Genomic DNA, 72,089 nt, shown 5'->3' with positions numbered 1-72,089 from the left:
TTCACATGCATTTTAAGGACCTGCTGAGCTATTTTTCTATTTTTCTTCAAATGTGTTCTGCTGAAGAATGAAAGTCATACAGACCTGGGACATAATGAGGGTGAACTATCCCTTTAAAACTGCTGTATGTAATGAGTAATATCATGATTCCTTATTGCAAACAAAATGGTGTGACATGTCTCTCTCCTGTCTGGCTATAGGGAATGTATTTTGTCTCCTCTGTGCTCCTAATGCATATGAGCATGCCTTTGGAATACCGCACCATAGTGACCGAGGTACTGGGAGAACTCCAGTTTAACTTCTACCACCGCTGGTTTGATGTGATCTTCCTGGTCAATGCACTTTCCAGCATCCTCTTCCTCTATAAACAGGCACCTGAGAAGCACATGACCCTGTGACCTCACAAGTGACCTCATCAGAGAACTGAAGTGTCTCTTTCATTTGTGTCTTCTTTTAAAAAGACTCCTATGCCCACACCCTGCAATGAGCATCATTGGCTCTATATTTCCTGAATCAGGAGGGGCCTAGAAACAGTGTCTATTTGAGTTTTGGTTCAAAGTCAGTGATGCTAATTTGCTGTCTTGTTTGGTTAATGGAGGTGACAAGATGGTATAGTATGTGGGTGTGATTTTCTTTTCTTTTTTTTCTTTTCTTTTTTTTTTTTTTCCTAAGTGTCTTTTTTTTTTTGTGTGTGGAGCAAATAAGCATGAAATCCTAAACCAGGTTGTTTTTCATTTATCTGGACTCAGTGTCTACTAATATCTATATTAGCCCCACACTGGTGTGAGATAGAGTGACTACAAAACAGTTCAAATCTATCTTTACCATACAATCTTAGTTTGTTATCCTACTATGAAATCTCAAGACAGTTGCACATGTTTTATCATTAATAAAAATTACACCTACACTTACTTGAAAGAATTGTAATGATTCACACTGTATTGAGTGAATGAGAGCCATAAATTGTCTACTGAAATCACATCACAACTAGAAAAGGGTAAGGTTATTGATTAAGGTTATTTGATGTATTTCGGGCTATTGCAGAACATGCAATAAAATGTTGTTTTGTGGGTTAAAATGATACTGTCTGTAATTTGCATATGTTTAAAGGGGGAGGCTCCAAATTCAATTAAAAGGCTTTTGAAGCATTTCCACTGTTTCCACCATTTCCTAAAACAATGAAAAATGGTTTCCACAAAGATTGTTGACAGATTTGATGTTGCTCTTGTGGCTTTGCACCAAATAAAGAAGTTTTATTTAATAGGAATAGTCAACCGCCCCCCCCAAAAAAAAAATTCTGTAGAGTGAAATATACATCAAGAATAGTATAAGAATTGCATTGTCTGAAAGACCATTTTTGAAAAGTGCCTGTTGTTTCATTTGAATTACTACAGCACAGGCGTATGACAGAGTAGCACCCTTTTCTTTGTCTTTTTTAATAAAGCAAGTTAAAATCTTTGTTACAGACACCAGTGAAAGCCCAACAGCACAGGGATAATCTTAATAAACTGTTCCAATCTATGTCACCATTATTTTCTAGAAAACAGATCTGTATTCTTGAATCAATGACCTTAGAGTCTCTTGTTCAAAGGGCATTTCCCCTCTTCTTAATAGATTGTGGTCGATCTGTGCACCAACATGTCTCTAAAACAGAATATTGGCAGGATCTGTTGGTTTAGGCTCAGAGTCTCTCCTCCTCACTCTCGGATGATGATGATGATGATGATGATGAAGTCTAGATTGAAAAGAGAAACATTAGAGTTAGTATCTCTTTTTGGATTTAGCCGTAAAGTTGGAGTCTTATGGCTTGTAGTCCACGTCTGTAAGACAATCTATTGTAAAGGCTAGCGTACTACTAGAAGTTGATTAAACTTTTAGCAGATAACTGCTTTTAAAATGTATAGTCTTCTTCTTATGGTAAAACGGACCAGAAATATTGATGACTTATTTTGTCCAATCAAATGCTCTCTCAAATGAGAATGGCCCTCCCCCAATACCAACTGACACTGACTAGCAATGGAGCTGTTCAGTTTGTAGTCCACAAACCCAGAAGAGAATTCACCATGGGTTCCCTCTGGATATTGCTATGGGCTCTTATAATGGGAGTTCTGGATTCATGAGTAAAATAAGGTCTGTGGTAAACATTACCTCACGATACAATCTACAACATATTCACACTTTCATACCTTAAATGTGATTTTGAAGCCATATTGAATTGCATATATATATATATATATATATATATATATATATATATATATATATATATATATATATATTTATCATATGGCGGCTTCAAAATTCACATCAAATTTGCGGTCATGGGGTGGAAATTTTGAAAATAAATTATTTGTGAACCACTACAAATACTTGTAGAAATGGAGGAAGCCACCAGGAAGGTGGACATCCGTTTGATTTGTTTTCCGATATTTTCTTTAAAACAAAATTGTGCAAAAGATTGTTGGTGATTGAAGCCCACGAAGCATGCACCTGATGCATCCTCTAAAATGTGGCCAACTAAGGCTGTGAAACGAGGCTGCCTTCCAAGTGTCCTCACAATTGAGATGGCCTTCGAAGGTGCTTGATGATGTAGCAGCCGAGATTGAGAAGCACCACATGGTTAAAATAAGCTAAAGGCTATTGGCTTTTTAATATTCCCTGTGCTAACTTCCTTTTTCAATAGGTATGCATCAACTGTATGTTCAGAAAGAAAACGGTACTCATCGGGATTTCTTGAGTAAGCTATTTAATTTCAATCTCACTGAGTATTGAGATTGCTGAAAACGTTTTATAAAATTTGTCATATTTGAAGGTGCTTCCTGCTCTTGAGAATGAAAAATGCAGAGCAGCAGGACTGACCCTTGCATGGGTTTGAGGGGGTGGCGTGGCAGGTCTTTTTGTCTCATCTTTTCCTGTGTCTTTATGCTGTTCTTTCCTCTCCTCCTCTGGTGCGTGGGCTGGTGCTGGGTTATCAGCAGCAGGCTCTCTATTCAGCAGTTGAGGGGTGATGGCGATTCCTTGTGATTTCAGGTGGTCGTATGCTGCCCTCCCAGCTACTAGGAAGACTAGCGCATCCCCATTTTTACGGATGAGGTTCACAACCTCCTCATGTGTGCTCTTTTCCACATTCACTCCATTCACCTCCACAACAACGTCATCATCCTCCAGTCCGGCTCTGTCCGCTGCTCCTCCTTTCACCACCTTAGAGAAAATGGATTAAAAGGACAGTTCACCCAAAAATTCTTAGGGGCCATTCACACTGAATGTGTTTTTGCACTAGATGAATTCCTTTGACCGTTGCACCGCTTCTTGCTGCCTTTTCAGCATCTTGCAAAGGAGCGCAGTGTTTTTGAGACAGTGTGTTAAGAACTTTAACTTTTAAAAATGCACCTCAAGATATCTACCTACTGTTCCGTTCTCACTGTCCAGCTTTTTTTTAATAGCGCACAAATGTGTTTGGTGTGAACACCCCCTTATCATGTCATTCCAAATTCAAAAGACTTACTTTCTTCTGTGGAACACAAAAAGTATATTTTTGAAGAATGTTCTAGCCGCTCTTTTTCATAAAATGAAAGCGAAAGGAGACTGGGGCAGTCAAGCTCATAAAAAATAGTCCACATGACTTGTGTTGGCTATATTTCAGGTATTCTGAAGTTATTTGATAGTTTTGTGTGAGAAACAGACCCAAATTGAAGTGTTTGCAAACTGAAAATCTGCACCATCGACGTCAATAATGTTTACTTAGTTGACAGACAAGAACCAATGGCTTTTGGCATTAAATGCTGCTGGGAAGACCATTTTTCTAGACCATTTGAATTTTCTAGTACATTTCAGAGCTTCGTCGGTGGGTAAGATTATCAGTGAATAACTACTTAAATTTCAGTCTCTTCCTCACACAAAGCTATCACATGGCTTCAGAAGACTTGGAATGAAGCACACAAGCCACATGGACAACTTTTATGGTCCTTTTTTACAGTTCTTTTATTGTTCTTTTGGAGTTTGACAGATCCAGTCCCCATTCACTTTCATTGCATGGAAAAGATTGGTTTGGAACAAATGAAGGTGAGTAAATGATGACAGAATTGTACTTTTTGTTTGAACCATTCCTTTTAACATCAAACGCTGAACTTACAAATAGATTTAGACAAGCAAAGCTTTCCATAAATGTCAGCGGAGGCCTAGCTGTACTTCAAAGACATAATTTCTCAGTCAGGCCCCACCTCTTTAATGTACTGTCCGGACACTCCCTGGATGCCATTGAGATGGAAGCCAAATCCAGCTGCAGTTTTCTCCAGTCTGCACAGTTTGGGTTTGTAGTCTACATCTGCTGGGGCAGGTGCAGGTACTGCTGGGTCAGGTGTGGGCACAGCTGGGGCTGGTGTTGGGTCAGGTCTGGCTTCAAGTTCAGGATGACTGGGCAAGGATGCTCTCATTTCCTCCCAATATTGAAGTGGAGAAGCACCACACTATACATAACAATACAACAGTATTAATCTCCCAAGGGGCAATTTAGTTTTGTATACACAGATTGAATCAGACAGTGTTTTGTACAATGGAATTTATTTTGAATGTACAGTACAATACAAGACAATACAATAGTGCAAGTTGGATACAATGTAAGTATGCAGTACTATGGTTAAGGTACAATATCTTAATGAGCCAAATAACATGACTTATAAAATAAAATATAGCTGCAACTCTGTTGAGAGTTTTTAATCATATTCTCCTTAAAAATAGTTTAATAGTTTAGTTGTATAGTAACTGTATAGTTGGAGGTGGTGTGACAGTGGTTAAAGGGTGAGGTGCTTTTAATCGAAAAAGAAGACTGTCATCAGTGGTGCCCTTGATTGTTAGTGTAAATGTCAAATATGTTTTTCTGTGTTTCTGCAGCATTGCAGCAATCTAGGTGAATGTAAGGAACTCACCAATTTGTACATTTTGTCTGTTTCAGCATCCAACACCAGGAGGCAGCACTTGTTGCCTTGTTGTATTTTGTCCACCACCTGCTCATGTGTGCAGTTTTCTATTTCCTCTCCATTCACAGCTGCAAGTCGGTGCTTATCCTTGAGTCCTGCTAGCTCTGCTGGGCTTCCTTTGTCGATTTTTCCAATGTAATGGCCTAAGTCACGAGTTCAGAGACAAACATTTACCATGAATACTAAACACTAAACTATGTCTGAGGCTGGACTCTCTAAATTAACAAACAACATACAATAATATTTATACAACTGATCAAAATTTAATATGAATAAATGAATAAAATGGCAAATATTTTTTCTTTTTAATGCCTGTTTTGAAAATTCATTATCTTTTTATATGTTTGATTTATTATTTGTTACATATTATAGATATTATCTAAATATTATATATCTGTTACAAAACAGACCTCACATATTGAGTTTTCCAGCTGCAGTTTGCCTTTAAATTTACTTATAAAACAATATTTTTCTATTTCTCAATGTATTTTCTCAGTGTTTTTATTTATTTATTTATTTTAATATGCAATATTTTTAATAATTTAAAGTGTTTTATTATTGTTTTAATTGTTACAGTATGCAATTATTTAATGTAATTAAGTTTTAATGTATTTTTAATTATTTATAACAATTTTAATATTAAATGTAATTATATTTTTCAAAATAAATAATATAAATAACTTTTAATAAACGTTATTTTTGAAAAATGTACATTATATAATAATAAATTATATATTTACAATAATATTCATTTTAAAATAATAATAATAATAATAAAATCTTCCTTTGCAGTCTAATACATTTACTCAGAAAACACTGTTAACAGCATATTGTTGTGTTAAATCATATTCAAATGCTAATCATTTATTTTTAATTACAGCATCATAGAGGCATTTCAGTATACAGATAACCTCTGCATATCATTCTACAGTGTCATTAAAATTCCTCTGTAAAATATTATCACATTGTCGATTATCTGTTATAAACACACACATTGCCCTTACAATGTGATAAACTTTAGTATGCTCCGTTGTTAGACATCACCATCCAAGCTGTATAACAGACAATTAAACACTAGAACTAGATAGAACCAATGGTCAATGGACTCTGGGCTGTCAACACCAAATATTCAGGACCCAGGAAATGGCCATCTTGTTTTATTTCCCTTGGGATAATATCTGTGTACATTGACTTTAACCTCAGGTTGCTATAGGGAATTGTCCATGCAATTAGTGTACTGTAAATCACTTTGGATGAAATGCACCTGCTAAATGGCTACCTACATGTGCTAAAATTGAGGGTAAAATGTATTCAAGTTTTTCAGATTTATTTATTTATTTATTTTTGCTGTCCCTAAAAAGATTTGGGCATGTTTATGTAAATTACGCCACATTTATGTTCAATACAGCTCAGGTCTCCCCTCCAATGTTAGGAGCCTAATTTTGATACTTTTTGAAGTTAATACTTCAATAAGTATGCAACTTGTTTAATAATACTGTAGGTCCCTAACCCAAAGTATGAAGAATAGCAACAGTGATGCTTGCATTAGCACCGCTAATTAAATAGCTGGTGGAAAGACTTATATACAGTACATTATGTATAAATAATGTTCACTATCTACAGTACAACTACCTTTACATTTCTTTGCTGATCAGAATATTTTTGTAAAGTGCACTGTTAAAAAATGAAGCAACTTTCATGCAGTTTAAGACATTAAGACAAATATGACAAGAACATAATACTAAGAAAGGAATGTGACATTGGGAACATCTTGTTTAACCCAAATAAAAGTCTAACCAATGTAAGCTATTTTAAGCTATCATTTTGACAACTGTATTAGATTGAATTTAGACTGCATCTAGACTGATTTTGAAAATGGCAATTTGAAATGGCATTTACGACACATTTATTTCCATAATGTGATGTATTTCCATGTGAAATGGGATATTAAATGAGAAAAACTGTATGGGACATGAATTAATCCATCAGGAAGTGATTGGATCATGAAAAGTTGCCGTTACACATCAGAATATAGCCAGGTGGTTGGAGGATAGGGTTAAAAAGTTGTTTAAAAGGTAGAGCAAATTATTATTATATTTTGTCAAAATATTACGAAGACAAACAATTTTTCTTTGGAATAATATGCATAGATGAATCATGCACAAATGAGACCAGGAACATGTATGAAAAAGTGAATAGGGTCAATCTTGATTTCCTGTTAAATTCAGGCAACAGTGCTGTGATGACACAAGAGTGCAACAGTATAGTATACACTCACCTGGATGATTAGGGTCTTCCTTAAGGATGAAGCCATATCCATCAGCTCTCTTGACCATGTCTACAATGCAGGGCTTATGCGGGAGGTGTCTAACTGTTGCAAGCCACACCCCTGGTCGAATGCTTTTGCTCTTGAAGTATTTGTCAGTGTCCTCATCCACCAGCAGAAGAATGACACTCTTCCCAGCTGCTTTCACCTACCAAAGAGAGATAGGTATTTGTAATTATAAGTATTTACTCCAAACCCTTAAATTATTATTATTATTATTATGATTATTATTTTAACTTTAAATTCTTAAAACACACTGTGTATCAGTTATCCATTTATATAATATTCTGAATCAGTTCATTTAAAATAGGACCTTCTATAAAATCAAAATTGAACACAAAAGTAGCTGTAAATAATGCAAATTAATCAAAATAATAATTTTAAACAATAATTAATGATAATTACATAATTACCGGTCTCTATATTAGATTACACAGCTCTCTTCTGTTTAGCATCAGATTAGATTTTGGTATAATTGCTGCTTTAGAGAAATGCTAAATTATTTCATTTATTTATTTTTTTTTCTTTTATAAAAATATAAAACAAAAAACACTTATATTAGCTTGACACAACACTTGCCTCTGATAGAGCAAATACAAATATCTACAGATCACTATGGTCTCTGCAGAAGCACCAAACCCATACTTTACAACCAATACAAATTCAGCTAAATAGAACAGAATGAACAGAGCAGAATAGAACAGAATAGAATAGAATAGAATATTATGAAATGTATCCAATGTAAGATAACAGAGGAATTCACTATGGTGACATCTGTTGCTCCAACATTTTTTTTTCTCTCCCAAACCCTGTTTAATGTTTGACTCTGATGTAGGGTAAATAAAATAAAACTGGTGATAAAAAGACAAAGATATATGCAGTCGGTGCAGTTATCCTATATAAATATATACGTAAATATAAATGCTTTCACTTGCCTTTTGCACAATTTGATCATGTGACGCACTCTCAACATTTTCGCCGTTTATCTCCACTACACGATCACCCAGCTTCACACCAGCCTGATCAGCCACTCCTCCAGACTCTACATTTATCATGAATGTGCCATGATCACCTGAGGGCCAATAAAATTAGAACAAATAACTCTTGTTTATTATAATGAGCAACATATTTGTTTATTTACCAAATAGAGAAAAAGAAGAAGAAGAAGAAGAGGAAGAAGAAGAATGAAGTTTGCTTACCTTTGGTGGATCTTAGGGAGAAACCAAACCCACTGCTGGATTTTTGCAGAAAACACAGTTTAGGTTTAGGGGCCGGTGCAGACACTCCATTCATGGTGGGTTGGCTCTGACCAGTGGGGGACTGAGGCTCGGCAAGGTTCACATTGTTGGCTTTGGCCTGCTTATATGGCTCCTCTCCAAGGACGTGGAATGTGACAGTCACCCTACTTTTTCTCACCAAATCTGCAACCTGATCCAGGAAAGAGACGATTGCAAACTTTACAACCCTTTACAAATTTAAAAAACTTAATTTTCCTTTCATTACCCCAATTAATTGAAAATATGGTCGAGACAGTTTTCAGGGTAATCAATGTAAATATGGCTTATTTATAGTTGTCACTGCATATAAAGCTGGAATAGGAGGGAAAAAAAGACCAGTGGCCAAAGGCCAAATCCATCAAACCTGGCTGTGCTCCAGATTGTCCACAAACGTTCCATTGACTCTGATGATGCGGTCTCCATCCTTCAGACCAGCCAGTTCAGCTGGGCCGCCCATCTCCAGAGCTCGAATCAGGTGACCCTCCTCCCCATGCTCCACTCTGAGGTAGAAGCCATAGCTTTGTCCCTCACGCTTGGTTAGTGTGATGATACGTGGTTTTGAAGCAGCCATTTTTCTGTTGGAAAACAGCCATAGATTGTCCATTGATAGTGTCACCTTCATAAAACCATGTGATAATATGCTCTTGGGACATCTTGCTACCTTATCACAGATGAAGTGACTACACTTCATTATATACAGTAGTTAGTGTCCAAGGACTTTTGTTTTCAATCATCAAGATTTTGGTTAAAATTTATGTGTAGGTGAAAACTGTGTGTTTTAGGTACTGTTATTGGTCACCATCTCTTTTAAGTTTTTTTTCTTTTGCCTTCACTGGTTAATTTTCAATGGCCCTGCAGTGCAACAAATGAATATAATGAAGTACAAAAATGTAATGGCTCTCAATGAAAGGGACATTTCACCCAAAAATGAAACTTCCATCATTACTTACTCACCCTCATATAATTCCAAACATTTCTTTCTTCTATGGAACACAAAAGGAAATGTTTTTAGGGACTGACAGCCTCAGTGACCAACCACTTAAAAGAGCAGTCAACATTCTTCAAAATATATCCTCTTGTGTTCAGTGGAGGAGTTATATTAATTTATAATGGGTTTGGAATGACATAAGGATGAGCAAACGATAACACAATTTTCATTTTTGGGTGAACTAACCCTTTAATCATAACAACTGCATGCATAACAATTATTAAAGAATTAGCAAAATACAGTTCAAAATAGTTTTTAAATGGGGTAGCCTATAGCATGTCAGTTTCCCAAAAGTATTTCATGTGAATTACCCAAATACCATTCATGTGGTGATAAAATTGATATAAACAATCTAGTATGTGCAAATAAAGTGTTATGCAACAGATTTCAAATCTCAGTACACGTAGTAGTGTTATGATTAAAACATTTTGAAAGTTAAAGCACAGATTTTAGTAGTAAAAGATGGAAGCAAATCAGTGTAGATTAGACACTGAAGGGAACCTTTCCCTCTTGTTATGAAAATGTAATCTAATGTCATTATAATGGTGTAGATAATTTGGGTAATATAAAATTATCAAAGGGCATGTAATCACCACCCTGTGTTAGGGTGAATCTGCCGAACTACTGTAAGTCATTGGAGGTTTAAAAAAAAAAAAACAATAAAGAAAGAGAGAGAGAGAGAGAGAGAGAGAGAGAGAGAGAGAGAGAGAGAGAGAGAGAGAGAGAGAGAGAGAGAGCTCTCCACAATTTTGAATTGTTAACAAGGTGGCTCAAAGTGTTTATTTCAAAGTACGTTTTGTTCTAAAATAGTACCTTGTCTCTACAATTACACATGTCAACCAATTCTGACAAAACAAATAAAGACAAATGGTGGTGAAGCTTCATACTGGCTTGCAGCATGCATTCAGGCTTTTAAAAAGATAGCCTGCAGCCTTGGTTCATTTTGATAAAAGTTTTACCAAGAAAATATGTGCAAGCATCCTGCAGTGGATTCAAGCACTATAGATGCCAAATAAATTACATAATACCTCACACATCAGCTGAGAGCTCAAGTACACTTCTCACACTTGAGTGATCCATGAACTGCTCTATGGGCTGGTAATATTTTCACATCATTAGTCTATGGCTAAATCTAGCTGAATAATTAATGCTACTTGCACAGATTTCCTCATTTATTTACAAGCAATTTGAAAACAAGAATTGTATTCAAGCTGGCAAAGGGGTTGCACAGTTAAATGTCTTCTGGTTTACCTGACTCAGAGAACCACTGAAGGTTCGGGGCCCTGGACAAATTCTGCATGGATAAGCCGCACTACATGATTATAAATTCTATTCTATTCTGACAAGACATTCTGAATACTGTAAATTGCCCAGATTGTAAGGTACATGTCAATGCAGATGAATACCGAAATTCTGTGATATTATGATAAGTTGATAACACTCACCAGTTGCAGTCTCCTCAGTGTCCCAGCCTAAAGGAGGAACCTGCCTGCTTCTGCTCAGGTGTTATCTAGCAGTGAATAAGTATGTGTGAAGGACTTTGATAGGCCAAAGGTTGATTTAAATGGTGAGTTATTTAACCATGTCTCGTGGCCGGAGATTTATTCTCTGTTGCTATGAGTAACCATACTTTTCCTTACCAAACTTCACATGGAAAAAAAAGGCCACTACAAATATTCAAACCTATATTTTTAAGAACTTCAATTTATGAATGCATTAATATTGTACTCTAACAGTCTTCAACAATTTAATAGTATTATTTATTCTATTGACTGTAATGACTGTAACAGAGTGCATTCACATGCATGGCATTATAACATTTGTGACAGCTGGGTGGCTCTTCCATGTTAAAATATGATTGCACAATACTGAACAACATACACCAAGAAGGACGATTTTACAGTTTAAATCTAAAGCATTTTTGAAAATGTTTTTTTGTTTTTCAAGTGGCCAAAAATTACTTCTCAACAAATATCTACAAATGTTTGATGTAGCGCCATAGCTTTTTATGATCACAGAAAGACTAGAATGGAAAACAATGTATAATGACTTTTTTAAACCCCTATGAGAAATGGGAGACACAATGTCTGTTACTCCCTCTGTTTATTTCGACAAAAAGCAGACGCCTGAGTGAATAACTTGGAACATTGCACTGTTTTGCAAGTCAGTCTTCTGGAAAATCATGCCCTATTACCATATTGGTGTAAAAAAAAAAAAAAAAAAAAAAAAAATTATTAGCAACCTAATTGTTATTATATAATAATTAATAATTATTCAACCTAACATGACAGTGTGGTAGAGTGTAATAAGGAGAGCATGTTTATTTATGTGCATATTATCACAATTTTGTATGTATTGCTTTTGCACTAGAGTGCATATGTGTGTGCCTGTGTGTCATGTACTGTAACTCAAGCTGCTTCCATGTGTTTATCTCTTTGTCGACCACAAGACAATTACACTCTCCCATTGTTGGGTGTAATGCATTATTAAGTAATTAATTATTATAATTAAATTACTTTTACTTTTTCAATGAAAAAGTAAAGTAAGGGATTACTCTTAATTTTCCATTAATTACAGTTACTTCTAATGTAATTGCATTAAATACTGTATAGACTATAGAACAATTCTATATAAAAAATTAGTGAATTTAAAATAGAAATGTAACATCTAATGTTAAAATATATGTTTTCTAATTTAACGCTGCCCCCTTAAATTCTTTGGCCAGTTCATGAATAATTTATTTGATTTTATATGATTTATTTGAATAAATTAAAAGAACAGTTTCATGTCTTGTATTTTTCATCTGGTCGAGGTTGATAAGGGTTTTAGAAAGTAATTAGAAATAAGTAATGCGATTACTTTTCAGACACTGCTTTTACACTGTAGAAGATGTAATTAGTAGTTAGTAATTAATTACATTTTTAGAATAGCTTACCCAACCCTGCACTCTCCACAGGTGGCCCAGTTCAGCCACCCTCAGCCCATCTAATCAACCACTTATCTGGAACTACAATCTGTGTTTAAACTGCTCATCAGCTTTACAAAACAAGCAAAATGATGTGACAGAGAAAGTGCTTGACAAAAATAATAGATAGAAATCAAATCAAGCACTTTTAATTGATGATGACACTTGCATATTGTAATATGTTTATCAAATTATGTGTATTTCATTATAAAATCTTAAAGGAATAGTTCACCCAAAAATGAAAACTTCACTCATCGTTAACACACCCTCATGTCATCCCAGATGTGTATTAATTTTTGTCTTCAACAGAACACAAACAAAGATTTTAAGAAGAATATCTCAGCTCTGTAGGTCCATACTGTACAATGCAAGTGAAGTGAGTGCGAGAGTGCGCACGAGGCAATCACCCAGTAGTGTCTGTGACTGCTACTGTGTCCTTGAATAATGTATAACGTGTGAGTAAGGGCAGCCGCTGGGGTTTCTGGTGCCCCCTTAAGGTATGATGGTGCCCCCCTAGGGAGTTGGTGCCCTACGCAGACTGCGTTATAGGTGCATAGGGAGCGGCGGTACTGAATACATCTCATACATTTTTGTAACAAAAATGGTGATTGTCAGGGACATAATTTATAGTTCCACAATATTTTTTTTTTCAAAAATATATAAAAAAATTAGTTTGGACTTGAACTTTATTACAACCGCTGATGAAATCTCCAAATTGCAAATGTAGGAACTGAGTTTAGACTTTGCGCTGAAAACAGACGTGCTTTTGAATCATCTTAGCGCAATGACCTATTTCTCAGGAAAATTGCGAATTGTGCTTTACGCTACTTCATTAACATACAATACACCCACAGTTTGCTCGCATGCACCCAGAGATAGTGCAAACAGTCCCATCTATGCCCACTTGTGCTGGCACGAAAAGTGCACTTAGAATTTGCGCTGTCATCAAAATTGGATAATACGTTTATGGCATGTTTTTTTGCGGGTAGCTCTGCGCTTTGTGCACTCATGGAAATAAAGACCGTATAGTGAAAAACAAGTTATATTGTGGTCTATTCTCATCTAAAACCAAATAGATCGCTTCAGAAGACATGGATTAAACCACTCAAATTTTCTGGATTACTTTTATGCTGCCTTCATGTGCTTTTATATTTTTTATTTTTATTTTTTTTACTTAGTTTCATTTGTGTTCTGCAGAAGAAAGAAAGTCATACACATCTGACATTGCATGAAGGTGAGTAAATGATGAGAGAATTTTCATTTTTGGGTGAACTATTTCTTTAAGTGTCATGTTGGACTCTAGCATACACACAGATTTATATTGTGCCATTGACATTATTATGTTTTTAAATGTAGTATAACTGTAACTTTAAAATCAGACAGCTGATAAAGAGAGGGGTCCTAGCATTCTGAAACTGGGTCGTTGTCACAATGGCTATATGTCAGTAACTATTAGGTTGAAATGGTTATAAGATTTAGTTTTTGTAGTGTACACTTCCAGATATGTCCTGATACAGAAACTATAATATAAATTCAAAAGATCTTGCACCTTAGTCAAAACCATATGATGTGGTTGCAAATGCTTAAATCTTGATATAGTCCAAAAAAAAAAAAAAATAAAAAAAATAAAAAAAATAAAATGCATCACACTCTTAAAAAATGTAACTCAATCTTAGTCCTCCACAAAAAAAGGTATTGTAGGTCGAGATGTCCAACATTATCTTCTGTTATTTTTCCATAAATGCAGATATGTGCAAGTAAAAAGATAAAGTGAAAGTTAGTAAAAGTAAAAAAAAAATAATAAATAAAAAAAGATTATGTTGGACATCTCGGCCTACAATCGCTTTTTTTTTTTGTGGAGGACTAAGATTGAGTTACATTTTTTACTATATAGAAACTGACTTTAAAAAATAAACCTAACCTGAGAAATTACTCACTGGAGTTCAAAGTAAAACTAGCCCTGATCTCCTCTATACTGGAATATTTATTGATTTAGGTTTAGATGGCAAAATGCAATTTATTAACACTAAAAGCTATTTCATGTGATATAATATTAAAAATTTTACAGAAATGTAAATAAATTAATAATAATAATAATAATAATAATAAAAATAAGAAGAAGAAGAAGAAGAAGAAGAAGAAGAAGAAGAAGAAGAAGAAAGGAGTACATACAACTGCGTCTCGTTTGGAAGAATGCGTCCTCCGGAGATCGCATTTGTCGGCCGCATACGTCATCGAGGCTGTCTCTCATTCTCTTTTTATTATTTTATTTTTTTATCTATTGTCAATGCCTTTTATGTATATGCACTTACTTTTATACAATTGTTAACCTTTTTTGCATTCCCAATAAAAAAAAAAATAAAAAAATAAAAAAATAAAAAAACGAAACAAGACAGCCTCGATGACGTATGCGGCCGACAAATGCGACCTCCGGAGGACGCATTCTTCCAAACGAGACGCAGCCTGCTTTCCACAAGATGGCACTGCTGCTTCACTCCAACTGCCTCGTCATTCATGACTTTTCACTCTCCCTATGTACAGTATCTTCCTCTCATTCCCTTCAGTGCCTCCTCTGCACGATGCTCAGATCCTTGAAACCCACCGACTCACCCCCAGATTCCCAGCCCTGTTGTTTAAAACCTCATCAATAAACCTTCAGCCCACGCGTGAAGACGCACGCAAGCAGTGTGCGCTTCATCACATTCTCTCACAGAGCAACCGTGCCTTCAGCTCACTGCGACTGAGCACTGAACTACGACTGAAATGTATTTCTATATGAGCTAAGCGGATCGACTTTCTCCCTGTTTATCATTATTTTGTATTGGCATTTTGTTTCATCTTTATTTTATAATCCCTAAAGCACTATGCGTTAATTGCTTTTTTATGTTTGCGCGTAACTTCTAATCTAAAATTGTTGTGGCTAGATGCGCAATGGACTTACAAACGTTTAATGAAACGGCTGGGATTTGGGCATGTCTACAGCTTCAGAACGTGACCGCAAACGGGAGTCTGGAGGTTCCTAACGGCACCTGCGGAGAGGCGATTCTGCTGCCAAAGACGGAACCTCTGCGACCCAAAGGTGAGGTGCTCGCAACAACAAAACAAGATGCTTAAACATTGTTTGAATGTGAAAACACTAGACCAATATGTTGGTGAGGGAAAGGACAAGTTGCCACTGTAAATTCACTTCTGTTACCACCGCAGGTGTTGATGTGTCATGTGGACGGTAATTGAAAGGTTGGTGTTTTTGACAATTTTGTAGCGCGAGATGGACAGCAAGAGGAGAAAACGAAGCGCATTTACGAGGAAACCTGACATAGGCGAGCCATTTAACTAATTTTAATTTAATTTCACAGGTCTAAATGAAGCCTGAGGTTTCTCCCCAGGAAACACAGAGTTTGCCGCTATTAGAATCACAGTCAAAAGCGCGTAAATAATTCAGACTGCGCGAGAGCTCGATGCATTTGTTGAAATGATGTGCATCTTCAGGGCATTATGTCGAAAGTGTTTTTTTTTTTTTTTTTTTTTTTTTTTTTGACGCTCAGAGATTGTTCTTCTTGCGCAAACGTTCTGTAGCGATCATATTTATTTAAAAACATACATTGTACATGAACAGTATTTAAATACATAACATAAAATATTAAAGAACGCCATACTACAAAAGTGTAAAAGCGAGGAAAATCGATGTTCGCACTACAATTAGCTTTATTTTTGAGCAATCACGTGTTAAATGTTTTAAAGACAAAACACAATTTCATTCCAGTACATTGGGCTGTCTATTAGATTAGGCACAACATTAGGCTACATATCGAGCAATAACCATCTAATTGAATTAGATCAATTAATTTTTACAACCCATTTATAAAAAATTGCACAAAACATTATGGCACAGCATAAAAAAAAAATAAAAAAATAAAAAAAATAAAAAAAAAAGATAAAACTAATGTTAAAAAACAAAACAAAAAAACAAGTACATATGTTAACTTGTAAAATACTTTTGATGGCTAATTCAGCATCAAATATGTATTGGTTTTACTCAAGAAAAAAGGTTGTTTAATTTGACTGAATGAACCTGACTATTGGGTTACACCACACAAATTTGTAATTTTAAAAATAGCTCCTTAAAGGTGAAAACAAGTGATTTCTTCCCTTTCTGTTTGTCTCACTGGGTGGCATGGTGGAAGTGTTCATTATAGCTCTGAGCGCAGACTAAATTTAGAGCATGGCCACTGAAGTGCCTAATCGGAGAATGTTCTACAACACACATATATTTCCCGTCCATTTCCTCCATCAGCATCCTTTTGGGCTCTCTGTTCTTGCATCGATTATGGACCCTGATCATCAAACACTTGTCTTTCATTATCACCATCATACAGTGCTCCATTGACAATGCTCTTCAAATCCACAGATTCTGACTATTTAGCATGGAGTGCACATTCATAACCACACATCCTATTTATGATAACTCTGGGATGATGAAGATGCTTCAGTCACAAATGTTTTGTGCATATGTGTCACTCTATAATGATAATCTGCTTTGTAACTTTGCAGATTTTTACATGCACAAATAGCTATATTACACACTAAAGGAAAGGTAAAATCCCCAAAAGCATAATAGGGCCTCTTTAATATTCCTTGAAAAAATAAGTAGTTTTATAAAGATTAAGCAACTACATTTCACCTGGGTATTTTTTGACCCACATATGGATTTCAGAAGGGTGAATTTACATATGTGTTCTAGGGTTTAAATACTTTCTCCTATCCCAGCTTACAGTAATATGCAGAGACAGCTATAAGTAAGCCATTTATCGGTTGTTTTCCCAGAAAAGTGTTAACACTGTGGCTCTGTGGTGCTTTCTAAACATTGCTCTGTTTATTTCAGCATCCACATAGAAACATTAACTTAACCAATGTTTGGGGTGGGACTGTGTGTTTCACCAACCAATGGCAGATGGCGGGGGGAGTGTTCGAGAAACCTGTTTTAAAACAATCATGATTTGCGTTTGGTGTTTGCTAAAGGCACATAAATTGCACACTTCATATATAATACAAAGACTTTAAAAAGGACAGGACATGGGGGCCTGGGTAGCTCAGCAATTAAAGACACTGACTACCACACCTGGAGTCGCAAGTTCAAATCCAGGGCATGCTGAGTGACTCCAGTCAGGCTTCCTAAGCAACCAATTGGCCCAGTTGCTAGGGTGGGTAGAGTCTCCCCTTGGTCACTATAATGTGTGGTTCTTGTTCTCAGTGGGGGGCTTGGTGAGTTGTGCATGGATGCCACAGAGAATAGCGTGAGCCTCCACACGCACTAGGTCTCCGCGGTAATGTACTCAACAAGCCATGTGATAAGATGCGAGGATTGATGGTCTCAGACGCGGAGGCAACTGAGATTCTTCCGCCGCCACCCGGATTGAGGTGAGTCACTATGCCACCACGAGGAACTAGAGCGCACTGGGAATTGGGCATGCCAAATTGGGGAGAAAAGAAAAAAACAAAAACAAAAGGACAGGACATTGTAATTTTATTATTATAGTATATTGTGTGCCTGTGAATTATTACAATAATGGTCTTAATTGGCAAATGTGCTGTTTGGTAACCTTCAGCAAAGCTGAAAGTGATCAGAATCCAAATGATGACATTACCTGTGCTTTTGGCTTTCATGCAATATACATAACGCAAGAACATTTCCTACCCAGTAATTTTAGATGGCAATTATTATAACTGATGACAGAACATGTTATGTACACCCTGCAATGGTTAACCTTTTTAAGATTTTTGAGCATTTGTACATGGAAAAAGTAAAAAAAAAAAAATCTCACTTCAATGTCACTTTCAGTGAGGTTTAGTGTAAAACTGATTGAAAAAGCAAAAATGAATATTTCTGTTGTTCCTGATGATTTTTCGTAATAATTTCTATGCTTTCTGAATTTTTATATTTACACTTTATGGCCAAAATTATATGTGGACACCAAACACCATGCCCATATGGATCTGTTGAACATTGATGTTGAGCATTGATGGGGGCTTGCAGTCTGCATTCCAATTAATCCCAAAGATGTTAATTGGGCTTCAGGTCTAGGCTTTGTGCAGGCCAGTCAGGTTCTTCCACAAAAGACTCAGAAAATAATTTCTTTATGGACCTCAATTTGTGCCCAGGGGTATTGCCATGCTGGAACAAAACAGAGCCCTCCCCAGACTGTTGCCACTAAGTTGAAAGAACACAATTCCCTTGAATTGCATTGTATGTCATTGGATTGAGATTGGTCTTCACTGTAATTAAGGGGCCTAGCCAAACCTGTTTATTAGAAAGGTGTCTTCATACTTTGGCAGTGCAGTGTAATTCATTGTGCGCTTCATCAGTAGTTGCCATGGATACAAACTACACCTGAGACTGTTGAATTTTAAACGTGTGGGCTCGTCTACTTTTTATCCACACACACAGCTTTCTCTTACAGACACCTACTTCTGCTCTATACTCACAGATGCAATCTCATCTTCTGACACTTTTATGGTTACCAACACCTGCAAAGCTCCCTGACTCATTGTAGTCTAATTGCGGCTGATGTCATAATGTGGGGGTGAAGTCTGTTGATCTTTGTTGCATTTTGCTCATAAATACAGCTCGATACAACAGTTTACGCTTATTTATGCAACATACTGTAGTTACGGTTGGGTTTGAATGATCCAGAGGGAGAGGAGCGAACTGAGAGGTCTCTAAAAACCACCAATTTGCTGGAACTAGCTGTGTCCGTTAATTGCTCTAAGGACACAGCTTTTTATTGGATACAAAACTGTTTAAAAAAAGTAATAAAATAAATGAAAAATTAAATTAAATTAAATTAATAAAACTGACTTTTGCAGTCCGATTAAATAATGAATCAAAAGAGTAAAAAACAAAACAAACACACAAACAATGTAGTTGTAATTACTTTTGTTTCATTCATCACACAAGTCGATTGCATTTACTTATATACAAACTATATGCATGTATATGTATGTGTGTATATATGTATGTATGTATATGTATGTGTGTATACAGTATATATAAATATATATTTGCAAACTGTCCATACAATATACAATATCTATCCAGACAATATACTGCAGGAATAGTAAGAATTAGGGCTGTCAATCGAAAGAAATAAAATAATCAAATTAATTACATGACATGACGATTAATTAATTGAATTAATCACAATTAATCACTTACATCATTATTTGCTGAGAAAGGTCCCCAAATAAAGATAATCCAAATAAAAAATTGCATAATAATTCAAATATTAATAAAAATAATATGCAGAGCCTTTAATAAATATATAATACGGAGTGAAATTCTATTTGAAATAAATTGCATTATTGTGGCAGATTAATAAAGCGTTGAGTAGACTATACAAACAGTGGCTTAAGAACTCAGTATATTGCTGGTTTTATTCTCATATAATTGAACACGCCTACAGTTGACAGCAATCTATTTTGCATTGAGTTCGTCATTGTGTCCAGTTCTCACAAGATGCGTTCTTGCGTTCCATCTGTGCTATTTTTAATTGTGTCGGCAATGTACATGTGTGTGCCTCAGACAGACGCATTTGGAGCGTCTCACTGGTATTCAGCGTGATAAACGGTGCATTTTTAGGATGCTGTGTTCAGTTAAAAGTAGGGAAAACTTTGAAAATCACATCTCAAGATTCCTGTATTTCTGTTGTGCTTCGTCCATCTTTAGCCCTGTTCCAACGAAATGGTGATGGTTCTTTTCTGTTTTGCTTCCTCAGTGAGAGGGTCTTATTCTTTGGCTGTGCTGCTTGTGAGGTTTGTTGAGGTGTGCTGACACTTATTAACGTGGTTCGTAAAAACAGATGTACCTCAAGCTTGAATTGCTCCTTTGGTAGGAAAATAGACACTTTTATTATGGAATTTACGTACACATCATGGGGCATGATTAATTGCATAATTTTTTTGAATGCGTTAGTTTTTATATGATTAATCACACTAAATTAACACTTTAAATCAACGGCACTAGTAAGAATATTATAGTAGTATGAGAGAACAGCATCCATCCATATCCATGTGCTGAGTTAGTGCCATTCACACAGGACGTGAACTTGTGTCCATCTGTGCTATTTTATAATTGTTAGTCTATAAACATGCGGTAAACTGACATTTTTGACCATTGTGGCAAGGCTTGCTGTTTTTTTAGCATCTCACACCATGAGCTCTGTGTTTTAAGAATGTGTGTCAACTTAAAAGAAGTTCAGCTTCAGACCTCTGCATTCTGTATCATTCCAGTGTGCTCATTCTAGCTGTTTTTGAATGCAAAAACACATCCTGCATCAACAGCCCCTTAGCGACCACAATAACTTGATTTTTTTCTGAAAATTTCCTTTATCCATATTAAAGCATTCTCAGACTGTATTACTGAAAATTTCTCTCATCCATATTAAAGAATTCTCAGACTGTATTATTGTCATCCTGTGTTGTTTATTGTAGCTAGTAACTGCATGCACTCTTAATGCCTGCAGTTCACTCTGCACCCACTAATCTAGTTAAAACTTTCCAGAACCCTCCACTACATTATTCATTAAATACAAATAGCCTTAAGTGGATCTCTGCAACATTCACCAAAATACATGGCTAACAGAAAACAAGCAACTGGCAAATGCTTGTTTGTCAAATGCTTTGTCCTGCTGATTTTAATTAGCGCACAGTTCATTATCTCAATCACAAGCACAAGCATTTGCCCAGTCTATGGACACCAATTACGAAATGCTTTCAAGAAACAGCATGGATTACTTCTCTGCATGTTGAATATTGATTGCAACCTGAAAGGATTGTTAAACTCCGGCTTACTTTGAAAGGCAAATTTTCTTCCAAAATCCATGATTAGACATACATCCATCTCAGAATTCCTCACTTCGTTGATAGTGCTGCTGCTAATCCTAACTCACAGTTTTAACAATGATTCAGAGTGTGGAAAATATATATCTGTGCATATATCTGTGGGGAAACACAATTTACTGTGCACAAATAAAACATATTTATGAGCTAAAATGTGGTCTCAGATGCATGATCCAAGCAACTAACTTTCATGATATCTTGATTTCTCTTGATTATAATTTATTCATGCATTCCTTCTTTGGTTTGAATATGAGTCATTAAGAACTGTATTTTTAATCTCATGAATTGATAATGAGGCCAAAGGCATTGATGAAATAGTAAATGGCTGCATTTTGAAAAAGGGACATTCAACAGCTGAAACAGTAGCTGCATGTGTGGTTCTGAAGGCAATGTGTTAAAATGGAAATGAACTAAGGATAATGAGAAATCCAAGCTATGTTTTGTTTACAGGACACAGATCCAAGGCATTTAATGACACGAACCATAGTTTATCCCATCTTGGAACAAATGTTCAGTTCAGATTTAAACAAAATCCATCAGATTTAACGATCTGTATATCTAAGAGCACTTTTTGGATAACGTTTTGCATGGTAGACATCACTGTGTGCACACCCATGAGAGATCCAACATGACCAACATGGTACATATGAGAATGGATTATTAAAGAGATAATCAATAACCTACAATCACATTTTTAATTCATTCCCTGATGTGCAGCTGAGTTATTGTCAGTTTACATCGCAAGGTGTCTTGGTTATGACGTTTTGAATTACAACACGACTTGTGAATGTTGACAGTACAGGTATGTGTGAATAAGGACGTGTAGAGGTATCATCCTAAAACAAACAGCTGTCACAGATGCCAAGATTGCATGGTGAAATATGTAGAGAGTGACATTCATCCATTGGGAGAACAGCACAGAGTAAAGAGTAATTGGATTCGATATATAACATTTCAATTGACAAGAGAAGGAGGAGGAACAAGTGTTTTGTTCTCTTTAATAAAATTTATTGTCTCTTTCTCCCTAAATCTTTAACACTCCCCCCAACTGAATCGTTTTTGTTTTCACCAGTGTGCACTTCTCATTTCAAATCTTTGTTTCTAATTTGCCTCAGCCTGTCTGTTTGGTCCTTGTGGATGGTTGGTCTAAGCTAGCTTGACAACTAAGTGCCAATTTCCATAGTTGTACCGGCAATCAGCGGCAGCTCTAGGGTCAGTAGATATTCGGGGCTTAGCCCAGACTTCTGTGGATACATATTTGATGAAATTTTGGAATATAATACACTTTTCAATAAAGGTTTAAATGTTACCTATAACTATTACTGAAACTAAAACCAAAAGGTCCCACTAAAGATCAGAAATTGTGTGATTTTAACACTACGTACTTTATAATATTTTTAAATAATATATTTGTCCCTTTTGGCTTTCCGTAGGTCGACGCAGATGCTTTAAGTTACCTTATAGAAGATAGCAGGCTGTAAATATGCTAATATAGGCACTTTTTTTTTATAGATTTGCCAAAGTTTGCCAGGTTTATTGCACAGTGTCTAAATAAAAGGGTTTCGCAAAAGAATGTAAATGTCCTGGTGGCTGACTTAAAGTTTGCAAATTCCTCAATTACATGTGTATACGTTACTCTTTGTTTTTTAGGGTAGAATGTCTTAATATTTGGTACTTACTGCATCTGGATTGACTAACTAATCATAGTTTCCAATATCTTACCAAGACAGGAATGTTGACCTTTCATAATCACACACAGCCGCAATCGCATATGTGTTGCAATAATTTTTTTGCATGTGCACACATACATGAGAGCTGGAAAGCAGCTGACAACAAGATTGTATTTGTTGTTACTGATATTGTAGAAAGACAGTTAAGTATCATTCATTTGTTTATATTACTTAATATTAGAATACATTGTTTAAATATTAAAAAATCTAATGTTTTAGGATCAACTAGAGACCGAAGCACTGGTAATTCAGACATCCCTACAAAGTGATAAAAACATTTGCGGTTTTACATAAAACATTAGTGGCTTAAGCCCATGAAGTCCAGCCCTAGCACCACCCATGCCAGCAAATTTGGGAAAAGGAGGGCTCTGAATAAGCACTGACTTTTTAACTTGTCTTGATCTCATTAGCATTCGTACGTTAAGTGTGGTTCTATTCAGGGCTGGCCAATATATTGAATATTCACGATATAATCGCATTGATTTTGTTGATGATATCAAATTAAGCAATATCGTGAATATTGTGGTATTTTAATGCGCTTTTTATCTGGCCATTATATTTCATAAAGGCTGCATCAGTAGACTATATTCATAAATTTGTAATTTAAAAATATTTCTTCATCATTTCCTGATAAATGAGAATCCTGGGGATTGTGTCTAAGTACTGAACTCACCTGCAGAGGTTCCCTTGTAAAAGTTTTATAAAGTTTTAGATAGCTCTCAATGTGTTGATATTGGATGTCTCAGTGTCAGTCCAAACTTATAAACATGAACATGCACACTTTATGTACAACGCTATAAATACCAATTAGCTCACCCTGAACAGCTTGTTGAGATTTATAAGCACAAAACAAGAGAGATTTCAAAATTAAAAGCATATGTTTCCATTTAACAGCAAACGATGACACATTCTGTTGAAAATATCTGTTTTTACCTTTAATGAAGTCAATCCCTCCCCCAAGCCAACAAACTGTGCCAGAGTTACCTAACACCTAACTTCTAAGTATTTCCCAAGGCCTGTAAAGCCCATGCCTATGACAGAATTTAAAGCAATCCAAGCAAAGCAAGCAGTTGTGTTCACGCTTCTTCCACATAGTGATGCCAGTGCTTCCCACAGAAACTGGTATCATGTGGAGAACATTTGATAAACACGGAAGCATTCTTTGTAGCAATGAGAGAGGAACGGAGAGATTACATCGATTTTAGTTGAGCCACTCATGTGGACCACATCTCTTATAGATCAAAGTTCTGGGGATGTCAGCAGCATTTTGGTGAATATAATCCTTTAAGACTAGTGGCTACAGGCAATCAGTAATGGAGCAGAGACTGAACCCTATGCTGTACTCAAAGGTGGCCTTGATTGATTGCTTTAGCCTGACTAAGCTACAAACAGGATATGACTGTTCACATCCCATAATCCTTTCTGCTCACGCTGCCACACATTGACTGATCTCTGCAGAGGAAGTAGTTGAAAGCAGATGGAATACAATGTACTTAGGCAAAAATGGCTTTCTGTCAATGCATGATAATGGGGACCAAAGAGTAAGGCTCAATAGTACTGTCAGGAAGATTTGTTATAATTTGTATGGGTTTTCTTCTACATACAGGCCTAAAAAGAGCAGCAGTTAAGAATCTGGTGGAACTTAAGCCTGAGTGTGCATTAGGGTTTAAGTTTTCTGCTCTTAACAGATTTTTAGCCAGAAAAGCATTATACATGAAAAGGTAAAATACAGTATGTGCTACATTGCAATTTCATCACTTCATCCGAAATAAACCTAATTGGGTTCTCTCATCAAATGCAATATGACATGAAATATTTAAACCTAAAATTTACAAAGGTAATTATTTTCAGGATCTGCATTATGTAAAGCTCTTTTTCAGTTGCTGTGTTGCCTTCTTATTTGAAGGTACAGTGTGATCTGAATGTGATGAATATTGCACTGGTCAAATTGTATCTTAACCAAAACAAAATTCTAGTATCAGAGAACGTTTTGATTAAGTATCTATGCTTTCATATTTTTCTCACCTTGGTGTGTATCTGTTGTTAAATCTGGTTTAAAGCAGCATTTTTATCTCTCTCCAAATGAACAATTATTTTAACATTATTGGTTTTCTGATTTTTCTTTTATATGTCAGACAGTAAAATATAATAACACCTTTACTTCTCTGTACTTCTCAGTAAGCTCTCAGCAGGATTTCACTGATTTATTTTCATTTGTTTATTTTGGCATTGATTGCAATTATTTTGCCTCTCGTCCTAACATGAACTGGTATGTATTGATCTAAAAGGAGTGGAAATGTAACATTTTTTTTTTTTTTTTCCCATAAAATAGGAATTTGATTAATATTTCACAAAACAAGTTTTAATTTTGCAGTTAATATTGCAAGCGTCCTAAATTCATACCTAGTTAGGGTTAGGCTTAGGGACATTTTATGTCTTTATTTTTTTTTGCATTGACTGTCTATATATATATATATATATATATATATATATATATATATATATATATATATATATATATATATATATATATATAGCAAAAGTGAAAATGTGCACCTATATCTCAAAATATTCCAAGCTTTATGAAATGCTCCTTATTGATGTTGTTAAATGAATTCATTGGACGTTTATGATGTGCCTGCATGATTTAGATTCTCAGTCTAAAGGTTGCAATGATCCTGCAATTTTTCCCTATTAGTCACTGCAGTTAAATTTCACAGTATTCCCTCAATCAATCAACACTCTGATAATTTTCCAATTACACATCAGCATTTCAGTTACAAATCAAGTTTCTAACTCATTGCTTAAATTAGGTGATGGGCCGTGTCGTGAAGAATGATTCCCTGCATAGAAATGTGATTTATGGCCACAGAGATCAGCTTAAAAAGCTGTCATCAGTCATATCCAAACAAACTCACAGCTCATTTAAGAGAGCTGTTTCGTTCTGAGGATATTGTTTGATGATTGCTGTATTTTTTCTATTACCAACTTCAAGTTGCTTTGGGGACCATTAGAGACATTTATGAGTTCTAAACCTTGGCAACCTTATAGCACATGACAGATATATTAACATAACACAATGTAGCTGAGCCACTGCCTCAATGTGAAGACACTTCTTATCACCATACAGTTGTTGGGCCTCATGTATTCAGATAGAAGACAAAGGCAGGCCTAACATAGTCGTAAAACCTAACTCAGGCCCCCGCATACCAAGTCATAAATTATACTGATAAAAATCGCGCCAAAATCAAACAAGGGGAGTCCAAAACAGACTACAAATCCCATGAAGCCTTGCTCACCAAAGGATCGAACTCTCAACTCCTATTGGATGAGTCACACGACTGAATGCACCTCAACCATGACATCATCAGGAGTAGAAATACCTCTGAAATGCTTCCGGGATTTGCTCACCGTGTGTAGACGCAGCTCATCGCTGCTCTCAGGTGCAGCCTCGTGGCACAAGGAAGTAACGTCCGACTTGAAACTGTGGCCATACAATCTCCATCTTGCTGGACGAGTTGAGATTACTCTGTGTTCCGCCGAACACTCACGGATCCGAAGGAGACCGTCGAGCAATCCGCATCTTCATCCGTTTGCTTGCAGAAGTGAAGTGAAAAGATTTCTCTTCCCTCTTCAATCAAGTCAATGTCACTGATTTCTCTGCCAGCCCGCCGAGAATCAGCAGCCGTACCGACCGCCGACAGAGCGAGGAAACGGCCTCCCATCATCAACCGAGCCTCGAGGAACTGGGTCGGAGTTAAAGGATGGATGAACACACATTCTGCATCCTCATGCAATTCAAGTAAGAGGTTTACGTCTGGGCTGAGATAGAATATTATAGTGTGTTATTCTTGTGTACCAAGGTTATTGCTTGTACAGTTTACGGACCGCCATGTCCGCTCATTATTAATACTCAGGGTATTAATTATAACGAATTTGATTTGCTATATTGTGGTCCAACCACATCGGACTGTTGTGCATTTCCGCCATCGCGGGTGAGACCGGCAAACTGAGTTTATCCATTAAAGAATCAAAGAACGCGGAACAGTTTACGAGCTGTCCACCACGTCTCTGAGTGATAAACTAACAGCTGCTTTCTCTCCCACGATCGCGAAATCGGCTTTGGGGCCGTCACTTAATTCTCTCTCTCTCTCGTACTAACCACACAAACACACACACACACACACACACACACGCGACCCCTCACAAACATTCTGGCACACATTTTTGCCTAGTAGATAGCTTCGTGATAAAGCTCAGCTTTGTCCCTAAGCTACCATTGACTGGTTTCTCTCCGCCCACATTCGCGGCCATATTCCCTGGCTGGAAGTCTCGAGTGACATACTCTCAACGAGTATCACGTCCGCCATTTTGTGCGCGTCACTCCTTACACACACACACACACACACACACACACACACACACACACACACACACACACACTCACACACACCTTATGTGTTATAGGATTATTTTAGTTTCCATATCTAATCATATCACTGTTTAGTTTGTAGTTGTAAGTCGGAAGTTTATTGACTGCATTGTATTAATTATTAATTGATATTACTGCATAAATAAACTTTGTTATATTACAAAGAGAAGTGTTTTGGTTTGTTTTGCATACACCTGTGTCATGCTGACGGGATGTCAGTGCTCGGATTCAAGCCTTCATTCATTTTTTTCCCCGAAAATAGATATTCTTCAGATGTCGATTTTCCTAAGAAAACAATCTAATATTGAGACTGTTTTACTATCTGGTTATTAGTCTCTGATTCCAGGGTGGTGCCCCGTCAATGTTAATCCTTATTAATATTCTATTGATTTTTGATAATTGATAATTATCTTTGACGATTGTTGATTTTGAAGGATCAATAAGCTAGTGTTAATTTTAATTAATGTATCATAGATGTTAATGATTGGTATTATCTTTGATAATTGTTGATTTAAATGATTAAAAAAGCTAACATTGATTCTCATCAATGTTCTATTGATTTTAATAATTAATAATTATCTTTGATAATTATTAATTATTGCTAATAACCAAACCCACTTCTAAACATAGCACACTACATTTACTGGAGCCCCATATGAGGTTTTAATGAGTTAGATTCAATTAATTAATTTAAATATTAATTGTTAACTAAAGAAATAATTATTAATTATTTCTGATAGTAACACTGATCTAAACAACCAGTAAAGCCCTACACAGTATATTCCCAAACTTTTTGAAGCTGTAAAATTTAATCCGGAAGTAACCACATGCTATGAACCACTCTAGATGCCCTCCAAATTTTGATGGGGGAAGGAATAATTGACATACTCAAATAAAATGTTTTTTGCTCATGAGCCCTTCTGATTACAGACCATAGTCAAGGAATCTTGAATCAAGAGATTACTGTCTAGAACTCATAATTACTCAAACTGTTACTAATGGAGGTACAGAAGCTGAAACACATTGAAAATCAACTGTTTTTTAACGTAAAATAAAAAATGCATGTGATTGTGTCAAATGAGCCTAGAAACACAATAGAGGCAAAGCTCAAGTCTTTGTATATTTTATTTCAAATCTCAGGATGAGAACTCCAAAACTCTGAGTTTTATGCCCATCATCTGTAATTTACAATATATATTAAATTGACCACATCAACACATTTCTGACGGTGTAGAAAATAGACCCAAAAAAGTAATAATGGGAGGGTGTGTGGAACATAATATGAGCTTGAAGCAGTTTCACTGGCTAAGGCATTTTAAAGAATTTCAGTAATCCAAAAATATTCAATGATCTGACATAAACTGAGCAGTTAAATGCCTCTTTTAAACTTTATATGTACAGTATTTCATATTAATTCCCTAAAAACTTTTTTTCCCCACTCGTTACAACCAGTGTCATAGAAAAGACTAAATGAAAAGATACATCTAAAGGTACAGCATATCTTGCTTAGTTGAACAAAATAGTGGCCATTAAACATCTTAATTGGATTAGAAGGATTAGAAACCACAAAATCAAGTCAACCTATTTGAGACGGGGTGGACAGTGACTTTCAATTAATCAGGTGTCTGGTCATCAATGTAACAAAAGCTACTATATCTTTTTCAGAAGCAGAGAGGGCAGACATTAGGGATAAAACCCTATACAATGCAATGACAGGATTTGGTTAGATATTTTCTCCAACAATCGCTGATATTGGATAAAAACTATGAATTCAATAGTAATTTAGGGATGGGTGAAGCCCTCATGTCTTTTAAAACCCATCACTGTCCCACTTCATTTCTTAATTGACACAAGCTAACTTCAGATGTTGTTTATGCTTTCTCATTTTAAAAGCATGGATCCATCCTTTGATGTGTTGATCTGCTTATAGAGTCTTTATCTTTATCTTTCAGAAATGGATTCGCTACGCATAATTCTGTATGCCATAATTTTCCTGCTGAGTGTGTTTGGCAATCTGCTCATCATCGTGGTTTTGGTCGTGAATAAGCGAATGTGGACGGTCACCAACTTATTCCTCCTCTCCCTTGCCTTCAGTGACCTTATGATGGCTGTGTTTTGCATGCCCTTCACTCTCATACCCAACCTGCTGGAGGATTTCATCTTTGGAGCTGCCATGTGCAAGATTGTAGCCTATCTCATGGGTAAGATGAACTTTTACTTCACCTAACAACAGACAGTAAAAAGGAATAGTGCCGTTTAAAACTCATAAAACTTTCTTTCTTCTATGGAACACAAAGATAATTTGATGGAGATATGAGATGTTTTTGTCCATGCAATTCAAGTCAATGGGGTCCAACACTTTCAAACTCCAAAAAAGACAGAAAGGCAGCATTAATGTAATCCATAAAACTCAAATGGTTAAATCCAGTGTTTCTCAACTGTTTGGTCACAACCCAAAATTGGGTCACAGGTCTGTTCGGATAGGATCACGGACAACAGGGAAAGAACTATTCCAGGCAATTTTAATGATATTCATTGTGCGTTCTACACTTTATATGCACTAAATATGTATCTCATCTGAAAATGTGATGCGATTGAAACCTGCGTCAATGATCTGCTCTGCTCTAACCTATCTCTGGAGTGCACATGCGCCAACCAGGCATCCCTCGATATCACGGCACAGACCACAACACTGATGCAACCCATTTCAGTTCTTGTGAGAATTATCTAGTTTAAGGCACTTTGGAGGAAGTCAAACCTCTCAAACATCTAGACAAACCCGACATTATAAACAGCACTGATGAGGAAAAGAAAAGACACTCTATGTGCCAAAATAAAGGGTTTTCAAAGTACAAATCATCATCCATATTAAAATGAATCACGATTTTACAATAGTAAAAGTAACTGGTATTTTGACAAAAATGTTATACGTAGTTTTTGGGTGGAAGTCCTCATTTTTATTACAACTGAGGCAGTTGTAGTTAGCATTTCTGGATGTGTTTAGGCTACTATTTTTCCCAACAAAATATTTTGTAAAATTTTTTTTTTAAAGACTAACTACACTGACCTAACCACAGCAATGTACGTAAAAAAACTGTTAAAGGTACTCAGAGTTTTATTTGGGGAAAGAATCAAGCAAGATTTTCACAAGAATATTCTGATTTGTTTTCTGTCTGTGAAATAATCAGTACTTAATCATTTTGAACAGACAATAATTCTGATCACAAAGTCTACACATATTTCTTCTAATTTCTTCAATGTTTTCTGTAAAAACAACATTTTTTTTTCTATGACGATCTATTGTGAAATCATGTATTTTAGATTTACTTAACATCATGTGAAAACACGGCAAACAGTAGTTGGTCGCTTTACATCTGAATCAGACAATGTCTTCGCATCCTTGTGGTAGTTGTAATCCTTATGCAACTTGTTAACAACTCAAAAACTGTTCTAAAAACCCATTAGAAATTCCAGATGGAACTCAGGGTGAAATAGCCTTCCGGGCTGGTCTACAAATTGACGTCATGTCTAAACAGCTCTATATAACTCAGATTCCCCTTCTGTCACTCACTCGATGTTGTGTCGATGTAGTGACACTAGGGGTCGCGCTTGGGAGCCCCAAACTGAGAATTGCCGAATGGAATTTGCATGCCACTCCCCCGGACATACGGGTATAAAAGGAGCTGGCTCACAACCACTCATTCAGATTTTTTCTACGGAGCCGAGCGGTTTTGTGTCAGCGAGCTGAATTCCACTGCCGGTCCATTCACCTCAGAAAGAAGCGTATGCTGTTGGATATACGCCGCATTTCAGCGGCTTTCTCTCCCTCTGCACGCTTAGTGCAGACTACGCCCCTGGGCGCTTCGACAGCGCTACTGAGAGAGTATATATTTCTGTAAAGAGTATATTTTCCTCTATCACACATTGACACATCAACACATTGACGTGAACGTCTTTTTAAAGACGCGTCTTTTTAAAGATGCCTTTCCGTCTTTGTGTGATTCCTGGATGTGGTTGATATCTCTCCGCCTCCGACGGCCACGGGTGCTGCCTCACGTGTTTGATGCAGTGTTCATGGAAGGTTCGTGTTCTTATTGTGAGAACATGACCATGGCAACGTTGTGGTCGCGGCTTTCCTTCCTCCGAGGGAAAGCCACTCCAGCCGCTCCCTGCGCTACACCTTCTACCAATGGGTACGAGGCCGGGCCGGCTGGCACCGGATGCGATTTGATGATTTCAATGGGCGTGGTCTCACCGGGTAAATCCCCGCGGAGCTCCCGTTCCCCAGCATGCTCGTCTGCTCCCGTCGAGTTCCGAGATGACCAACTCGCCTCACGAGTCCTCGATCACTGCGTCGATGAGCGCACTGGCGATGTCGGATGCCGAGGACTCGACTGGGCTGCCACCTTCGACGCAGAGCTGACCACCACTCATATCCTGGGCAGCCTCAACGCCACAGCGGATGCGCTGTTGCGGCAGGCGATGCTCAGTGGAGAGTGGAGACTCCACCCCCAGGTGGTCCAGCTGATTTGGAGTCGATTCGGCAAAGCACAGGTAGACCTGTTCGCTTCCCGGGAATCCTCCCGCTGCCTGCTCTGGTATTCCCTGACAGGAGCCTCCCTCGGGACAGACGCGCTGGCACGCAGCTGGCCCCGGGGGCTGCAAAAATATGTGTTCCCCCCAGTGAGCCTACTAGCACAGACCCTGTGCAAGGTCAGGGAGGACAAGGAACAGGTCACCCTCGTGGTGCCATACTGGCCCACTCAGACTTGGTTCTCAGATCTCACGCTCCTCGCAACAGCCCCTCCCTGGCAGATTCCCCTGAAGAAGGACCTCCTCTCTCAGGGACGGGGCACCACCTGGCACCCACGTCCAGACCTCTGGAACTTCCACATCTGGCCCTTGGACGGGATGTGGAAGACCTAAGTGGTCTGCCACCAGCAGTGGTAGACACGATCACTCAGGCCAGGGCTCCCTCTATGAGGAAGCTTTATGCCCTGAAGTGGCGTTTGTTCGTGAGTTGGTGTTCTTCCCGAGGTGAAGACCCCCAGAGATGTGCAGCTGGGACAGTGCTTTCCTTCCTGCAGGAGAGGCTGGAGGGGTGGCTGTCCCCCTCCACCCTGAAGGTGTATGTGGCTGCCATAGCGGCACACCATGATGCAGTGGATGGTAAGTTCTTATGGAAGCACGACATGATCATCAGGTTCCTGAGAGGTGCCCGGAGGCTGAATCCTCCTAGGCCACGCCTCTTTCCCTCATGGGATCTCTCCATTGTCATCCGGGTCTTCGGAGAGCCCCGTATGAGCTGCTAGAGTCAGTCGAGCTGAAAGCTCTCTCTTTGAAGACGGCCCTCCTGATTGCGCTCACCTCCATCAAGAGGGTTGGGGACCTGCAGGCGTTCTCTGTCAGCGATACCTGCCTGGAGTTCGGTCCGGTAGACTCTCACGTGGTCCTGAGACCCTGGCCGGGCTATGCGACCAAGGTTCCCACGGCCCCCTTCAGGGATCAGGTGGTGAGCCTGCAAGTGCTGCCCCGGGAGGAGGCAGAGCCAGCCCTGTCATTGCTGTGTCCGGTGCGTGCTTTGTGCATCTACTTGGATCGCACGCAGAGCTTTAGACGCTCTGAGCAGCTCTTTGTCTGCTTCGGTGGACAGCGCAAAGGGAACGCTGTCTCCAAACAGAGGCTTGCCCACTGGATCGTGGATGCCATCGCTCCTGCATACCAGGCCCAGGCTGTGCCCGCCCCTTCTGGCATCCTCGTGGGCACTGGCCAATAGCAGACATCTGCAGAGCAGCGGGCTGGGCAACACCCAATACCTTTGCGAGATTTTACAATCTCTGGGTTGAGCCGGTTTCGTCCCTGGTTTTATCAGGTACGAACAGGTAAGTTTTGTAATATGGAACAGCTGGCCGGGTGTATCGCTTGCGTATAGCGCCTTTCCCCTCAGTGAGGTGAAGACGTGTGCTTCTTCTCCCATGCGAGTTCACGAACCATGAACCCTGGATGTCCTTCCTCCCTAGCCATGTGGCTCATGAATTCAGTGGAGAAATTCGCAGCCGGACCCACTACGGGTACTAATATGCCCTGTACCTGTTGGCAGACCCGCATCTCCTTTGGGCAGAGCCCTCTCTGCCCTCGGTCGCTGTGTTTGTAGAGCTCCTTCCCTTCCAGGCAGGACCTACCACCGCACCTCTTCCATATGCGGCTGGTGAGCCCACGTGACGTATTGCCACATTACCTCCCTGTCAGGCAGGATGTGGTCTCTGTGGGGTCTTTTCCCCCTGAAAGAATAGGAAAGGAAAAGAACACCTTCCCCGGCGCGTGTTATAACGTTAGATGGCCCCAGCCGAATCTAATACTCTGTGGAGAGAAAACATAGAGAGAAAAGGCTGCGGCTGGCGTGTATGGTACTTGCATACACGGGCAATACTATAGCATTTCTAAAGGATGTGTTTTTTCCCAGCATTATGTTCAGTGTCTGGTTGAGAGATCCCTGGGGATGACATAGTTCAGAAGATTTGCTTGAGTGTGTGCGAGTGCCCCGCAGCCCACACAGTGTCAGAGAGCGAAATGGCAGAGCGTCCAACATGCTGTGCCAACTGCCACCTTCCTTGCACTGTTTGTTTTTTGAGGGGGAGGAGAAGGAAGGGGATTTGTAAAGCAAAGAACAATTTCCCTGGTATGAGCTCTGGTGCAGAGGGTGAGATCAGATCAGAGCTCTCTGGCCATCAGGACAGTAATTCCTCAAACATGCGGAGCGATCTGCAATCTCACTTTACAGAGACCGCTGATGGAAAGCCATTTCAAAATGTTGATAGCTTTGTATTTTTAGAAGAAAGAGTTTCTTAAGGATTTGTCTCTTTCAGTTTTGCTCTGTGTCAACCCTTCCTAGATGTGAAATAAATGCATTTAGCGATAAGAAAAGCTATATCAGAAAATGTGGTGGATAAAGCAGATGTAAAATCCCTGGCACACTGAATCCTTGATTTGTATCCTGAATTAAGATCTTTGGAAACTTTTTTATACTTGTTTTTTATTACTTTTGAGGAAAACAACAAACAAACAACAACTACAGAGAACACAGTTACCAGACATCACTCAGTGCACATATCCAACAAACATATCCAAAAATATATAATATGATTACACAAAAAAAAAACAAAAAAAAACAAACAAACAAACAACCATGTTAAAACATGTATTTCATATGGGAAATCTAAATTTAATAATTATGATAATTATATTATAATTATTATTGTTATTATTATAATATGTTATTGTCTTTTTATTATTTGCTTTTGTTAATATTACATTAATTTAAGTAAAATAATTTTCAAACATCACTGAATCAACATAAAAACATTAGATTACACCAACAAAACTAATTTTAAAGGTTATGATTAGGTATAATTTGCTCCTTAAGGTAACAAGTGTTTTACCCAAAAACATTACCCATTTTGCAGTCTTATATGCTCTCCATTTCCATTTGCTTTCTGTAAAAAGTGATAATGTGCAATTGTTGCCTTACATATCTATTTCTACTTGATTTGACCCTTAAAAAACTTTAATAAGTGTAACATATGTTAAATAATATTTTGTACTATTCTAGAATCCGCCCCTAAACATCACGTAAAAACAAGGCAAATTTTTGTCAGACAGTCTGACCATATATAAACAATAAAGTACATGGGCTTCATGTGGTAATGTCAAAATTAACTGCTTTGATCACTGAATCAACCCAAAAACATTAGGTTACACCAGTGGTTCTCAATTTTGATGGTCACGCCCCCTTTGAAACAAGAAAACTTTAGTCTTTATTTCACAAAAAAGTTTTATTTAAAAATACTACGAAAACTAAATAAAAAGTTACACTTCATTGAGAAAGGATGTGAATGAACACAATTACAACATTGTTCTGTTACTTTATGCATGCTTTGTGTTACATAAATACATTAAACCTTTTAATTATGCATATACTTTCAATACATAAAAAAAAAAAGAATAAAAAAAAGAATAAAAAAAAAAGAATAAAAATTTATACTGCTGCAGGACAAACTGCTGGAGACATTTTGCACTGGATAAATATTTTTTATAAAAACTAATTGCAAGAATTCATTCCTGTGAATGGAAATCCACCTCATCAGTATCTATAAAAGCATTTTTAAACTCCAGTAAACTTCCAGTAATAATAAATGACTGTGATTGGCACATCCTGACCAGCGGTAAGAAAAATAACAGGTACCACATGACAGTGCCATCTTCGGAATGTTTCAGAAGTGGAACTTTGGACAATAAGTTATTCCTGATTAATGATACTGAAAAACTCCTATAACCACTGAAATAAAAATGGACCTGAGAAAAAGCGTCACATGGTGTCCCTGGGTGCGTGCCTAATCCCACATCAAAAGGTCCACCAACTATCCTTCTCCACACATTATATGTTATTGAAGGGCTTATAGCAGTTGTAGAACACTCTCTCTGCCAGACGATTGCCCGCTCCTGCACATCTCCCCGTCAGAAAATTGCTTCGCCTGCACTCACACTCTGTAGAAAAGCTCTTTGTTCGGGGAAATGGAGGAGTCAGGAGACAACGAAGCAGGTTTAAGATCAGTTCTTTTATTAACAGTATTGTTCCACACACACACGACGGTAACCATCGTTATGAACATCAAATAAATTCAGAAGCTCTGTCTGATGTAGCTTTCTGGTCACTCTCTCTCCCACTCTGATGCTTTGGTGTGCCTTTTAAGCCTTCCTCCGCCATCACTATAATGAGAGACAGGTGTTAGAGATAATTATGATCCAGGTGACGAGCCTTACCGCTCTCCCTCTCCCGCAGACCAACACATGACCCCATGCCATATGCCCCCACTGCTGACTCAGGCCGGGGCAACATCAGGCTTGCCCACTCCTCCCCATTTCTGAAGAGAAAGTCAGCCACAATCATCTGCGCCCCCAGTCTGTGGACCACCTTGAATTTAAAGGGCTGGAGAGCCAGATACCAACGGGTGATCCGCACGTTAGTATCCTTCATGCGGTGGAGCCACTGCAGAGGAGCGTGATTGGAACAGAGGGTGAAGGCCTGCCCCAGCAGGTAGTAGCGGAGGGTCAGAACAGCCCACTTAATCGCAAGACACTCCTTCTCGACGGTACTATATTTTGTTTCCCTGAAGGAGAGCTTGCGACTTATAAATAGCACTGGCCATTCCTCCCCTCCCACCTCCTGCAAGAGCACCGTACCCAGCTCCCTGTCAGATGCATCAGTCTGCAAAATCAGTTGCATGTAAAAGCGGCCCCCCACACAGTGCGGACTTTACCTTAAGGAAGGCCTGTTGGCACGACTCTGTCCACTGGACCAGATCGGGAACCCCCTTTTTACTAAGGTCAGTCAGCGGGTTGGTGACATCAGAATAACTAGGCACAAACCTTCAGTAGTAGCCAGCCGCCCCAAAAACTGCCTTACCCCCTTTTTGGTCTTGGGCGCCAGGCAGGCTGCGATCGCTGCAGTTTTGTCAACCTTTGGACGCACCTGCCTGTGACCCAAGTGGAACCCCAGATACCTAACTTCCACCCGCCCAGTTGCACACTTCTTCGGGTTGGCTGTGAGTCCCACCTGTCTCAGCACTCTCAGGACAGCCCTCAGATGTTGAATATGCTGCTGCCAAACATTACTGTAAATGTTGATGTCATCTAGATATGCGGCAGCATATGCCATGTTCGGTCTGTGGACCTTGTCCATAAGGAGCTGAAACGTGGCCGGGGCTCCAAACAAACTGAACGGAAGAGTCACAAATTGGTGTAATCCGAACAGTGTGGAAAAAGCCGTCTTTTCATTGGAGAAAGACACTGGAGTTAAAGGGATCTGCCAATAATCCTTTGCTAAGTCTAGCGTCGAGACAAATTGAGCCGCACCCAACCGATCGAGAAACTCATCAATTCGCGTCATTGGATAAGTGTAAAATTTGAACACCGCATTCACTTTCCAGTAGTCAACACAGAAGCGGACTGAGCCGTCACTCTTCGGTACCAGAACTACCGAGCTGGCCCAATCGCTGTGCGACTCTTCTATTACGCCCATTTCGAGCATTGCCTCTAATTCTTCCTGAACAATCTTTTTCTTGAGTTCAGGAAGGCGATAGGGGCAGCTATGAACCACCACCCCCGGGGAGATCTTGATATGGTGCTCTATGAGGTTCGTGCGACTGGGTAGGGGTGAAAACACATTTGTGAATTCCGCTCGCAACCGGGCAATATCTGTAAGCTCAGACGGTGAAAGGTGGTCTCCGCAAGGGACTGGGGTGAATGAACTTGATTTGGGAGATACACTATATTGCCAAAAGTATTCGCTCACCCATCCAAATAATTGAATTCAGGTGTTCCAATCACTTCCATGGCCACAGGTGTATAAAATGAAGCACCTAGGCATGCAGACTGCTTCTACAAACATTTGTGAAAGGACGGGCCGCTCTCAGGAGCTCAGTGAATTCCAGCGTGGTATTGTGATAGGATGCCACCTGTGCAACAAGTCCAGTCGTGAAATTTCCTCGCTACTAAATATTCCACAGTCAACTGTCAGTGGTATTATAACAAAGTGGAAGCGATTTGGAATGACAGCAACTCAGCCACAAAGTGGTAGGCCACGTAAAATGACAGAGCGGGGTCAGCGGATGCTGAGGCACATAGTGCGCAGAGGTCGCCAACTTTCTGCAGAGTCAATCGCTACAGACCGCCAAAGTTCATGTGGCCTTCAGATTAGCTCAAGAACAGTGCATAGAGAGCTTCATGGAATGGGTTTCCATGGCCGAGAAGCTGCATCCAAGCCATACATCACCAAGTGCAATGCAAAGCGTCGGATGCAGTGGTGTAAAGCACACCGCCACTGGACTCTGGAGCAGTGGAGACGCGTTCTCTGGAGTGACGAATCACGCTTCTCCATCTGGCAATCTGATGGATGAGTCTGGGTTTGGCGGTTGCCAGGAGAACGGTACTTGTCTGACTGCATTGTGCCAACTGTGAAATTTGGTGGAGGGGGGATTATGGTGTGGGGTTGTTTTACAGGAGCTGGGCTTGGCCCCTTAGTTCCAGTGAAAGGAACTCTGAATGCTTCAGCATACCAAGAGATTTTGGACAATTCCATGCTCCCAACTTTGTGGGAACAGTTTGGGGATGGCCCCTTCCTGTTCCAACATGACTGCGCACCAGTGCACAAACCAAGGTCCATAAAGACATGGATGAGTGAGTTTGGTGTGGAAGAACTTGACTGGCCTGCACAGAGTCCTGACCTCAACCCGATAGAGCACCTTTGGGATGAATTAGAGTGAAGACTGCGAGCCAGGCCTTCTCGTCCAACATCAGTGTCTGACCTCACAAATGCGCTTCTGGAAGAATGGTCAAAGATTCCCATGAACACACTCCTAAACCTTGTGGAAAGCCTTCCCAGAAGAGTTGAAGCTGTTATAGCTGCAAAGGATGGGCCGACATCATATTAAACCCTATGGATTAAGAATGGGATGTCACTTAAGTTCATATGCGTCTAAAGGCAGATGAGCGAATACTTTTGGCAATATAGTGTACCTCCGGCCCGAGCTCCATTCACTCCGGAACTACCGTCACTAAGGCTACAGGTACTGCCTCCCTCCATGGTTTGAGGAGGTTGATGTGGTAGGTTTAATGTGCCACTCTCCTATCCTTTCGCTTAACGTCATAATCGAGATCTCCGACTCGTCGTGTGACCTCAAAGGGTCCTTGCCACTTGGCAAGTAATTTGGAGCACGAGGTGGGCAGCAATACAAGCACTTTATCTCCCTGAGCGAATTCCCGTAGTCGAGTGCCCCTGTCGTACAGTCGGCGTTGACGTTCTTGCGCTTGGAGCAAATTCTCCTGTGTTACCTGCCCCAAAGTGTGGAGTTTTGCTCTAAGGACAAGAACGTATTGAATTAGATTTTTACTATTCGAAGGTCCTTCCTCCCAAGCTTCCCATATGACATCAAGCACACCGCACGGCCGGCACCGATACAGTAACTCAAATGGGGAAAATCCGGTGGAGGCTTGTGGGACATCTCGTACTGCAAACAGCAGGGGTTCGAGCCACAATCAACTTCATGCCTAATAATTCATATAGTTCGCTAAGTGTACGTGACATGAACGCTGTGCCTTGATCAGTGAGGATTTCCTTTGGAATTCCCACTCGTGAGATAATTTTGAAGAGTGCCTCTGCAACACTATGTGCTGAGATGTTGCGTAGGGGCACTGCTTCTAGATATCGCATTGCATAGTCCACCAGAACTAAAACAAAGCGATGGCCACTTGCAGTCCGCTCTAATGGTCCGACAAGATCCATGCAAATTCTGTCAAAGGGGATCTCGATCAATGGCAGCGGGTGCAATGGCGCTTTTGGGGTGGCCAGTGGATTCATCAACTGACATTCACTGCATGCCACACACCACTTGCGAATGTCCCCGTGAATGCCCGGCCAAAAGAACAGGGCCATTATACGATTCAAAGTCTTTTCGTGACCTAAGTGGCCAGCCATTGGATTATAGTGAGCCGCTTGGAAGAGTGTATCCCGACGGCTCTTTGGTACTAACAGCTGAGTTGTATTCTCTTTGGTTTGAGTGTCCTGCGTCACTTGCTACAACCGCTCTTTAATAATAGAAAAGTACGGGTATGTGAGCGCAACACCGGGCTGGAGCTGTTGACCATCAATTACTTTCACTTGGACGTAGGCGTGCTTGAGGGACTCGTCACGCGACTGCTCCAGAGGGAAATCCCCCTCAGAGAAGCCCCTGAGAATGGGAATTCCCTCGTCTGTGACATCCAGACGCGGAGCCGATATTGACGGCCCTGGCACTGCCTCACCAGCCATAGTATCGCACGTCACATCCCACACCACTACTTTGCAGGACCCATCCATACATATTACCCTCAATAGACTTTTAATACCAGGCCAACTGGTTCCCAGAATTAGTGGATGGGTGAGGTGGGAATTAACCGCGGTCTCAACGGTCTCAACTCTATGCCTTTTTCCCCTGAATCGTATCTCAGTGGTAACCACCGGATACTTGTGAATGTCACCATGCACACACCTCACCCTCACCAGTTTATTTTTATCCAATGCCCCGCCTTGCACCAAGCGTTGGTGGATCGAGGTTTGAGAACAACCTGTATCCACCAAAGCTTGATGTGTATCCCCTTTTACATTTACTGGTATCCGATAAGCCCCTGCCCGATCGGGGGCAGCCTGTGGAGCGTCGGGGATCCGGACCAGTGTCCCCACCTCCATTACTGGACACTGCTCCTGGCTGTGCCCGGTTTCCCCGCAGCTCCAGCGGACCAGCCCAGGTCTTCCTTCCGCACTCGTGGGGGTGGTCTCGCCAACCTGGAGGGGATAGCAGAGGGAGACAGGGGGTAGGAGAGACAGACAAGGGGAAGGGTCCTCTGGACTGGGGGCGGGTTTTGGGTGGGGCTCCCCACCTCCGAGGAGCCGGAACTGGGCGGGAATGAGGGGAATGGGGGGGAGGGGAGGGAACATGATGCACAGGGGGTGGAGAGAGAGAAGAGAGAGAAGAGAGAGAAGAAACTGCTTTGCTGCCTTCTGGGAACACCGCCATGTAGTCCTCTGCCAGCTGGACAGCGTCCTCCAACGACACCGGGTGGTGGCACTGGCCGGGTTAATGTCTATCTTTTTAAAAGGTTTAATTTCCACCTCCACTTTTTAAACACTGACAGATAATTCCAAATGATGCCCGTCATTTTGATAGATAAAACATACATTTTTTTTTGTTTTTTTACCATAGCTCCTCAAATTTCATTTGAACTATCTTTACTGTCCTTGATATGTGTGGCTTCTATATCTCCTGGCACTGGACCCACTTAGACATGCCTCGGGGAAGTTGGGAGATGAACTGATCCAGTACCACCAGATCGACTCAAGAATCCGACCAACCCGTTGCTGGATGGCCTTCCTCAGGTGATTGTAATCCAGGAGGCTGGCAGCAGGGAGTTGTTGTGCCGCCAGCTGCGCCTTCTCGGAGAGCAGGGGCTTTGGCGTGCCTTTTAAGCCCCCCTCCGCCATCACTATAATGAGAGACAGGTGTTAGAGAAAATTATGAGCCAGGTGATGAGCCTTACCGCTCTTCCGCAGACCGACACATGACCACGCCCCCCATGCCACACACCCATATCAAAAAGTCATTCATATCACTTGTGCCTTGTATTTAAATTCTTCTGAAGCCATTCGATGGTGTTGTGTGAGGAACAGACCGAAATTTAAGGATCAATTCTTCTTTCCCCATTTGAAACTGGTGCACGTGAGACATCTTTGTTTACATAAGTGCAGCTATAAGAACACCTGACACTGACTAAACGCTTTGGGCTGTGGAAAGCTCCACGCAGGAAGTGCTGTGGTGCCTGGCGAAAGTTTAAACAAGGCAGGAGAAAAAGGTAGAGGACAATAAATCGCGCACATTGGTTCTTGCATGTATTGTCACTAATTTTGTCGCATGTGTGTGAAGTGATTTGAGAGCGGGTCAGTCTTCCGCACCCCCCCCACAATACCTCTGTGCCCCCCCTACTGGGCATGCCCCACACTTTGAGAACCACTGGGTTACACCAACAAAACTAATTTTAATGGTTAGATCTGAAAGAAATACATAGCTCTTTAAGGTAACAATTGCAGGTCACACTTTTATACAATGTATACATGCATGATGAGGCTCTTCAACAACAACATTTCTCTTGCAATTCTCCAGAGTGAAGCACCAGTTTGGAAAGTTTTCATTCTTGAAGTATGAAAAACCATGTCAGATTTTACCACCAGAAACTCTTGAGCTTATGGAAATATGCTGAGTAGTGCACATTGTGTCCTGTTGTCATCAGTGATGACAATAGCCCTATTCGGATGGCAATTATTTTACATGGGGATGTGAGGTAATTCCAGCATTTACAGGAGGTAGTCATTGATTTTATTGCAATCCGAATCCAAAATGTCAGTGTTTATCTCCCACCTACCGTGAGAAAATTCCTGGCCAAATTACCTACTGTTTTTTGACAAACACCAAGGTTGTGTGGTAATTTAATTACCGTCCAAATCCACATCTCTGTGTTTATAATCCAAAAGCTGTTTTTGAAATCCCTTTTGACCACTGCTTAGTGCCGTACGTTTGCGCTGCACATGGTAACGGCTCTGGCGTTAATGGACAGTTGTGAAAGTTGGAGGATTGTGTAACAATAAAATTATATTTGTGCAAAATGTTTGAAATAATTCACAATAATAAAATTACATCACCGCTCCACCACAGTGAGTAGGAACTCTTAAGTAGAAGGGAAAGAAAAACGAGAGCCAGATCACGCAAACTTTTGAAATGGTCCATTATTATAGCAGCAATGTTATAAAATTGTAATATATCACATTTATACATTTATACATAGGGCTTGCATGACTACTCGTTTATATGGGTCGAGTAGTCCCAGAAACGTTGTCGGGTTAATGTCTATCTTTTTAAAATGTTTAATTTCCACCTCCACTTTTTAAACACTGACAGATAATTCCAAAAGATGTCCGTCATATTGATAGATAAAACATAAGAATTTTTTTTTACCATAGCTCCTCAAATTTCATTTGCACTATCTTTACTATCCTTGATATGTGTGGCTTCTATATCTCCTTGCGTGCGCTTAGGAGAGAGCGCGCAAGTGGCGCAACTGAAGTGATGCGTGTGACGAAACATGCGCGCCCCATTGACAGATTTGTTTGGCTGCGCTGATAAACAGTCTTGTTCCTACAGTTTCTTGATTCATTGAATTGCTCTTTGCAAGAATTTTGGCTTGCTCTGTATGTGAAAATGTACACTGTAAATGTCTGCAGCACTTTGCAGCACGGTTCCCTCATGTTTTAAAAATTTTATTTTTCACTTTAGTGTAATTCCAAACATATTTAAACACAAATACAGAGGACACAGTTTGTGGATTGCTGAATTTTCCATATAAGAAGCGCAACTGCAATCATGTGATTGACAAAAATCTTGCACATCTCCCATGATTTAATTGTCATGGCTCCTCTGTGATAAATCTCATGCATTTAGATGACAATTAAATCACAGGGGACGAGTGAGGCTATTTGTCGATCACATGATTACAGTTGCGATTGTTATATGGGAAATTCATCAGTCCACAAACTGTGTTCTCTGTATTTGCGTTTAAATGTTTGGAATTAATTAATGCTAAAGTGAAAATAACATTTGTAAAGCATGAGGGAACCATGCTGCAAAGCTTGCAGACATTTACAGTGTACGTTTTCTCATACGGCACAAGCCAAAATTCTTGCGAAGTGCAATTAAACAAATCAAGAAACTGTAGGGACAAGATCGTTAATCAGCGCAAGCCAAATAAATCTGTCAATGGGGCTGCGCATTTTTTGTCACCAGCATCACTTCAGTTGCCTCTCCACACAAGCACACGCAAGGAGATATAGAAGCCACACATATCAAGGACAGTAAAGATAGTTCAAATGAAATTTGAGGAGCTATGGTAAAAATGGTTTTCTTATGTTTTATCTATCAAAATGACAGACATCATTTGGAATTATCTGTCAGTGTTTAAAAAGTGGAGGTGGAAATTAAACCTTTTAAATATAGACATTGACCCGGAATATTTTCTGGGACTAGTCGACCCGTACAAACGAGTAGTCATGCAAGCCCTATGTATAAATGTATATAGTACACATTTCTATATTAAAATGTTATATATTCAAATTTGATTACATTGCTGCCATAATAATGGACCATTTCAAAAGTTTAAGTGATCTGGCTCTCATTTTTCTTTCCCTACTATTTAAGGGTTCCCACTCACTGTGGTTGAGCAGCGACATTATTTTATTGTTAACTGACATTTCGGATTTGGATGGCAATAAAATCACTGACTATCCCCTGTAAATGCTGCAATTACCTCATGTCCCCATGTAAAATATTTGTCATCCGAATAGGGCATTAGTTTGTCATGCCTTGATATAACTTGGATATCACTCTTCCAATGCCCTTTTTGTATACTTGTGTGACAATATGTGCTCTTGAGCTCTGTTTGACTCTAGTTTGTACAACAACTTATCAAACCATAAATGTTCCCAGTTCTTTATCAAAACTGTAATCTTTTGCCTTATAACAGGTATTTCAGTGTGCATATCCACTTTCAGTCTGGTGGCTATAGCCATTGAGAGGTACAGTGCGATTTGCAACCCGCTGAAGTCACGGGCATGGCAGACCCGCTCCCACGCCTACAAAGTCATCGCTTTGACTTGGGTTCTGTCCTTCCTCATTATGACACCCTATCCCATCTTCAGCACCCTCGTCAAGTTCACTAAACCCAACAACATCACTGCTCACATGTGTCGCCATGACTGGCCGAAGAGCGAGGTGGAGAAAGCATGGTGAGTGCTGCATATATATCTTGGGGTTACTGAACGAACCAGAACCAGTCTATGTGTAATAACACTGTAATAACAGAGTAATACATTATTGATCATATAAAATGATCACAGGGTTATTTAAAAAACAAGAAGAGCACTTTTGATGAGAAACAACACTGAATCCATGGCAAACCATGCAGGTTTAAACCCTGTTGCCATAGAATGATGAAACGTTGTTCATATTCTTAATGTACAACAAGCATGAAGTAGGCTTAAAGGAATGTTCTGGGTTCAATACAAGTCAACCTATGAAGAATGCTTTCGATTATCGGAGAAAATAATTTTTACTCGTCCCACAGTTTGTAAAAATGGACAAAAAACATGTGTAGAGAAATGCACTTACACGGCATTGCACTGAAAGCATAGACTTAAAGGTGAAGTCTATGCTTACTTACGAATGGCTCATATACGGTGTACTGTAAAACAGTTGTTCGAACACGGAACACTTCTTTAATGAGAAATGCATCCTGTATTCCATTATTCCTCATGACATTGCTTTTTTGTCTGTGTCTGTCTCATAAAGGGAGACAAAAAAGAGGATCAGACACTCTGCAGTGCTATAATCAGGAACAGGTGTCTTAAAAATCAGCTGGGTGCCTCCTGTGGCTCATTCATGTTTTGTGACATCCACTAGTTACCATATTACTAGGTAGACAGCTAGTGACAACAACAACTCAATTATCCACCAGAGGCTGTGCATTACGGAGATTTTACCATGGGTAAGTGCTATTGTTAGGTTCACCAACAATGCTCCCTCTAAGCTGTGTGTGCATAGCTGCACACCTCTGATGGTGAATCTGCACAGAAGGCAGACTAAAAAATGTGTATTAATAAGTTAGAGATTTCTTGATTCAGAGCTGAATAAATAAGCGCTGTTTTAACTGGAGTCCATCCACATGTGCATTGATTTGTCAGTATGGATTGAAGCTGTGAGACATATTGTGCAGCACTGATTATGTCTTGAGATAAGTGTCTCACCCTAGAACATTAAACAATATTGAAGCTCATAGCAGCACCATCAGGAATTGCAAAAATAATGACTGTTTCTAAACATACAGTACGCAGATCCACTGAGCTCATGAATTATTACTTTTCTGTCTTGTTTCCTTTAAATCCAAGTTATTTTTGTCTTTTTTTATTGACATATCAAAAGTTACATATCCCGACAAAAAAAGTTATAGTTTTTCTTGAGTAATGTCAAGACCAGACAGAAAAATGTCAGTAATGCATGGCCTCTAGATAACTTACTATGAATGACTATCATCCTGGCAGTTAGCCTAAATATTTGCAGTGCATTAATAAAGCACCCTCAAAAACATGGTCTACCGGAATGTGACAAATAGCCTTAAAAAGATGTGAACTATTCAGCTGTAGATATAAAGTATGTGCAGTTGAATGATTAAACAACATAGAACTCTTCTTGTCTAATAAGTGTGGCCAACCTTGGATAATTGTCATAGACTTGAAGGGCTGTGCATTTGTGGGTTTGTTGGTGTGGGGTTTATTGCACATTAAAAATGCAAGTGTAGTGTGCATTAAAGAAAGAGCTCCAATTTTAATGTGCCTCTGTTGATCATATTCTTTTGTGTTTCCCCTTCTGTTTCAGGTGTATTCTGTTGCTATTTGTTCTATTTTTTATTCCTGGAGTTGTGATGATCATCGCCTATGGTCTCATTTCTCGAGAGCTCTACCATGGAATACAGTTTGAATTGGAACAGAAGAAGGGACAGTGTGGTGAGACCTTTAAGTCAAATATATAATTAATTAAATTCACCTTTACAGCGATTTTCACACTGCGTGCTATTCCAAACAAGCTTTGCAAAGAGTAGGGCCTTACAAACCCCATACTAAGCAAACCAAAGGTTACAGTAAATCCTTGAGTACCTTGAGGATTTAATTGTCTGAGTGTATAGTCATGGCCATTTGTTTATGACAAATAGAAAGAAAAAAAGTGAATGAGACTGTAACGATTGCAGGAAGAAGTCAAGAGAGCAGGATCTAAATGCAGCTTAAATTTAATAACAAAACGAGTCCAGATACAAAACTTGAAATATACAGGAAACAAACAAAACCAAAACTTGGGAACAGAACAAATGTTACATCCATAAGGGTTAACAGGAATAAATCAAAGACTGGGACATTATATTCACTGGGGCAAACAAGGTAAACGAGATACAGCTGGGAACAATCAGGGCAGGAACCAGGAAAAGAGACACAAGAAGGTAAACATAAAACTTCAAACTAAAAGTCTCTTAAACTCCTAGCGACCTCTGGTGGTGCCCCCCCCCCCCTTTAAGGAGTGACTCCTGATGCACCTATACATACCACCAAAAAAAAAAAAAAGGAGCAGGACATCCTGGAACTGGCAGTCCAAGAAAGCACAGGGGAAACGAGAGGGAAAAACCGACCAGGCGGCCAAGGCGGAGCAAACTGGGAGTCAGAAGACAGACGTGAACCAGGAGACCAAGCAGGTCAGGACAGATCAGGCGGACGGTCTGGAGACCAAGGAGACCAAGGAGACCAGGGCAGATCAGGCGGATGGCCAGAAGACCCAGGAGACTAGGGCTGATCAGGCGGACGACCGGGAGACCAGGGCTGATCAGGCGGACAGCTGGGAAAAGTGTTTGAACTTATGTAATCAGACAAGGTTCCCTTTCGTAGGAACTCCACGCTGCATGATAATGCAATTGGGAGCATGTCAGTGGTCACGTGGTCTGAAGCCCTAATACAATCACACCAATCCATTGGCTGATGGCGCTTAAGCAACACACCTAAGGAGCTATGTCATGGGCTACTTATACGTGTTAGCCTATAGCACCATCCCACAGATTTTCTTACTTCTGTGCACAAATTTGTCTAAGCCTGTGTTGTTTCTAGCTACTCACATTGAAGTGAGGATTGATTTTCTCCCTATTGAGTGGCAACATGTAAGGACGTCATTGGAAACAGCATAACTTTCAGTGCAATTTCATACGTGGCTTTCTGCATTGCAGAAAGGAGAATGGCGCTTCATAGAGGCTCACATTTTCTCACCATGTAACACGCCAAAGCACAGACGTTTTCTCAGATTTGCTTTTGGGGGCAAAGTGTACCAGTTTTGCGTCCTTCTGAAAATGGTAAAACGCTTGCTTTGGACACCACGCACATTCACGCATTCATGCAGCTTTGACGCCTTTGAGGCTTCAAGGCATCCACGTTTTGATCTAAGTCTTCCTCCCTTTTGAATTATCTTGATGACTGGTTGGTGTTGGCTCACTCAGAGAGTCTGGCTGCCCAATATCGAGATGTCATTCTCAGCCATTTGTACAATCTAGGGCTGTGAGTCAACCTAGACAAGAGCGCCCTGTTGTTTTTAGGTGTGGACCTGGACTCGTTGGCGATGTGGGCATGCCTCTCTCCAGCTCGCATTCAGTCATTGCACCAGTCTCCAGCAATGTTCAGACTGGGACGTGTTCTCCCTGTGAGAACACTTCACAGGGATTGGGGCTTATGATCGCTGCATCCAATGTCATTCCCCTGGGCATGTTGCATGCAAGAACTTTTCAGTGCTGGGTGAAATCAATAAAGGGACTTCAACCACTGAGGCATGCGCTACGTCTCTTCATATTGTTGCGTGGATGTTGCCATGCTCTGTTACCATAGAAATGGACCCACTTTCTGTTGTCTGGCATTCCATTGGGACAGGTGTGTCACCACAAATTGATAACGACAGATACCTCCTCTGTGGGTTGGGGCGCTGTGTACGAAGTTTGTCCAGCTTACAGAGTATGGATGGGCCAGCGGCTAGATTGCCACTTAAACTGTCTGGAGATGTTGGCAGTGCCATTGGCATTGACAGTTTTCCTTCCGGAGATTCGGGACAGTCATGTCCTCTTCTGGTCGGACAACAGGACGGTGATGTCCTACATCAACAGTCAGGGAGGGGTGTGCTCTCGTGCCATGCTGAGGCTGGCACTTTGCATTCATCTTTGGACACAGGACAACGTTCTGTCTCTCCAAGCCGTGCGTGTCCCGGGTCGCATAAATTTGTGGGCAAATCTCCTGTACAGACAGGGTTTGATACCCGGAGAATTGAAATTACATCTTCAGATTGTGGAACAGATCTGGAGGAGGTTTGGTAGAGCTGACGTGGACCTGTTTGCTTCAAGCACGATGTCACACTGTCCCATCTGGTTCTCTGTCTCGCTGCCAGCACCACTCGGCATCGATGTGCTGGCGCATCAGTAGCTGACAGCGCGTCTTTATGCATTCCACCGTTCAGCCTACTGCATGCAGTTCTGCAGAGGGTTCGGGAGGATTCCAGTCAGAATGGACATGTTGTCTCAGGTGTGGAAAAGCATTTCCAGGCACCCTCGGCCAGACTTAAGGAAGTTATGGGTTTGGCCCCTCAATGTGGCACTCTTATGAATGATGGTTTATCCCCTGCTGTGGTTAATACCATTCTAAATGCTAGTATTCCATCAACGAGAAGGCTAAATACATTTAAGTGGCGTATTTTCACCTCCTGGTGTTCAGTGCGAAGTGAAGTTCCAGTTCACTGCCCAATCGGTTCAGTGCTGGAATTTTTATGGGACTGTTTCGGGGCTGGGGTTACCCCGGCAATGCTTAAGTCTACGTTGCCACTATAGTAGCTGAGCATGCACTTGTGAATGGGGTTTCTATTGGTAGACATTCTCTTGTCTCCATTTTATGGGCAGAGTGCGTAGATTTGGACCTTTTCACCCTGTCCATCCCATACCTTTCCATACCATCGCCCTGTCTGCCCTGTCCATCCCATAATGGGATTTATCTATGGTGTTAGAGGCACTCTCGGGTGCTCTATTTGAGCCTTTAGCATCAGTTTCTGATAAGTATTTGAATCTTAAACTGCCCTGCTTTTGGCATTGGCTTAAGAGGGTTGGTGATTTGCATGCCCTGCTGATCAACCCTTTGTGTATGGATTTTACACCAGGGTTATCAATGGTTGTGTTGAGACCTATATCTTTTTTGCTCACAGACTATTCATTTGCTGTCTTTCTCTCCTCCTCCATTTGAGTCAGATGAGAGTGAAAGGTTGCATATGCTGTGCCCTGTTAGGACTCTGTGGGTTCATGTCTACTGTACTAGCCAGTAGCGTAAGTCAGAACAGCTGCCTGTATGCTTTGGTGGCCGCAACAGAGGTGTTTCGGTCTCTAAGCAGAGGCTGTCTCATTGGCTTGTTGATACAAATTCGAGTGCTTATGAGGTGTGTGGTTTGCCTTTGCCTTTGGGTATTCTGGCTCGTTCTTCTTGTATGGTGGCAGGATGGTCCTCTCCACATACTTTTGACAGATGTTATAATCCGGATGAGATTTTGACTCCTGATTCCCAGGTTCTCTCTGTTGGAACAAGATAAAGTCATAGATTTTATATATTTAAGCTTGCTTTTGTGCCTCTGTATGCTTGCCACATAAGCTTAGACTACTGTTTGCATGGCATGATGGTGTTTCATTCCCCATTGTGTCATCACGAGGCATGCAGATCCGACAAAAGGGAATGTCTTGGTTACATATGTAACCTTGGTTGCCTGAGTGGGAACGAGGTGCTGTATAGCTGGCCATACTCTATAGTAGCTGCATAAAATCCATAAGGCCATCTATGGTCTTACCTGTGGAAATGGCCTTATCATTACAAATGCTACTGTGAAACAAGGGTAGAACAAAGATAAACTTTCATATAGGCAAGTAGAATTTAGAATGAAGGGATTAAAACTTCCATGAATTATGGACAAATTATTAACAGATTTTCCTCCTATTCTAACTGTCCATGACATAGATATTCTAAAGGTGACTTACTGGGCCTGGGCCTGTGTCCTGTTAAACTAGTATCATTCTTGTTCAAATAATGTCCAAACAAATGTATGCTGAAACAGTTTCCAGTTACCTTTATCACTTTTTGCAAGGCAGGAGATTTTACCTAGTGAAAATGTTGAGTGACTAGTGACCTTGGAAACTACTAGCCACAGTGGCTGGTGAGCCAAAAAGTTCATTTCAAACCCTGCTTGCAATCATTGAGATTTTCTTCAGGAAATGCAAACCTGGTTTAAAATGTTACTCTTGTACTACTTTTCTACTACTTGTCCTTAATCTTACTCATGATGTATGGATGAATGACTGCCTTTTTAATTATTTTTGAGGAATATGCAATGTTTCTTCTCTAGGAATTAAAAATGGCCTCAGTGCCACTGTCTCATCTAGGAGCGATGACGGAGATGGCTGCTACATCCAATTGTCCAAGCAGCCCAACTCCATGGAGATGTCAGCCCTCACGCCAATTGGCTCCGCAAAGGTGGACCGACCCCGCAGCAACACTTCAGAGGCCAAACTAATGGCCAAGAAGCGTGTAATCCGTATGCTCATTGTCATTGTAGCCATGTTCTTCATCTGCTGGATGCCCCTATACTCTGTTAACACCTGGAAAGCTTTCGACCTTCCATCAGCCCACAGAGCTCTCTCAGGGGCCCCTATCTCTTTCATCCACCTGTTGTCCTACACTTCTGCCTGCATCAACCCTATAATCTACTGCTTTATGAATAAGCGCTTTCGCAAAGTGCTTCTCACAACCTTTTCATGCTGCTGCTGGTCCTGCCGCAGGAGGGTCTTCAGAGAGGGTGATGATGAGGTCACTGCTACTGGTGCGTCCATGTCCAAGTTCAACTATACCACTGTAAGCACCATGGGGACTTGCTGATTCTCAGAGCAAAGGCCCCTTTGGGACCCTCGCTGAAATAGGCAAAGAAGAATTTATGTTGTTGTTGACAAATGGTTTGGACTGATAGATAACGCTCAGCATTGAACAGTATCCCATAAAATGATGAAGGTTTGACTTTTGTCGACAGGCTTTTAAGTGAGTCGCTGTATTTAAATGAAAACAGTTACTATAGGCTGAAACAGACTTGATGGCTCATGTAGTTAAATATTCACCAGAGACTTGTATAAGACAGCATCCCACAAGCTGAGTTAAAACTACTAAATTTTGAGGGGATGCCATATCTTCAGGCTGTTTTTGCTAAAATCTCACTCTCTTCTGTGCAGGTCTGTCATACTTACCTTTTAAGGGTGACAGACCATGTAACATTTTTTTTATTCTATTTCACATATTGCAACATGTAATTTTGATTCCATTTCACATATTGCAACATCTAATTTGGCAGCAAATCAGTGTGGAGCACATCGAAATAAGAAGAGGATTACCACGTGAACATAAACAATTGAATTAGACAGAGTTAAGTTTCATTGTCATTTGTCAAGTGTAGCTGAACCCCAGAAAAACACTCTGTTACACATTCACAATGGATAAAAATCAGTTTTTGCTATGTGCTCTGCATTTGCTGAATCCATGCCAGACAATGGCATGTCAGTTCTTCGGTGTGGGAAGAGGCTCGTTGGTCACTGCCAAGACCACAAGAGTCCATTAGTTGAAGTTGAGTCGCTGGGGCTGTTAACATCCACTGACTCCATCTGAATCTCCAAAAAATACAGTATGTAAATAAAGCTAAAGACTGAAAATCGAGCAGTGGGACACCAGTCTTATGATGTTGAGTAATCCTGCTTAGTATATCCAGTATTTTTTTTAAATGTTTTCTGTGTGTTTGTAACATCAGGAGAGATATTGTGAAGGTTTTCTAATATGAAGACTTAAAGAAAAATGTTTAGTTGTCTATCTAGAACCCTAGAACATGTTGTAGTGTAGCTACGAATATAATTCCAAAGACTGAGTCAACATCACAGTTAAAGGCTCATTATAATAATCATAATTATTACATAGTATTAAAATAAGTAGACCACATCTGATGGTTAAAGTCTACATGAAATCAGATTAGACCCTATTTAGTTTAGTAATGCACGTTCTTAGTGTTAATATGCACTAGAAAGTTTATCAGTGACTTTTGTATTTTTTCATCTGATGTCACAAATCCCTCGATTCAACCTGTCCTCTGCAACCACCTGACTCCATTCTAATATGTAACATCCACTTTTCAAAACCTATACAGTTCGCAATGTATAAATGTCCCACCATACTTTTTTTTTGTTTTTCTCGTTGAATGCCCTGTTTTACTCTAAATCTGATTACATCAGAATTGGGAAATTAAATGGGTTGCAAATGCTGTTTCATTTTGACTTTAATGATGATTGAAATGTTGTGTAGGTCTGTTGCAATATAGGACAGTGATTTAGCCAATGACCTCATACTCATTTATGTAGCTGAAGAGTTTTTCTTGTTTGTTTTAAGTTGTCCATCATGCCCCTCACAGTCTGTGGCTCATCCTCTTGAGTGGTGGCAAATCAGAGCAATGGTTGGATGAAAACACTGATAGGGATGAACTCATGCCAATCTGTCATAATCTCACAGGTTGATTTATGTTTGCCGTCACAGTACAGTACATGCCCTTGTCAATTTCATAACTATAAGCTTATTTAGTTGCTCCCAGATGGTCCTCATCAAAAAACGCTCAAAAACTTTAAAACGTGATGTCCTATGGAGGGTTTTTTTCTCCTTAAGAAAAGAGAATAGATTTTTTAGAGGCAAAGAGAGGCGAGATTAAATGTAAAATATTACTCTACATTCAACAGGTCCCCGAGCTGTCATTTCCCCTTCATTCATTCACATGGAACTCCATTAATTTAGATGACTCATGTTACCTCAAGAGTTTTTAATGCTCACATCTAAACATATAATAATTACTAGGGATGTCAATTTAAAGTGTTCATTTAGTACAATTAATTAAAACAAAAATAGCATCTGCTGACAGGTACGTAAATTACATTAAAAATAAATTTTCCTACCATCAGAGCAATTCACAATTCGCTCAATTGCAAAATAAATTGCTGTGGACTGTAAACAATGTTATAATTTAATAAATGCACAGTTATAATTTTTATGGATATGGAAACAAACAATATTAACGTCTAAAGCCACATTTTGTAATGTCTTTTAATTACTTCATTTGGGGGCTTAATTTTGGGGGCTTTTCTCAGCAAATATAGATATGCGATTATTTGCTGTTAATTTGATTAATTGTTCAACATATTACGCATATAGTTAATTATTTAAATGTTTTAATTACTTGACAGCCCTAATAATTATTACATTACAACATGCTTCAATTGGTCAGATAGGACTTAATACAGTGTCATACAGTCTAAATGGTTCAATTCCCATTGGTCCTTTGCACATTACATATATTTTTCATAATTTATGCTCACTTTATCAGTAATTATGTACAAAAAGAGTTCTTTACAACACAGGTACAGTCAAGACTAACCAAGCAATAACCAGCACAAATCCTCCCTAAAGTATTCCTATTGCTTTCCTGATCATTTCACCACCTTCTCCTCTTCTCTTCTCTTCTCTTCTCTTCTCTTCTCTTCTCTTCTCTTCTCTTCTCTTCTCTCTCTTCTCTTCTCTGTCTGTTTACTTCCTACTTTCTTCTGTCCTTCTATTGGCTAAACACGGCTTTCTAATCAATGTGCATCTGCTCACTGATCTTGCTTTCCAGTGAACAATGACAGTATCTTATTCGCACTCATCCCCAGGCCCTCCTCAAGAGGCTCAGCCCTGATTACCCACCATCAAACAGCATGCCTTAGAAACAGCCAGTTCCCCCATTAAATGCATGGAGCTTGGTCATCCAACCTTTCTCGTACCAGCTAGGGTTTTAATGGCATCTTTCCCCTGTGATGCGTATTTCTTGCATTCGGGATCTGTTCTAAAGTTAACATGCAAAGATTACTTTTATTGGATCACACCAGCACTGCCATTAGATTCAGCTGCCCAATAATTCAGGGTTTAAGATCGAAAAGGGTGACGGCGATCATAGACTAATCAAGCTTAACATTTGAGCTGTTCCTGATTGTGTGGTTTAAGAAAGGGTCAAAAAACCTTAGTGCAGTATCATTCAGTCTTAAAATTGCAATGTATCAACCAATCTTGAAAAAAGGTTCGAAGCAATGGTTGTTGTTTCACAGATGTTTCAGTTTTATTTCAATTAGATGAGAATTTATGTCAGCAGATGCGTTTAGGTCTGACATTTCCAAACACATGATTATTCCTTTTTATTGAGGGACCAATGAAACCAATATAGTCAGTGGTAGAAATCCTGTTGTAAACAGGACTGACGACTGACTGCCTCGGGTTTGGATCCTTTGAGAAAACATTTGTTTCCTGAGAAAAACAACTGGCATATTAAGTAATGAACAGCACATTTTCCTATAAAGTTTCAGCATTAGAGCCCAAAAGCAGGAGAGAAACCCATAAGTGGTGAATTTGAGATTGAGTGCTTATTGAATATTAAAATATACTGTAGTACTGTCTGATGTAGGAATCACAGATGTCAAATGTGTAGGAATATATGGATTGGATCCTGTTTGTCTATTCAGTAGAGATCTATAATACCTGGAGACAGCTTTTCATTAGCAATACCATTCATCGCAAAGGCAGTTGTTTGGCTGGTACATGTCTCTAAAGGCAACAGACAGGGAAATTTGTATATATATATATATATATATATTAGCCAGAATGGTGTAGTTACAGCATCTACCAGCTGGGGCCAACTGGCCTGTGCTAGTGGCCAACAGAGGTGGGTAGAGTAGCCAAAAACTGTACTCAAGTAAAAGTAGAATTACTTTAAAAAATAAATACTCAAGTAGAAGTAAAAGTACTAGCATAAATAATTACTTGAGTAAGAGTAAGAAAGTATCCAATTAAAAGAGTACTCAAGTAGTGAGTAACTTGTTACTTTCACAAATTATATAATGGATGTTAACTCCCATATATTCCATTACATAATACACATTTAACATGTATTACAGAATTATTATTATTATAAATAGGAATTCTGTCATCATTCACCATCATGTTGTTCCAAACCCGTATGACTTTCTTTCTTCCATGCAACACAATAAGGAGATTTTAGACAGAATGTTTGCCGTGGTCACCATTTACTTTCAGTGAATGTGTTTTTTCTCCATATTTTGAAAGTGAATAGAGACTGTCAGTCCCTAACATTCTGTCTAACATATTTTGTGTTCCACATAATACAAAGGGGCACACAGATTTGGAACAACATGAGGGTAGGAAAATGATGACAGAATATAAAATTATGGCTGAGCTATCACTTTAAAGGGATAGTTCACACAAAAATGAGAATTCTCTCATCAACTACTCACCCTCATGCCATCCCAGATACAGTTGTGCTCAAAAGTTTGCATACCCTTGGAGAATTGGTAATATATGTACCATTTTTAAAGAAAACATGAGTGAGCAGGCAAAACACATTTCTTTTATTTCTTATGGGATTCATATTCAACTGTAGGTTATAACAGAATGGCACAATCATAAAACAAAACATGGCAACAAAGAAAAAAATGAAATGACCCCTGTTCAAAAGTCTGCATACCCTTAGTTCTTAATACTGTGTATTGCCCCCTTTAGCATCAATGACAGCGTGCAGTCTTTTGTAGTAGTTGTCTATGAGGCACCAAATTCTTGCAGGTGGTATAGCTGCCCATTCATCTTGGCAAAATGCCTCCAGGTCATGCAAAGTCTTTGGTCGTCTTGCATGAACCACACGTTTGAGATCTCCCCAGAGTGGCTCGATGATATTAAGGTCAGGAGACCGTGATGGCCACTCCAGAACCTTCACCTTTTTCTGCTGTAACCACTGGAGGGTCAACTTGGCCTTGTGCTTAGGGTCATTGTCGTGCTGGAAAGTCCAAGAGCGTCCCATGCAAAGCTTTCTTGCAGAAGAATGCAAATTGTCTGCCAGTATTTTCTGATAACATGCTGCATTCATCTTGCCATCAATTTTCACAAGATTCCCCATGCCTTTAGAGCTCACACACCCCCAAAACATCAGTGAGCCACCACCATGCTTCACAGTGGGGATGGTATTCTTTTCACTATAGGCCTTGTTGACCCCTCTTCAAACATAGCGCTTATGGTTGTGACCACAAAGCTCTATTTTGGTCTCGTCACTCCAAATTACAGTGTGCCAGAAGCTGTGAGTTGTGTCAAGGTGTTGTCGAGTATATTGTAACTGGGCTTTTTTGTGGCATTGGCGCAGTAAAGGCTTCTTTCTGGCAACTCGACCATGCAGCTCATTTGTGTTCAAGTATCGTCGTATTGTGCTCCTTGAAACAACCACACTGTCTTTTTCCAGAGCAGCCTGTATTTCTCCTGAGGTTACCTGTGGGTTTTTCTTTGTATCCTGAACAATTCTTCTGGCAGTTGTGGCTGAAATCTTTCTTGGTCTACCTGACCTTGGCTTGGTATCAAGAGATCTCTGAATTTTCCACTTCTTAATAAGTGATTGAACAGTACTGACTGGCATTTTCAAGGCTTTGGATATCTTTTTATATCCTTTTCCATCTTTATAAAGTTCCATTACCTTGTTACGCAGGTCTTTTGACAGTTCTTTTCTGCTCCCTATGGCTCAGTATCTAGCCTGCTCAGTGCATCCAAGTGAGAGCTAACAAATTCATTGACTCTTTATACACAGACGCTAATTGCAATTTAAAAAGCCACAGGTGTGGGAAATTAACCTTTAATTGCCATTTAAACCTGTGTGTGTCACCTTGTGTGTCTGTAACAAGGCCAAACATTCAAGGGTGTGTAAACTTTTGATCAGGGCCATTTGGGTGATTTCTGTTAGCATTATGCTTTAAAAAGGAGCCAAACAACTATGTGATACTAAATGGCTACATATGATCACTATCCTTAAATAAAAGATAGTTTTTTGCATGATCAGTCATATTTTCAAAATCAATGCCAAAATGTCACAATTTCTGCCAGGGTATGCAAACTTTTGTGCACAATTGTATGTATGACTTCCTTTCTTCTGCAGAATACCAATTAAGATTTTTAGAAGAATATTTTAGCTCTGTAGAACAAATTTTGATGCTCCAAAAAGCACGTAAAGGCAGCATAAAAGTAATCCATAACACCCCAGTAGTTCTATCCATATCTTCAGAAGTGATATGATAGGTGTGGGTGAGAAACAGATCAATATTTGTCATTTTTTTGTGAATCACACACAAGAAGAAGAATGTGAAAGTGATCTGTTTATCTGTTTCTCATCCACACATTCTCATATCACATCACTTCTGAAGATACTGATTTAATCACTGGAGTCTTATGGATTAATTTTATGCTGACTTATGTGATTTTGTTTAGCTTTAAAATGTTGCTACCCATTCACTTGCATTGTATGGACCTACAGAGTTGAGTCAGAGTCTTAATTTGAATTCAGCAGATTAAAGAAAGTCATACACATCTGGGGTGGCATGAGGGTGAGTAAATAATGAGAATTTTAATTTTTGGGTGAACTATCCCTTTAAGGGATCTTGTCAGATCTGGATGAATTTGTCAATAAGAAGAGAGGTTTGGAAACACTTCTAGTAATTATTTCGGTGAAAACGTGAAAATATCCCACAAGGACATTATATATAATGCTGAAATATAAACCAAAGCAAGATCATGCTTTATTAATGCCTACTTTCACTATTTCATAGCTTTTAAAGTCCTGCGTGGATTCTTATTTCAGTGTAGTTACAGTTTTCAGTGTCAAAAGAATTTAGATCATTAGTTCTGTATAGTAGTACTACCGCTCTCTAAATGCAGAGTACGCAGCCTAGTGCGTAGGGCATCAACCCCAGTCGTGGAACACTCACTGTGTCTGAAACCACCCCATACACTATATAGTGCACTATTTCGAGTGTCCGCCATTTTGTAGGAGTGTCTGAATTCTGAGTGAGCCACTTGTTCCCTACTTTTGTTCACTCATTCTTACCCACAATGCACCCACAATATTTGATGTACACTCGACAATGGTTAATTACCCACAATCCACCACGGGGAAGACATACCAGCTGGGAGTTTACTGCTTCCTTTACTACTGCAATATTTTATTTCATGCTGAATGTATTAAATTACTTTTTGACAAATCATTTCTTGATTAAAATAAAATAACATATAGAGAGGCAAAACATACAGATACATTTTAAAATGTACTCTCTAGTTGATAAAATGTGTTTACTCTTTATGTTAACATACATTATATATTAAAAAAATGACAAACAGAATGAAGATTTATTGTATTAATATATTATTTAATAAGAATAACAAGTAAGGCCCAAGTATTTTAAAAGTTCATATGTGACGTTTCTGCCCCAGAGCTCCGACACTCAGTGTATATGTCAGCGTCCGAATTCACTCACTCATTTCGTTGACTCACTGCTGAGATATAGTGCACTAACTGCCATTCACTATATAGGAAATAGTGAATGAGTGAACGAGTGAGCGATTTCGGACACAGCCACTCTCTTCGCCATACGATTGCCTCATGCCCCTCGCTGTGCATGCGCAGAAATGCTGTCTGTTCACGCTCCAGTTGTAAATTGCACGAACGACAGAGCAAAAGGTATTTACACTTAACTTGGATGTTTACATGGATTTATACAGTTAATCCGCCCGAAGTAGCTGCAATAGTTTCCAGTAAATGCGAAAATACTGCTCATGACACGCGGGACGTGGAACAAAGCACACTGATATATTGCTGCACTGATTTAAAAATGTACACTTAAAAACTGATGTCATAAGAGCCCAGTTACAGAATCACTCTGAAAATGACCATCACATTCACACAGAAAAGCCCATGTTAGCATTAGAGCCAAAAATTACTTATTACTTAAATTGAAGCTGAGATTTTAATCTTGAAATATCAGCTTGTCTTGATGTCAAATGAAGGTATTGAATGATGAAACTATTCTTTTATCACTGTGCGGAGTGATGAAAGTTTCACTTTGAAGAGTTTGATGCTGCAGCAGTGATGACTCAGCTTGAGTGACAGTCTGTGTCAGCAGCGCATGCGGCTGTGTGAACTTCCGCTCTCGTAAAAGTCCCATTCAATAATCTCTCAATAAATTACACATTAACTAAAATTAAACCCAGTAATGTAATGACAGGAACACCGCCCATTGTAAAGAAGTAAAAGTAAAAAAAATTAATTAGAAATTTACTTGAGTGAGAGTAAAAAGTACCCACTTTTAAACCTACTCTACTCTTTTTTTTTTTTTTTCGGAGTAAATATAGCGCATTACTACCCACATCTGGCGGCCAAGTGTTTAATAGGTCACTTTGGGGCTTTGGAAAAACAGTTTAGTTGTGGAAATGCTCTAACATGCTTCACCTTGCCTGCTCTGGACTGGACTGTGCAGAGAACAAACTTGAAGAAAAATAAATAAATAAATGAAATGGAAAAAACTTTCAGCCTTGTCAGTCAAGATGAGAGCAACAAGAACATTGAAGGTAATTTTAAAACCTGTTTAGATAGTATTGCAAAAAAATTATCTCCTTTATAGGCAGTCTTGAAAAGTCATCTTTGTCTTGTTTAAATTCACATGATATGCAAAACTACATATTTAGACTGTTTTCCAGAAAAAGTATCTTGAATACACAGTAAGTGTATTGTAAGTATGAACAAATGAAAAAAACTGCCACTGCCACAAGGTAAAATACACTTACAGTATTTAAAATACATTCTCTGAAATCACTTTATAAAATCATATGCAGTTTTGCTTATATGGTAAACATATCTTTTAATTACTTTTTAAAGTCTTTTTAACTTTATTATATAGGGCAGTAGAACTGTCAGGGACACTTCCATCTGTGCTATGGTTCTGGCAATTTATCTTGTTCTAAAATTGTTTGGATATTTTACTGGACAACAAGACGATAAAAAACACGATATAAACTACTGGTCAAATGTTTTGAAACACTTGACTGAAATGTTTCTCATGATCTTAAAAATGTTTTGATCTGAAGGCATATGCTTAAATGTTTGAAATTAGTTTTGTAGACAAAAATAGAATTGTGCCACCATATTAATTTATTTCATTATAAAACTAAAATGTTATATATATATATATATATATATATATATATATATATATATATATATATATATATATATATATATATATATATATATATATATATATATATATATAAAGTTTTTGAAATTGATGACTTGGACCAAATAAAAAAGAAGAGCAGCCAATAAGTGCCCAACATAGATGGGAACTCCTTCAATACTGTTTAAAAAGCATCCCAGGGTGATACCTCAAGAAGTTGGTTGAGAAAATGTCAAGAGTACATGTCTGCAAATTCTAGGCAAGAACTTTGAAGATGCTAAAATATAATACAGTTTTGATTTATTTATGTTATTCCATAGTTTTGATGACTTTACTATTATTCCAAAATGTAAAAAAAAAAAAATAATAATAATAATAAAAAAATATATATATATAATTTTATACAGTGATTTGGGCTTAGGCAGCATCTGCTAAGCAGTGATTTAATTCAGAAAGTCATCATATCTATTATCTACCCATGCAAACTGAAGACAGATTGTGTTTTCTAAAACAAAAAGCAAACCCATGCTCATCCCTTCAAAGAATTTAAGATTGAATTAAAGTGATGTACTCCAGGGGCGTAGATTCCTCTCAATAATTATACAATTATCAATGTGTATTATCAGGTGTCTTTTTTTTTTTTTTTTTGGTATAAAATAGATTAAAGAGCTTATATGAGTTTAATCTTTTTTAATCCGTTTAGTTTTTGTTATTAAAAATCAGAGAGACTATGGTATTTTACATATGAATGACTGTTAATTAATTTGTGCAGAGCAAGGACACTGGTGAGAGATCCGTCACTGCAAAGATTTCATAATGAAGAATCGTATCTACCTTTGTAATAATTTCATCTTCAAGATATCTATTCTTATTAAAAACAAACAAACAAACAAACAAACAATTAATTGTACTGTGAAGCCAGCGGCTTCAAGGAAATAACATATTGTCATACTTTTAAAATTAGTTCATAAGTATTTTAAAGATAATTTTAAGTAGAATTATGCTAAATTTAAACAGAATAACTGAATTACAGCATAAGCCCAATTATAAAATCCCAAATTAAAAGTTACGTGATAGCTGTGTAAACCTCACTCCCTGGCCTCAAGAGGCACACTAGCGACTGACGCTAGAGGCTGCAGCCTTTATCCTCTTGTTAGCGTGCCTGCCTCACATGCTGGCTGATGCTGGTTTAAATCCCGCTCGAAGTGGGCCGAGCAGGACCGGTTACATTTACATACATTATAATACATGTATGTATGAACTTTTTAATTAACTTTTAAATCAATATTTTAACATAACCATTAAATGATAAATATTATATGAAAGTATTAGAGAAAGTGTGTAGTTTAGGTGCTTTGGTTGGTCTTTATTTCTTTTAAGCTTTTCACCATTTTCTACCACTATTCACCAATTCATTACATTTTCTGCTTTTGCTAGTTCATTTTAAATGGTCCTCTTGTGTGACAAATTAACTCTAAAAATTACAAATATTCTAGTCTCTCAATTTAGAATTGGCTAAATGTTTATACATTATATAAATCGTATACATAATACAGTATATATGATTTTAGATTGAGTATAGCATGTCACACTATAGGACATATCAACTTCCCATGTACTGTTGTGGTAAAATATGTTCTTTAAAGGTCTTGTGTAGCAGATAAGCAGTGTTTTTCATGATTGCTGGGAGCTTCCACCACCTCCAGAGGTTTAGATCTGAGCACCAGGACTGAGCCAGCCTTCTAGTTGGAATTTTTCCCTCAGCAATTGTGGTGACATCTTCCATGCAGTAAATCATTAAAGAATGGATGCTGCTACCAACTCGTACCAAAGTCAGCAATGCCACACACATGTAATGAACCTTGGCATCTCCAGAAAATGTAGTTGGCTCTGGCCTTTTTGTGTTGAGTATATATTCGGGGATTAGGAGACTGTAAAAGTCCACAACCACCACCTTAGTGTTGCAACAGATGAGCTGCTGTTGACAAAGCAACTTGGACAACTTTTTGAAGCCCCCATCTAGATGGTAAAATAAATAAATAAATAAATCTTGTACAAAATTAGAGCTCATGCTATCTTGTCATTGCTATTTGACATGCTGCAATTTTAGCCTGAAAAATTGTCAATTTTGACTTTATTTCTCTGATAATTTTGACTTTGTATATCAAAATTATGTCTGGAAAACTTGCCATTATTCCAACTTTATAGTTTTGCAAATGCAACTTGACCAATGGCTGATAAAAATTATGAATGTAAGTCTTCATCTTACAGCAGTATGTTAATTAGAAGATGTAATAGGGATACAAGAAATTGCATGGCAAATATAAGAAATGAAGTTGCAATTGTGAGAAGGTCATAATTACTATAAATAACACACCACATATTTAATACAATGCAATTGTGATAACGGCAACACCCTGTGCCAACAGTGATTCTATCGGTATCAATTTTACAACTGCATTGCCTTGTTTTTGGGTGTCAGGCCACTGTGTCTCAGCTCAGCCTGGGCCATAATCCATCCTTAGCTGTTGGCTAGTCATATAAAATTTTACAGCCGATATGCAGTATATCATATATACATTGTAATTTATTCTCCTGTCATTTATACAATTAGAGTTCTTTACCTAGAGGCTATTGCTGAAATACAAAGGCTTAGTGTTTTCTGAGGAAGAGAGTGAGAAAGAAAGAAAGAAAGAAAGAAAGAAAGAAACCAAACAAATATAAATGTGTCCCCCCCTCCTCCCCCATCTAACAGTGATTTATGCTGGGGATATCCTTGAAAATTATTTTAGGGTATACGACAAAGAATATTAAATTGTATTTTTAGCAATGAATGTAGAACATGGTTATGCTTTCTGTTCAGTAGCAACATTTTATTATTTGTGTGTGTGTGTGTGTGTGTGTGTGTGTGTGTTTGTGTGTTTGTGTGTATTGCTGTAAGAATCTGAAATGGATTTTAAATTAATCTCTCTGTATTGTGTAAACAAATATTACAATATGAAATGGTTATATTATTAGTATTATTATTGGTAAGCAATATTACAAAAGCAAGTGTACTGAATATCAGCATGTTGTAATTCAGCCATGGCAGCCTTTTGCCTCAGGTAATCAGATTGTTTTCATTAATACTGTAAAGCTCTGTGCATCTTTTTTTTTATTTATTTTATTTTGTTTTACCAAAAATAATATAAATATATACTGTATATATATATATATATATATATATATATATATATATATATATATATATATATAGTTGAAAATATTATCTTTTCATTTGATTAAAGCTGTACAGTATGTATCTGATTAAACACAATTTCATCATAACATTTAATTAAAACATTTAACATGGAATCCAGAATAATTTAACCAGAAAAGACATAATTTGTTTCTATAAGACTTTATGCAGTTCTTTTAGACAAGTAATTTTCTGTGTAATTTCATCAAAAAAAAAATTTTTTTATTTGTTGCCTAAGTATTGAGTTAGTATCGATGCTGAGGTACCAGGGCTGGTATCACACCGAAGCCAACATTTTGTAGAACATGGTTATGCTTTCTGTTCAGTAGTAACATTTTATTATTTGTGTGTGTGTGTGTGTGTGTGTGTGTGTGTGTTTGTGTGTATTGCTGTAAGAATCTGAAAAGGATTTTAAATTAATCTCTCTGTATTGTGTAAACAAATATTACAAAATAATGATTTGTGAGAGTGTAATGTTCATCCATGAAAGAAAGAAAAGGAGACTTACAGGACAAAGTGGAATGTTAAAGATTTTAGGCCACCAATGCCTGAAAACTATATGTGTGTGTGTTAATATTTGTGTGTGTTTCAGTAGCTAACTGACTTTAATGGCTTTAATCAGCTGATTAAAACTTGTCTCGATTCCAGCCTTAAGTCCGGAAATTTAGACTTGATAAAAACTAATGTCAGATAATGTTATATAATGCACGTGTGTGTGTGCATGTGTGTGTGGATCAGAGATGTGCGATGTGCAAAATCTTTTCCTGTGAACTTGTGATCGTTTCTGACTTTTTTTTTTTCTAACTTGTTCTAAAATCTATGTCTACTGATGTTGTGAAGTTGTTTCTTTGTGTTTTAAAATTTGTCATATTCAGGTGTGTGTTTAGCGTACTGCATAAGATACTAATATTACTTAAACTCTTATTTGATATGTAATATGATTATTGTGGCATCCATTTGTGATAATGACTTGGTAGTTGAGAGACGATTTGTCACATTGCTTTTGTGGAACAAAAATACGGAAGTGAAATGTCAAAATAAAATCATTTAAAATATTAAATTAAAACTATAATGTTATAGAGCAGGTGAATGGACAGGGTAAAAAATAACTCAAGGAAAATAATTATATAAGAGTGTAAAGAGACAATACATAAGATAATTTAAGCAAACATAATATATGAGTGTCCAAATACTTCATCTTAATATCGAACAGAATGTATCTCGTTTTATAAATGTATTTTTTTGTGAATATTTGTATTTTTTTATTTACTTATTTTTTATGTCATTGACATCATAAATGACACCATATGATGGATTATATGACACTATAAAAAAGTATATGCAGTAGGGGAGTATTTAACAATATGTAGGAGTAGGGGAGTATGTGACCCTAAATAAGACATTGACATTGAGAGTATATACTCCTATGAAGGAGTATATAAGTGGATTTATGGCACAATATGAGGCAGTATATTGGACTTGTTTAATAATACCATAGGGCAACATTGGCTCACAACTCAACCTCAATTTTCTTCGGCCACAGATAAAAACAATTCCTCTGTCTAGACTGTGAGTGTAAATTATATGCTTGCAAGCTCAAGAGACTGATGCTTGTTGCTTTTGCAGTGTTTAAATCTGTATGTAAACCAATGAGGTCCCAGATGGACTGGTGATGCTTTGTAATGTGATGTTGTATGTAATCATATAATAAAGCTCATCAACTCTGTAGTGTCTGCTGTCTACATTATCATAATCAAACACTCACAACACAATGACTAATTTAAAGGTATGTTGACAAGAAGATGTCATGGGCCTGCAAGATACAGGAGTCAGGTACATAAAGAAATATTTTCCTGGGCTATTTGGGAGTTATTGGTGTTAGCGGCTCAGTACAGATTCAAAGTTGACCTAATACAAAGTTTCAAAACACTGTTTTGTAGTTTATCATCACTTATCATGCACCTTGGCTTACATCTTTTGAAATTAAGATAAAAACCATAACAAGAAGTTTACAAGCTTTAATTGAAGGGACAAGAGTGGGTATGTGATATTAAAAAGTACTTTCCATGGTGCGTCAGCATCATATCAAGAAGATGTTTATGTGTTTTTACTTAGGAGTAGCAAATCATTTCAGAGAGGAGGAGATGCAGAAGGATATTGATTAATCTTTCAAACTAACAGCATCTATGTACATTTATAGGTGATTACTTGCCTCCCTCTCACAGCAAATATGACCCCAAAGTACTTAAAAGTTCTGGACTTGTGTTTAAAATGATCCATAGGATGAAAGAGGAAAATGCATTCACAGAACAATTTTCCACCGTCTAAGCAGTTTTGCCTTCCTAAATGTTCCAGAATCAAAGATTTGATCGATGATACTAAAGAGAAGTGGACACAGTGAAATGCTCCTACATGATGAGGAAAGTTAATGATAGATTAATAAATAAATACAAATTTATGGAGAAATTATTTCTAATAAAAAAGATGGTTCTCCTGCATTCAGTTAAATTAATTAAATAAATAAAACAAAATAAATAAATCATTGAAATATTTTTCAGTGAATTAAAAAAATATATCAAATACTCAAATATGAGTGCCTTTTGAGAATCCAAGCACATAATTCTATGCCGTGTGGTGAACTTTTGAAATGAGGAGGCAGAGTGCCATGATCTCAATCCAATGTAAATTCCTATTTCAATTCCATTTGACACTGACATATCTTTCTGTTTAAACCCATACAAATCTGAAATCTGATTCAACAACATATGATATAAAACAGTAGGCCTACATAACAATATATGATATAAAAAAGTCACATACTTGCACATAAATGCAAAAACATATATTTCAAAATAATAAAAATGGCTGTTCTCCTATATGTAACATATATTTACCTTAAATCATAGTTTATTATCATCTAATTTGAATAGGCTATGCACATATATGCCCAAACAAAATAAACTATAGTTATATAAATGTATATACAGTATATTTATTTATATAAATATTTACATAAATTTAAGCTATATCACACGAGCAAGAGTGCAATATGGACTTACATCAGCACTTCTGTGATTCGGCCACAGGTAATGCCGTAGGTAATCACAGCAGTGCTGACATAGGGCCATATAGCACAATTGAGAGTTTGATATTAACAGTTCAATGAACTGAGTAAGGTCACAAAAAATGCATTTGTGCACGGAACTACTTTCTTACCCGACATATCAGAATCTGCCACTGCTAGTTCAAATAAAATTATGTGTACAAGTATCTTAAAAACATCACTTTAGAACTAGTATCATGGCTTGGCCTGTTTCTAACAAGTTATTGGAGAAACAAGGATGTATGTGTGTGTGTGTGTGTGTGTGTGTGTGTGTGGGAGAGAGAGAGAGAGAGAGAGAGAGAGAGACAGAGAAAGAGAGAGAGAGCATGTGTGATTACCTGAGATTGTCGCGACTCTCAAACAGAGATGCTGTAGTGTGTTAGTCAGCTTTCTGAAGATAATGTAATTTTAATAATGCATCCTATTTTATCTGTGGAAGAAATATCCGTCTGAGCGGGGATATTCCTTCCTATTTCACAGTAGCCGGTGCACAAGTGTCATTCACTATAGAAACCGCAATCTCCTCTGCCATTTTGAACAGTATGTTCTCTCCAATGTGGAAAATCTGGTAAGAGGTAAGTGCCTTGAGTTTGTGTAATTAATCAGTCTGTTGTGTCTCTCAGCTTTGATGAACCCTAATGCTGAAGTTGTAAGTTTAAAACCATTTAAAGCTATTTCTCAGCTTTAGAAGTATAGTAGTTATCCGAGCGATCATAGAGTGCAGATGAATGAAAACACTGAATGACTGATGCTGACTCAATGCACATCACCTCAACTGGCTCATTTTACACACAAAAAATTTCTTTTGTCGCCACCTGCTGGCTAAAATCTGCGATGTCACAAAAATTAATGTAAAGAGACACATCTAGCTCTTTACACATCTACACAGCTCTTACACTTTTGTTTAGAACACCACGAACATAAGCGGAGTGATACAAACAGTGAAGCATCCGAGTGCTGATGTGCTGAGACATCAGTACGCTTAAAATTTCTCTCTACTCTCTCTATATAATTGCCATATATCAGATTTCTGTACGGAAAAGGCATATGAAAAAGCTTTTAACTTAGACTGTAAATAAGCATGAAATACTTATATTTTTGTATGTTCATATTAACACTATTTTTTTAAATCAAGTAAAATCAAAGACTCAGCAAGTCTTATGCATTGTATTATAAGATTTATTTTTACATTGCTTAAAAAAAAAAAAAAAAAAAAACAACTTTAAGAATAAATCCATCCATCCATATTCAATAGCCGCTTGTCCTATGTAGGGTGGCAGGGAGTGCTGGAGCCTATTCCAGCTGTCTCAGGCCGAAGGCAGGGAAACACCCTGGACAGGTGGCCAGTCAATCACAGTCCAAGAATACAGCAACAAGCATATTTAATGTATATTTTATTTGCTGGCCTACTATTTTTATAGTTATGTTATTTGATAATTTGTCATCTAATCTTTGGGAAACACTACAGATTTTATGAAGGCAGGAGCTGCCACATTAAAGAGCAAGTGCTCAAACAGCTCACTAGCATACCATTTCTTGTTTCAATTCATTTCAGTTTCATTTTGATTTGGACATGACCAAAAGTGCTGTTGTCCATGTCGGTTGTTTTTACTCTGCAACCAGTTTCTCCACTTACATCAGATCGATCCATTCATAGCAATCTGCAGAGACCCACTGCGAGGACAAGAGCATAAGAGACGGCATTATTGCAATGACTGATTGACAGCATATTGAATGAATCAGTTCTGATCGGAGCCAATGTCTCCCCTAAAGTGACTTTATTAAGCTGTTACCCACCTCAGTGTTATTGCAATGAGAGATGCTGCCTCCCTCTGAAACTTTATCCGCTGGTGTCTCTGTTTGACATAGTGACTTTAGAAATATAATTGCTTTACACATTATTTGATCTCACATTTCATAATATTTTAATTGTTTTATGTACAGTCGTTCATTTTTCTCACCCAAATTTTTGAGGAGGCACTGCCTCCTTTGCCTTCTTGGCAGGGGCATGTCCAGATGGGGGTTATGGGGTTGCCCTGGCCCCCCATAGAATTTTATTGGCCACCCCACACAACACCACAAATTCTAAACTGTGATTGGTCATTAAGTCGTAGGCGGGCCCTCAATAAAACCAGGTAGAACCTTGTTGGTTTAAATCAGAATGGGAAGCAGTGTCAAAAAATGACAGTTAATCGAGTTGACTCGGGCGAAATACAGTCATCTGAAATTAAATTTGGCTTGAACATGCATTGTAGATCGCACTGCATGTCACATCCGTGAGACTGAAGAGCACCCGTGAATCAGGCTTGAGGAAATCAGGTGAGGGACCATTTCACTATAAACTATGGTTCTATTCACTACAAACACTGTACAACATGATCATCCATCCGTAACCAGTGCTTAAAGTGAACAGGCCAGTACTCTATCCCAACTAGACAAAAATGTCTCATTTCCTCCAACAGGGAACAGAGGTTACATCAGTAACTGAGACATTCCCTGTCTGTCACTCACTCGACATTGTGTCGATGTAGTGACACTAGGGGTCCCTATACAAAACGCCACAGGTGCTGAACCATATCACGAGGTACGGTGGAGCAGACACGGGCAAGCTGCTCGCAAGGAGCCTCCCGTGTCCCATTAAGGGTGGGAGGAGAGCACTTACCAGAGGAGGCTACAGGTGGTGACCTTTCCTGATTTCTGTATTAAGCAATTTCCCGCCAAGCACCTGATAGAATAACGCTGGGGAAGTGCTCTTCCCTCTCCTGGAGGGAGAGCACTACGGAGACCACATCCTACTGGAGGGAGGTTAACATGTGGAGAATACCTCACATGGACTTACCGACTGGGAAGTTTGCATATGGAACGAAACCCCTGGGGAGGACCCTATCTAAGGAGAGGGTACACAGCCACAGTGGCTGAGGTAGAGTGAAGCTCTGCCGAGGGGAAGACACAGGGTTCACCGACAGGAAAACCGAAAAGTGGAAATACATCATACAGGATTACCGAGAGGGGAGTCACCACATATAAAGCACTGAGCCCAAGTACACAGGCTCACCTGAAAAGGGCCAAACCTCGAGTACCCGGCCTGGTGGTGTTACTCCTCTGCCGAGTTTTTCACCAAACAGTGCTTAAGAAATCGAGAGGGCATCCAGTGTTCACCAGTTACGTGGAACTGTTATGGACAAGACAGTGCACATTATCACCTCGAGAGGGGAAAGGTGCTAATGCAAGCAATACACCCAACCGGCTGCTCAACCTTTACCTGTTGGTACCCTGTAACACTCGGGCCAAAACCGGTTCTATGCGCAAGTTGTAGAACCTCGCAAATGTATTGGGTGTAGCCCAACCCGCTGCTCTGCATATGTCTGTTAGAGCCAGTGCCCAGGAGGATGCAACACCTCTGGTGGAGTGCGCCTGTACTCCCAAGAGGCACGGCAGGTCTTATAATTGGTAAGCCAAAGATATAGTATCCACAATCCAATGGGCCAGCCTCTGTTTGGAGACAGCCTTCCCCTTCTGTTGTCCTCCAAAACAGACAAAGAGCTGCTCCAAGTGTATAAAGCTTTCCGTGTGGTCCAAATAAATGTGCAGGGTGTGAACTGGAAACAACAACGATAAGGTCGGGTCTTCGCCATTAATGACGGAGTAAACTTACAAGCCCTGGAAGGAAGCCTTGGTCGGTTCCTTCAGGTGGCTGTGCTTTGCGGACATAGGTGCACCGTCACAGCGCACTCTACCTGGGGAAGCTCGACATATCCCTTGGCCACACTGCCGTCGAGGGTAGTCAGGATGGACGAGCCCGCGAAGCTTGTAAGGGTGGAGAAAGGCGCCTTCCACGACTTCGTGAGCTCCTCATGCACTCAGCGGCCGTGAGTCGCTGAGCCCAGAAACCAATCAACCAGCTGCGAACGCTCAGGGCAGGGTGGAAGGTTCCACTCAGGCCCGATGTTCGCAGCTGGCCGGGCAAGCACGGCTGCTAACTCAGCATCCTCTTCGTCCTGAGCTCTACCACCCGAGAGCGGGAGCTCAGTAGACTTGTCCACTTCTGAAAGCAGCAGCCCACCCTCCGATGCTGCGACCAATAACTCATCGTCATCGCGAGACCCAAACGAGACATTAAATCCACCCTGAGGTGGACTGCCTGCCTCGCTCATGAACTCTACCGGGTAGAACGAGTGTGCTGGGGGATGGGAGGTCCGCGGGGACTGAGCCGGCGGATAGACTCCCAGAGCCGCTCCCGAATCACCCACGGTGCTCGCCGCCCTTGCTTCAACACAGGACAGACCGGGTTGGGGAGCAGCCGCGGTGGCTCTCTGCTTCACAAAGAAAGAAGATAGCCGTGACCGCAACGTTCTCATGGGCATATTCTGGCAGTGAGAACATGTCTCATCCACAGATGCTGTCTCAGCGTGCTTGCGACCCAAGCACTCGATACAGATTTTGTGGCGTTCGATGGGGAGAGATAACAGCCGCACCCAGTAGCAAAAATGCGAAAGGACATTTTTAGAAAGACGGCAATTGTTTGTGCGACCTCTTTTAGAGGAAATTTCTCTTTTAAGAAATTGCTCTTTTACACCTGTGAACTCAGCTGCCGAAGGCCCAGGGGAAGAACAACACTCGACCGTGCGAGAGTGAGACCGCTGATTTGCAGCATGTGAATTGAGGTGACGGGATGAACACAATACATGCATTCGGCTCCGAAGAACAAGTCTGAATGAGTGGTGCACGCCATCTCCTTTTATACCTGTATGTCCGGGGCAGAGATTGGC

The 72,089-nt window shown here is 39.0% G+C and overlaps 2 protein-coding genes and 1 pseudogene across 3 annotated transcripts; 2 read left to right on the top strand and 1 right to left on the bottom strand.

Annotated features, from left to right (window-relative positions):
- Positions 1–1,268, top strand: part of LOC127448605 (Golgi pH regulator-like) — a 12,838-nt pseudogene extending 11,570 nt beyond the window's left edge.
- A 149-nt stretch (positions 1,269–1,417) lies between these two features.
- LOC127448592 (Na(+)/H(+) exchange regulatory cofactor NHE-RF3-like) lies at positions 1,418–11,071 on the bottom strand. Of its 2 annotated transcripts, none has more exons than XM_051711250.1 (9): positions 11,013–11,071; positions 8,944–9,154; positions 8,502–8,730; positions 8,238–8,374; positions 7,255–7,450; positions 4,926–5,119; positions 4,221–4,466; positions 2,860–3,201; positions 1,418–1,735 (listed from the first exon to the last, which is right to left on the bottom strand). In XM_051711250.1, exons 2-9 carry the CDS (start codon positions 9,148–9,150, stop codon positions 1,682–1,684), a joined length of 1,605 nt encoding a protein of 534 aa, XP_051567210.1. In that variant the 5' UTR covers positions 9,151–9,154; positions 11,013–11,071; the 3' UTR covers positions 1,418–1,681. The 2 variants fall into 2 exon arrangements, with proteins under 2 accessions (XP_051567210.1, XP_051567211.1); XM_051711251.1 differs by having other exon boundaries at positions 3,142–3,201.
- Positions 11,072–15,290: 4,219 nt separating this feature from the next.
- Positions 15,291–53,076, top strand: LOC127448595 (cholecystokinin receptor). Its single transcript, XM_051711260.1, has 5 exons — positions 15,291–15,611; positions 29,542–29,790; positions 44,750–45,011; positions 46,657–46,784; positions 51,229–53,076. The coding sequence occupies exons 1-5, from the start codon at positions 15,464–15,466 to the stop codon at positions 51,756–51,758; spliced, it is 1,317 nt and encodes a 438-aa protein (XP_051567220.1). The 5' UTR covers positions 15,291–15,463; the 3' UTR covers positions 51,759–53,076.
- The last annotated feature ends 19,013 nt before the right edge of the window (positions 53,077–72,089 follow it).

This window comes from Myxocyprinus asiaticus, chromosome 11 (genome assembly GCF_019703515.2).
Source record: "Myxocyprinus asiaticus isolate MX2 ecotype Aquarium Trade chromosome 11, UBuf_Myxa_2, whole genome shotgun sequence".
In the NCBI taxonomy this organism is placed as follows: Eukaryota; Metazoa; Chordata; class Actinopteri; order Cypriniformes; family Catostomidae; genus Myxocyprinus; species Myxocyprinus asiaticus.
Note: the sequence above shows the minus strand (reverse complement) of the source record. Positions and strands in the feature narration are given on the sequence as shown.

Bases quoted from the DNA above. Each gene is read 5' to 3' on its own strand.
- LOC127448595 (XM_051711260.1), top strand. From the start codon at position 15,464: ATGGACTTACAAACGTTTAATGAAACGGCTGGGATTTGGGCATGTCTA. The intron at 15,612-29,541 runs GTGAGGTGCTCG...TTTATCTTTCAG, and splicing joins GGAACCTCTGCGACCCAAAG to AAATGGATTCGCTACGCATA. The intron at 29,791-44,749 runs GTAAGATGAACT...GCCTTATAACAG, and splicing joins GATTGTAGCCTATCTCATGG to GTATTTCAGTGTGCATATCC.
- LOC127448592 (XM_051711250.1), bottom strand. From the start codon at position 9,150: ATGGCTGCTTCAAAACCACGTATCATCACACTAACCAAGCGTGAGGGA. The intron at 5,120-7,254 runs GTGAGTGTATAC...CTCGTGACTTAG, and splicing joins GGAAGACCCTAATCATCCAG to GCCATTACATTGGAAAAATC. The intron at 3,202-4,220 runs GTGGGGCCTGAC...ATTTTCTCTAAG, and splicing joins CCGGACAGTACATTAAAGAG to GTGGTGAAAGGAGGAGCAGC.